The 60,686-nt window shown below is 36.0% G+C and overlaps 4 protein-coding genes and 2 non-coding genes across 6 annotated transcripts; 3 read left to right on the forward strand and 3 right to left on the reverse strand.

Annotated features, from left to right (window-relative positions):
* Positions 1-3,482: 3,482 nt before the first annotated feature.
* Positions 3,483-3,554, reverse strand: TRNAR-UCU (transfer RNA arginine (anticodon UCU)). Its single transcript has one exon. It is a non-coding gene; the product is annotated as a tRNA-Arg (tRNA).
* A 5,656-nt stretch (positions 3,555-9,210) lies between these two features.
* LOC144551425 (uncharacterized) lies at positions 9,211-10,704 on the forward strand. Its single transcript, XM_078299382.1, has one exon. The coding sequence runs from the start codon at positions 9,211-9,213 to the stop codon at positions 10,702-10,704; it is 1,494 nt and encodes a 497-aa protein (XP_078155508.1).
* An 18,065-nt stretch (positions 10,705-28,769) lies between these two features.
* On the forward strand, positions 28,770-28,841 carry TRNAN-GUU (transfer RNA asparagine (anticodon GUU)). The gene has a single exon. It is a non-coding gene; the product is annotated as a tRNA-Asn (tRNA).
* Positions 28,842-35,397: 6,556 nt separating this feature from the next.
* Positions 35,398-38,832, forward strand: LOC144552071 (putative WRKY transcription factor 26). Its single transcript, XM_078300161.1, has 4 exons — positions 35,398-35,652; positions 35,808-36,478; positions 36,615-36,773; positions 38,219-38,832. Exons 1-4 carry the CDS (start codon positions 35,413-35,415, stop codon positions 38,601-38,603), a joined length of 1,455 nt encoding a protein of 484 aa, XP_078156287.1. The 5' UTR covers positions 35,398-35,412; the 3' UTR covers positions 38,604-38,832.
* A 769-nt stretch (positions 38,833-39,601) lies between these two features.
* LOC144552072 (adenylyltransferase and sulfurtransferase MOCS3-2-like) lies at positions 39,602-44,590 on the reverse strand. Its single transcript, XM_078300163.1, has 12 exons — positions 44,386-44,590; positions 43,802-44,072; positions 43,604-43,696; positions 43,065-43,120; positions 42,473-42,537; positions 42,310-42,384; positions 42,146-42,224; positions 41,955-41,993; positions 41,740-41,848; positions 40,998-41,116; positions 40,398-40,517; positions 39,602-40,135 (listed from the first exon to the last, which is right to left on the reverse strand). Exons 2-12 carry the CDS (start codon positions 44,052-44,054, stop codon positions 39,779-39,781), a joined length of 1,365 nt encoding a protein of 454 aa, XP_078156289.1. The 5' UTR covers positions 44,055-44,072; positions 44,386-44,590; the 3' UTR covers positions 39,602-39,778.
* Positions 44,591-45,350: 760 nt separating this feature from the next.
* On the reverse strand, positions 45,351-48,553 carry LOC144551428 (serine carboxypeptidase 1-like). Its single transcript, XM_078299384.1, has 13 exons — positions 48,438-48,553; positions 47,811-47,959; positions 47,495-47,697; positions 47,274-47,376; positions 47,122-47,159; positions 46,761-46,862; positions 46,536-46,616; positions 46,268-46,393; positions 46,079-46,147; positions 45,870-45,991; positions 45,665-45,778; positions 45,531-45,576; positions 45,351-45,437 (listed from the first exon to the last, which is right to left on the reverse strand). Exons 1-13 carry the CDS (start codon positions 48,551-48,553, stop codon positions 45,351-45,353), a joined length of 1,356 nt encoding a protein of 451 aa, XP_078155510.1.
* Positions 48,554-60,686: the final 12,133 nt, after the last annotated feature.

Below are 60,686 nucleotides of genomic sequence, written 5' to 3' on the forward strand. Positions count from 1 at the left end.
ATCAAGTTGGTAAGGATAACAATCTCGTTTCTATTTTTACCTAAAAGACTTTGTATCTAAAAAAGAATTAATTAATTATAGTAAAGAAAAGATTTGTAGCTAAGCATTTATCGTAAACATTTGAAAAAATCCAAGTCTTTGTGTATACTAGATTCAAATAACTGGCATAATTCTGATTTTTCCTGATTGAAAAAATCATCCATGAAAAAGAAAGAAAAAAAATAGAAAAATTTGGTTTTTTAAGGATTTCTTTTTTATATTTCAACCAATTTTTCAGAAATATCTGCGTATGGATATACAAAAGTTATTGTATAGAGTCCGGCTAAATTGCTGCTGGCAGCATTTCTGCCCAAGTGCTGCCGGGGCTATATTTAGCCGTGTGATATCCAAACAACAAATCCAAACTGTTAGATGTTTAATCTATATTATAATCTACTTGGAGACCAAATTTTACATTTTTTGGAATTTTTTTACTATTTATTAAGCTGGTTTGAAAACCGCTGTTTTCAATGCTGCAGAAATTTACTGAAAACAGCGGTTTTCAAACCAACTTAATAAATAGTAAAAAATTCCAAAAAATGTAAAATTTGGTCTCCAAGTAGATTATAATATAGATTAAACATCTAACGGTTTGGATTTGTTGTTTGGACATCACACGGCTAAATATAGCCCCGGCAGCACTTGGGCAGAACTGCTGCCAGCAGCAATTTAGCCGGACTCTATTGTATAATATTGTATAATAGAAATATAATATAAAACAAATACTTATTCACTTCACCATCCATATCCATATTTTTTTGCAAAAAAAAGGACATATAATGAATAAAATATTCTTTTTCTGAAAAAAAGGAGTAAATTTATGAAAAGATAATTACTATGTTCCTTTCTATTCGGTTTATGGAATCATTTTGTTCTATTTTTTATTTTACTCATTTTGGTTTGAACCACGATCAACACAACATAGGTGATTGAAAGGATCTAGTACAACTCACCAAAGCACAAAAGCCAGGATCTTTCAGAAAGTTGATTCCTTTTCAAGAGTGCATAACCGCATGGATAAGCTTACACTAACCCGTCAATTTTGGATCCAATTGGGGATTTTCCTTGGGAGGTATCGGGATGAGATTGAAATGGAATAATATAGATTCATAGGTTCTCTATTGATTCTATCCCTATGGGATAGAATCAATAGAGAAATCGAAATGAAATCAAGAATCCAGGAAAAAAGGAAATCAAAAAAGAAGTAGAAGATAGAAAGGATTCAAAATGAATAAATTGAAACTCCTAAAGAAAGTATTTTGTCTTTTTTCCATTCTGAATTATTGATTCTGACCTCGATACTTAAGAAATTGGGTAAGCTAAACCCAACCAATAATATGGGATTCTATCCCGTCTGAGTTCTGATAAGAAATCATCTTATATCGTATATTAGAATTCACTTTGTCTTATTTTCGAATCAAAAAAGAATACTCGTATTAAACAAGTTCAAGTTAGAAATAGCAGCTTTTCAGATAAGTTATACTATTCCGTAATAGTACATACATCTTTTCAAAATTATCATTACAATTCTTTAATTCGTTTTTTTCTTTTATGTTCATACAGCGATTTATATATATATATATATATAACCGAGATCCAGAATATAACCCTTATTTTGTAATAAAAAGGGAGGACTTATATGGCACTAATATATAGTCCAGCGTACATAGTCAACCAAATCGACGAACGTACGTTCCAGGCCTCCTTGTCTGGGACTGATTGGATAGTGAAATGCTATCTATCTCATGAGCTGTTTCGTGAGAATATCTGGCCCTTGGTAGGGGATCTGGTAATATTGGAATACAACTCTGGTCTTAGACGCATAAAAAGAAGAGTCCATTATATCATTGAAGTGATATAATAAAGATTTTTCTAAGATGAAACAAGATAAATTTAAAAAGATGATTACAAGTGGAGAGCGAATGGAAGAGAAACGAAAAAATATCGAGAAAGAATTACTTGAAGAAGAACTAGATCTAATTGACCAGTTTCAAATTGGGACAGTTGTCAAGGAAATCCCAAATGGGATGTTCCGCGTACATTTGGATCATAACAATCAAAGATTTGATTGTTATCTCTCGAGTGATATATGTCGTGATGGTCTACGTGTATTACTGGGAAGTAGAGTAAAAGTCAAAAATAATGGTTTTTTCAAATGCATTATTTATATATTTCCGCTCTTGTGCTTCTGAAGGAGCTCGTATGCAAGAAGGAAGTTTCAGCTTAATGCAGATGGGTAAAATATCTTCGACTTTATGGAATTTTCAATTCCATGAAAACTTCTTTTTAGTGTCACTTCTGACATCACTTACAACAGGTGGTGTCAGTTTTGGAATGCTTGGCGATATAATTATTGGTGAACCAGATGCAACCATTGCATTTGCAGGTAAAAGAGTGATTGAAGAAGTAATGAAGATCGAAGTACCCGAGGGTGTACAGGAAGCTGAATACTTATTGGAAAAGGGCTCATTGGATTCAATTGTATCGCGTAATCTTTTAAATTGATAAAAGACCTAATTACAAAATCTCAAGGTTATGAATAAGAATTCCATTATTACTTGATTGTTCTCTAGATAGGGAGTTGATGAATAGTAAGCAACTATGGGATTTTTTTCGATAAGAAGCTTCAGATTAGGATGATTTGGAATGGAAATGGCGGAATGGCCATAATACCTGGGTTTAATCAGATACAATTTGAGAGCTTTTGCAGATTTATTACTAAAGGCTTGAGGGAAGAATTTGAGAAGTTTCCAAAAGAAAAAATCGAAGATATCAATCAAAATTTAGAATTTCTATTATTTGTGAAAAGATATCAATTGGTAGAACCCTTGATAAAAGAAAGAGATGCTATTTATGAATCACTTACATATTCTGTAAGATTATATGTACTCGCGGTATTAACTCGAAAAACCAGTATAAAAATGCAGGAACAAACCGTTTTTATAGGAAACATCCCTATAATGAAGGGAATATCTCTATCTCATCAACGGAGTCTTAATGGGATGACAATTACGAGAGCTACGACGATTACGAGAGCTTCTTAAACAATCCCAATCAGAACCTTTAACAGTGGAAGATCAGATAGCTACTATTTATACAGGAACGAATGGATATCTTGATGCCTTAGAGATTGGACAGGTAAGGCCTTTCCTTCAAAAACTGCGTAGCTGCTTAAAAGATAAAAAACCTGGATTTCAAGAGATTATATGTTCTACAAAGACATTTACCGAGGAGGCAGAAGCCCTTTTGAAGGAAGCTATTCAGGAACAAATGAGAATCTTTGTGGTTCAGGAACAAATATGAATTGATCATTTTGAATTCTTAGTATGAGACTAAGAATTGAGAAATACTTTGATTTTGAATTATTCAAAATAGGGTTCTTAATCTTAATATAGAGGGTTCTTAATCTTAATATAGTAAGATTAATACTAGATGAAAAAAATTGCGTCCAATAGGATTTGAACCTATACCAAAGGTTTAGAAGACCTCTGTCCTATCCGTTAGACAATGGACGCTTTTCATACCTATTTTGATCTTGCTTAGATCAAATAAATTGATCTAAATAATATTTTCCAATTCAAACTCGTTGAGAGAATCAAAAAGATATATAGAAAAAGATATACATAAAAACTTATCATACATATTGTTGTACCATCAAATATTGCCAATTAAATAAATGAAAATTGGTAATAATTTAGACACTTGGAAAGACGCCAAAATGATTTAAAATCTTCCCAAGAAAAAGGGAAATGACATATTAAAATTCATGGTAATATTCTACACTTAAAACCATGAATTTTGATATAAGATTCAGATTCTAACTCCAAATGGTTAAGGAGTTATGAATTTTTAAAGTTTCTACTGACATGGCAACCTCTGATTGGTGCCACCTCAGCCTGGGTACCCATAGCAATTACCCTAGACATTCTGGGTACAAATTGAGAGCCGCAAACCCCCAACCTACAAGTGGGACCCATTATTCAGTGAAAGAAATGAAATTTCGTTGGAACTCAGAGATGGATGAACGCAGAGCATGGGAAACAAGCTATATGCACCGAGATGGCAGTGAATTGGTGCACGATACACCCTACCCATCCAAATCAGACAGGGAAGCGCTGAGTTTAAACTCAGCGCCTTCGACCCCTTCGATTTGCATGCTCTCGGAGCTCCATGAGCCATACCACTGCCCCTTGCGCGGTTCACAATACACCGAGCCCATATACATTTAAATGAAGAAGGATTATGTGCCCTGAGCCGCTGACAGGCGGGCCCTTGATCCCTGACATCTTCTCCTTCCCTCTCTCTCGCGCCATGGCTAAAACTCAGAGCCAGAATTCGAGGAATTTAAAAGGAAATTGAACAAACCTTTAGCTAAGATCAATAAGGGACTATGCTAGCTCCTCTCTGCTTAAATCTCAACGGTCAATTCCTTCTCACAAGCTCTAATTTGAGCCGAGAAGAGAAGAAGAGGGAATTTGTGAACTCGGGCTAGAGATGCAATTAAGCTTTGAAACTTGACAGGGATGCTCAATACACTCGGGCGATGCTATTAAGGCTCTCAATTTGAGGTTCAAGGGACTCCATGAGATGAATTGACCAAAGAGCTTTAGCTCGGTTCATGCCATGGCTGACAACATCGGATTCTTTGTTTAAATGGTAAATTGGGCCCTGGAACACTATACAGGGACTAAAGCGATGCCATATGGCAATGCATCATGCCTTGAAACACAATAACCAAGAAATGGACCATGTTAAGCTCAGGAGTGCTCGGGTCCAACACAACATGGCATATACAGCCGTTAAAACGTCACCTGGTCCCCAGGACACGTGCCCAGAGCACCTGGGATTAGTCCAAAATAGAGGAATATCCCTCCTGCACCTCAGGAGTCATGCAAATCAAATTGCACCTCAAAAGCCATGAAATCAAGGGCTACCAGGCCATACAATGCCCTAAAGGTTAATCCAAGGGTCCAAATGCATCCAACACACTCAAGTGACATGTCAAAACACAATTGGGTAATCCCCTACACAAAACACACATGGAATGAAGCCACACACAGACAGACATTTGATCAAACACCAAGGGCCAAGATGAGACCACCTCAGCCCTACAAGTTCTAAACCCTAGCCTTTTGCCTATAAATGGGCACCCCAAATGAAGCTGAGAGACACACAGACAGAAGAGAAGAGATAGCTAGAGAAAGATACACACACATCAAGCTCTCTACACACAAACACACACATTTACACACATCAAGTGGTGCACACACACACCATAAGCTTCCTCTGTGCTTGGCAAGTCTAATTCATAGGTAATTAGGACTTGGATTCAATGTAAGGCCCCCAGGGGGCATTGTATGTATTATTTCCATTAATAAAGTTTGATCTCTTGCTATTTGATCTTCTTTTGTTATGCCTTTTACTTCCTTTCTGTTCTGATGCAATGATCTTCTTTAAAAAAACACTTAAATAATGTTTATAAACATTAAAAACATAAAAATGTACTGTTTTGATACAAACTTTCCACAAAAAGTTATATTTTTGCACATTTTTCTCTATTTTCTTGCATTTTCTTCTTCTCTGCCTCCCTTGATTCTTTTTGTAAATTAATTAGAGGTAAAGATGAGTGTAGTGAGCCACAGGCATCCTTACTCATCTGACCCTTTGATCTCTTTACAAAAATAATCAAAATAAGGGAAAAAGTGACTTAAATAAAAAGATAAACACACAAGGGTTGTTTAAAGTGAGCCACAGGCATCCTTTGCAACTCTCAACCCTAAGACCACTTGAGAGAGCCTCTTTGCAATTAAATCCAAAGAAATAGTGAGGTTATGCCCCTTTAAATGGCTAATTTCATTGTTTTGGAGGACTTGATTGCAAAAAGTGAGAAACTGAGGACTAAGATGTAAATAAGCAGCAGTTATACTGCCATATGCTATTTACATTCTTTATCCAATGAAGTTTTGATGATATTGCCCTCCAAAATCAAGTGGATATACTCAAAACATGATTTTCAAAACAACCAGGGGTCTCCCTGCATATTTCCAAACTCTGACATGTTTAAAATGTATTAAAATAGTGATTTGATGAACTTTGAACCCTTTGATCTCTGTTTTACACTTTTCTGGTATGAAAACAGTGGCTAAATGCCTTTGAAAACTTGTATTGAAACATACCAGACCTCAGGAACACTTATACCAATGCTTGGTATCATGACATACTCAGCTTCATGATAAGCATAAATTATATACACATTTGATCTAGATTTTATCGTAAAACAACCTCAAATATCTTGTATTTTTAATATAAAATTATTTAAATACACCTAGAATCAAGTTACTGCGGTTGTTTGGCTTTTCGTTGCAGGAAATGATGAAAAATGGCGAAAATACCCTCCAGTGCGGACCAAGTCACCCGCAGTGCGGATCAGAGCAGCCGTACTGAGTACTTAGCCGCATTTCCAACATCCAAGCGCAGCGCAGAAAAAAGTCCGAGCCTAGTGCGGATGAACTTCCATCCGCAGTGCGGATGAGCCCAGCCGCACTCAATACTTAGCCGATTTTCAGGACCTTCAGAGAAGCAGAATCCACCCGCAGTGCGGGTCAGCCATCCGCACTGCCATCCGCATTCAACTAATTCGCAGAAATTAAATAAGGAAACTTGGAGCCAATGCGGGTGAGACCACCCGCAGTGCGGATCGGCCATCCGCACTGGATAGATTTTATCGTAAAACAACCTCAAATATCTTGTATTTTTAATATAAAATGATTTAAATACACCTAGAATCAAGTTACTGCGGTTGTTTGGCTTTTCGTTGTAGGAAATGATGAAAAATGGCGAAAATACCCTCCAGTGCGGACCAAGTCACCCGCAGTGCGGATCAGAGCAGCCGCACTGAGTACTTAGCCGCATTTCCAACATCCAAGCGCAGCGCAGAAAAAAGTCCGAGCCTAGTGCGGATGAACTTCCATCCGCAGTGCGGATGAGCCCAGCCGCACTCAATACTTAGCCGATTTTCAGGACCTTCAGAGAAGCAGAATCCACCCGCAGTGCGGGTCAGCCATCCGCACTGCCATCCGCATTCAACTAATTCGCAGAAATTAAATAAGGAAAATTGGAGCCAATGCGGGTGAGACCACCCGCAGTGCGGATCGGCCATCCGCACTGGAGCCGCAGAAAAGCCAAATTTAAATGATTTCAACATGGTTTCTATTTTTGGCACTTCATGGACGCGTTTTACAGCCAAATGAGGACAAGGCATCCTGGGAAACAATCCAGATATAGCACCCACTAACTCCACTTTCTAGGCTCTTAATTGGGCATGATCCTTGGCTATAAAAGAGGGGGTTCATTCTCTCCATAGGGGACACATCCCTATCTCTTTCATTCTCTCTCTATACACAATACTTAGCGATAAATTCTGGAGAAAAGGAAAGCTTTCAAGCAAGGAGAAGAAGGGTTTCCTGAGCAAGAAGTCGGCAAGATAGAGGTTTTTAATTTGTCAAAGGGTGTAATTACTTCCTTTATTTCATTTCTTCTTACTTTGCCAATTTTTGTAATGGATCTCTCCATGAGGGAGTAGTCCTCTCTCTAGGGGTTTAGGTCAATGCATGAACTTGTTTAATTGTATCTTATTCGGTTATTTGTCTTTGTTATGATTGTTTTATTGGGATTTGATGTTAATTTCTGTGATTTATCATTTGCGTTAATTACATAATTAGTACTTGAAATCGCTGTAGTCCCGCTTTGGTATCTCTTTGTCAAAGGATCCAAAGAAGTTAGGACGAGAGGAGAGTACCATTTATGAATGCAAATACCCTAGGTTTAGATTAGGATTGTAACCAATTTGTGATCTAAACCAGAACTATAGAAATTAAGGTTAGGAATTTGGTGAAGAACCTAACCGTGAAGGCAAACCCTAATTAGGACATCTCAAATCGAATCGGGTATTGGTATGAAGGACTTAATCGTGAAGTATCAATATTTGAGGAGAGGAGAGACTAACAAGAGCTTATGGTCTAAGTAGCTAGGGTGAAGGACCTAACCGTGAAGTCCGAATTACTTAGACACGTTATTAATTCACGAAAGTGACCCTTAATGACATATTAGGTTAGAAACCTCATCAAATCATACATGAACTTAAACAAATACCGAATAGATATAGTTAGCAAGGGAATGTAGACCAAAGACCCCTAGATCTTCTCATCTAGAAAGCAATCTAATCTTTCTTTCATTCATTTACTCTTATTGTTTTAAAAACTCTCTATTCGGGTATTGAACCCAAATTTAGGAATTGTTAGAACAAACCCCCCCCCCCCCAATTTACTTTTGTTGCACTTTACTTTCCTTTTATTTTCTGAAATTTATTACTAAAGTTTAAACTAAGTTTTTATCGTACTCCCTGTGGTTCGACACCCCAAATACTACTTTGATAGAATTGTGCACTTGCAATTCAACTCAAACACGTATTAAAGGTTTAAAAAGTACATCGTTGTACTTAAGCTTTTTACCATACCATTTGGACACATCAAGTTTTTGGCGCCGTTGCCGGGGAGTATAGTTTAAATTCTAAGGTTTTACTTTACAAATTTATTTCAGATTTTATTTTTTGTTTGAGAGCTAACCTTACTTCTTTTTCAGCTTTCTATGAGCTTTGGGAGAACCCCTTTAGGAACGCTCCATTACGAAGAAGAAGTTTACTCAAGCATGGCCACCCGATCTCTACCCATCAACTTCGATAACCACGTAGAGAATCCGGTTTTCGAACAAGACAACCGTGATGATCTATCCGTTCATGACGCAAGTTCCCGTGTACGAGGAGTAACACTATCTCCTAACAGGAACCACGACTACAATAACAACAACAATGGAAACGGAAATGGCCGTAACCGTCAACAAGGACACCGCTTCGGCTTCATCCCTCACAACCAAGATCCACGCGACATCAAGCCCTCTCTCATCCACCTACTTAGCCAAAATCAATTTGGAGGAGCCCAAAATGAAGATCCGCATGCTCATTTGGCAGTCTTCGAAGAGCATTGCGGCACTTTTGCGCGAGAATGAGATGATCTAGACAACCTAAAACTCAAATGCTTCCACTTGTCCCTCCGAGACAATGCAAGAACATGGCTACGAACCGTCAACCGGGACCATATCGAGACATGGGACGATATGGAAAAGTTATTCTTAGGAAAATACTTTCCTCCATCCAAAACCCAACATTTTCGGACAAAGATCACGACGTTCAAGCAAGCCGAGGGGGAGTCTTTAACCGAGGCATGGGACCGATGGGCGGAGCTCCAACGCTTATGCCCTAACCATGGCCTTGACATGTGGTTGCTCTTTCAATTCTTTTATGGGGGTTGCACAATAGCTACTAAAACTCATTTAAATTCAGCTGCAGGGGGTGACATGTCACGAATGGATCCGGCACAAGCTATGGCAATGATTGAAGATATGGCAATCAACCAAAGGGAATGGACGGCCGAGCGAGGGGGACGAGCCCAAACCACACCGGGCATCCTGAAAGTCGACGAGGTTACCGCCTTGAGAGCACAAGTGGAGGCCTTACAACACCAAATGGCACAAGTGCAAAATGCCAAATCTGTGACGAAAAAGGCTCCATGTGGCATATGTGGAGAGGCAACTCATATCACTGCCGAGTGCCAAGTCCTTATTGAAGGTGACGAGGTAGAACAAGCGAATGCCATGTTCTATAACCAAGGCGATAAGAGGAATGACCCGATCTATAATAAGGTTAGACAAAATGACAATTTCAATTCAAACTCTTACAACCCTAACAATAGGTGGAACCATCCGAACTTCAAGTGGAGGCCCGAAAACGACAACTCCAATCAATACCAAAACAGATCCAACCAAAACTCGTATCAAGGAGCCTCCCAAAATAACAACCTAGAAAAGATGATACAAGGCTTGATGACCCAACAAAGTGACTTCATAGCATATCAAAGGAACACCAACACGGATTTTTCGGATTCCTTGAGAGAATTGAAGACGAAGTTTGAGCTCTTGGATACCAAGACCTCAATGCTAGAAACACAAATAGCACAACAAGCATCTTCATCCTTTCGACAACAAGGCACACTACCAGGCAAGCCCGACATCAACCCTAGGGAGCACGCAAAAGCGATAACCTTGAGGAGTGGCACGGAGTACGAAGGACCCAAGATGCCCATCATTGAAGAGCAGCAACAACCACCAAAGGAAGCACAACCACCCCCAGCTCCTCTCAATGCGGAAACACCGGCATCAAAAGAATCTCAAGAGCCGGGTAATTCCAACCCGGCCAAGGTAAAACCTACTGAAACTCCTAAGTATATTCCACCACATAGGTTTATACCCTTCCCTCAAAGGTTAGTAAAGCACAAACTTGACCAACAATATGCCAAATTCGTAGAACACCTCAAGAAATTGAATATCACCATCCCTTTTACCGAGGCAATTACTCACATGCCCGCTTATGCAAAATTCTTGAAAGACATACTATCCAACAAGAGATCAATTGAGGAAGTAGGTACGGTGTCTCTTAATGAGGAGTGTAGCGCTCTTTTCTTAAACAAGTTACCTCCTAAATTGAAGGACCCCGGGAGTTTTGCAATTCCATGTATAATTGGTGATACCAAAATTCGAAAGGTGCCTATGTGATTTGGGTGCAAGTGTGAGCCTTATGCCAAAGACCGTCTATCAAAGGCTAAAACTTGCTGACTTGAAACCCACAAGAATGTCTCTACAACTAGCCGATAAGATGGTACGCTACCCCGAGGGGATTGCGGAAGATGTGATTGTTATGATTGGTAAGTTCTTCGTCCCGGTAGACTTTGTAGTAGTTGAAATGGAGGAGGATACCCATACTCCTCTCCTATTGGGACGGGATTTTCTAACCACAACCGATGCAAACATAAATGTCAAAGAAGGCAAAATATCCTTTGACATTGGAGGCGAAAAGGTAAATTTTCACATGTTTGATGCCATTAAATTCCCTTCAAATGACAATGATTCTATTTGTAGATTGGATGTTTTAGATTCCATTTTAGCTACTCATGAGGAGGAAGAGATGGTGAAGGAACAACTCGACCCAGATCTAGAAGAAACCGGGTCTCAAAACGACGAAAATGGTGAAAATACTTCCCAGTGCGGATGGAGCACCCGCACTGCGGATGAAGTGATCCGCACTGAGCTCCCTGAAGCTACAGAACCAACTTCCATAGCCCAGTGCGTCCGCACTGACCATCCAGTGCGGATCAGCCACCCGCACTCAGCCATTTCAGCTCAGATTTGTGAAGTTTCGACCAATTCCGGTGCACCGAAGGTCAAACTCAAGCCACTACCACCTACCCTTCGCTATGAATACTTGGGGGAAGACGAAACCTACCCGGTGATTGTCAATTCCGAGCTCAACAAAGAACAAACCGAGAAGCTTCTACGCGAACTAAGGCTTCATCGGAAGGCGATCGGATACACAATCGATGACTTAACCGGGGTAAGTCCATCCCTTTGCATGCATAGGATCCTAATGGAGGATGACCACAAGCCCACCATTGAAGCTCAACGAAGGCTCAATCCGAATCTTAAGGAGGTGGTAAAGAAGGAAATCCTCAAACTACTTGACGCCGGGATCATCTACCCGATATCCGACTCCAAATGGGTAAGCCCGGTGCATGTAGTTCCAAAGAAGGGAGGCACAACAGTGGTAAAAGGCGACAATGACAAAATGATCTCCACAAGGGTGGTTACCGGGTGGAGGATGTGCATCGATTACCGAAAACTCAACAATGCAACACGAAAAGATCACTTCCCTCTACCATTCGTGGATCAAATGCTCGAACGGCTAGCCAATCACACACACTTTTGCTACCTCGATGGGTACAGCGGATTCTTCCAAATCCCCATACACCCCGAAGACCAAGAGAAGACGACTTTTACCTGCCCCTATGGCACGTTCGCGTACCGAAGGATGCCGTTCGGTCTATGCAATGCCCCAGCAACCTTCCAAAGAGCCATGATGGCTATTTTTTCGGATTTATTAGAAAATTCCGTGGAGGTTTTCATGGATGACTTTTCAGTTTTTGGTACCTCTTTTAATGATTGCTTATCTAACCTAATCAAAGTTTTAGAACGTTGTGAACAGGTTAATCTAGTACTAAACTGGGAGAAATGCCACTTCATGGTGCAAACGGGGGTTGTTCTAGGGCACGTGGTGTCTTCCAAAGGCTTGGAGGTCGACAAAGCAAAGGTTGAAGTGATAGAGAAGCTGCCATATCCGACTTGTGTGAAGGATGTGAGAAGTTTCCTAGGGCATGCCGGGTTCTATCGACGGTTTATCAAGGATTTCTCTAAAATTTGTAAACCTCTTACCAATCTAACCATGAAAGATGCAGAATTTAATTTTGATAAGCCTTGTGTAGATGCTTTTGATAGGATCAAGAAGGCGCTAATCTCAGCCCCCATTCTTCGACCACCAAATTGGGAGGTGCAATTCGAGATTATGTGTGATGCAAGCGATTTCGCCGTTGGGGCCGTGCTAGGGCAAAGGATCGACAACAAGCCACATGTGATCTATTATGCGAGCAAGGTCCTAGATGAGGCACAAATGAACTACACAACCACGGAAAAAGAATTCTTAGCCGTCATATTCGCTATTAACAAATTCCGGCCCTATTTGGTGGGATCCAAGGTGGTTGTGTACACCGATCATGCGGCAATCCGATACCTTCTAAACAAAAAGGATGCCAAACCACGCCTAATCCGATGGATTCTCCTACTCCAAGAGTTCGACCTAGAAATAAAGGATAAGAAGGGGACTGAAAATTTGGTGGCAGACCATCTATCACGCCTCACCATTGAATCTAAGGAGGAAGACATGCCCATCGACGATTCATTCCTAGATGAACAACTCTATGCAGTCAACAATCTCGAGGCACCATGGTACGCGGATTTTGTCAACTACCTTACATGTGATATAATACCTCCCTGTCTAACTTTTCAACAACGAAAAAAATTCTTGTCGGATGCGAAATATTACTTTTGGGACGAACCGTTGTTGTTTAAGTTAGGAGTGGATGGTATCCATAGAAGGTGCGTACCTCAAGAAGAAACCGAACAAATTCTTCATTGTTGCCACTCATCCGCCTATGGAGGACATGCTTCAACCGACAAAACCGCCGCCAAAGTCCTTCAAGCCGGGTTCTTTTGGCCCACACTTTTCCATGACGCAAGGGAGTATGTGCTTAGGTGCGACAAATGTCAAAGAACCGGGAACATATCTAGAAGACATGAGATGCCCTTAAACTCCATACTAGAAGTCGAATTATTTGATGTTTGGGGGATCGACTTTATGGGTCCCTTTCCAAGTTCTTGCAACAACAAGTACATACTTGTAGCAGTGGATTACGTATCAAAATGGGTAGAAGCCGTAGCTAGCCCAACCGCCGACTCCGCCGTGGTAAGAAAACTCTTTAAAAAGATTATTTTTCCTAGGTTTGGAGTACCCCGAGTGGTGATAAGTGATGGCGGATCTCATTTCATCAACCGCCAATTTGACGCTCTACTACTCAAGTATGGAGTCAAGCACAAGGTGGCCACGCCGTACCATCCACAAACAAGCGGGCAAGTGGAGGTATCCAACCGGGAGATAAAGAGCATCCTCCAAAAGGTGGTGAATACATCAAGGAAGGATTGGTCACTCAAATTGGACGAATCGCTGTGGGCATACCGGACCGCTTTCAAAACACCTATAGGTATGACTCCTTTCAAACTTGTGTATGGAAAAGCATGCCATTTACCGGTTGAGCTTGAGCATAAAGCTTATTGGGCGATAAAAACCCTAAACTTCGACATAAGGGCCGCCGGTGAGAAAAGGATCCTCAATCTACACGAATTGGAGGAATTACGCCTCAATGCGTACGAAAATGCCAAGCTATATAAGGAGAAGACGAAGAGGTGGCATGACAAACGCATAATAAGGCGAGAATTCAAGGAGGGAGATACTGTTTTATTGTACAATTCAAGACTCCGACTCTTTCCGGGAAAGTTGAGATCAAGATGGACCGGACCATACAAGGTAATAAAGGTGTTCAACCATGGCGCAATTGAGATTTTGAGCGATAAAAGTGGACCATTCAAGGTTAATGGACAGCGCCTCAAACATTTCAATCATGCAAGTCCAATAGGCGAAAAAGAAAGGATTCGCTTGGTCGACCTACACACTCAATAGTGAGCACGAATCATGTCGAGCTCACGACGTAAAATTGAGCGCTTCTTGGGAGGCAACCCAAGGTTCTTTACTTTCTGCAATTTATTTTTTACTTAATTTACTTACCAATTTTACAAATTTGCAATTCACTAACATTGGAGGGTCATGCCAACGAAAAACTGCGAAAATTTTCCCCAGTGCGGATGGAGCACCCGCACTGCGGATGGGATGAGCCGCACCCGAGGTAAGTTTTCTTCTTTTTGCGAAAAATTCAAAAATTTTGTCGGTGCGGATGGGGGACCCGCAGTGCGGATGGGCCCATCCGCACCAGTGCGTCTCTTTAAACTTAACCACCCCGTTTTCTTCGCGCCCTTTCGTATTTCCATCTATAAACCAGATTTTCTCTCTTCTAAACCCTAAAATTTCCTCCCTCTACCTATTTCTTCTTCTCCTCTCCCTTCTCTACTCTTTTTCACTCCCCCTTCTCCCTTTTTCTTCTCCCAAACCGAAGTTTCACTTCTCTCAAGCCGTTCTTCGTGAAAACTCGGATTTCTTCGGGTTTACTTGCAATTTTCGCGATCTACAACGAGGTTTGATCTCTCCTTACCCTTAATTTCATTTATTTGTAGTTAGATCTGTGAAATGGTACCAAAAATCAAAGAAATCGTCCAAAATTGGTAAAATCGGTGAAAATCAACCCCGATGCGGATCAGCCACCCGCAGTGCGGATGAAATGACCCGCACCAACCCTGTAAAACCCTAGAAATTGACCAAGTACCCGATGCGGATCAACCACCCGCAGTGCGGATGGGTTTTCATCCGCACCAGGCTCGGGAAAACCATAACTTTGCCAATTTAGACCCAGTGCGGGTGAGATGACCCGCAGTGCGGATGTAAATGACCCGCACTGGCCCCAAATTTCGTCAAATTACATCAAATTCTTCGTAATTTTTAACTTTTCTCAGTTGTATATTACAGGTAAGATGGCAACCAGGGCATCCAAGCGTTTAAGGTCCGGCAAGGGCAAAAGACAACCAAGCAACCCAACCCCTTCATATCCACCCGCCATGGAGTTGAACTCTAACCAACAACTCCGGAAGATGGCGCTTGAGTCCCATCGGACTCTCGAACCATCCCGATGGATCTGCCCGTTTGCTCTTGAACAGTTGGGGCTGACTGACACGGTTCACATGCTCACCGACCGCCTTGGATTGTGGGACTTCCTATGTGAAGAGGTTGACACATACCGAGCCATCACAATCAAGTTCCTCTCTTCCTATGAGTTCGATCGGGCCTCCAGAACCATGAGCTTCAACCTTGGAGGTTACTATGTCTCCGTACACACCACCGAGTTGCTGGAGATGTTTAATTTAAGCCGAGCAAATGTGGATCAGATGCGAACTACTCTCGGGTTCTTCCCCGATATGAATGAGCACCAATTCCGCCTCCTGACCATGCATGATGTCCTCAATGATCAGCGGGTTAAGAACATCTCCCACCCAGCGATTCGTTATCTCCAAAGGGTACTTTCTCATACTCTTTTTGCCCGAGGGGAGACCGCTTCGGTCTTCAACGAGGGAGATATGACCTATATTTGCAGCATGCTTAGGCGCAATAATGGAGAGATGATGTATATGCCACACATCACCTACAACTTGGCAAAACACTTCAAAACAGTGGCTAACAACATTCAACCGGGCGGTGTCGTAAGGATTGGGGGAATTATTACAAAAATTGCTCGGGCACTTCAAATACCAACGGGCGATGATGTGGTACCGGGTTACACAGTTGTGGACCTTGAGGGGTTGGTAAGAGCACGGCTTCTCCGGTATGATAATGAACAAGAGGCATGGATAAATCTGGGAGTGCAAAGAATCTTGCACCGCTTGCCTCTCCAAACCAACCTCGACCCGTTGGACTATGCCACATGGAAGATAGTCGACCCTCCCCTTGAGCCACAACAGCCACTACCACCAGCGCCACCGGCTATTCCCCATGCCCAACCACAAGTCCAACCCGATGCAGCTGCACAAGGAGGTGTAACAATGCAGCAAATGTGGGAGTTGATGCAATCCATGCAAACATCCATCACCAACCTCAACCTTAACATCAACAACCGCATGGATTCCTTTGATCACCGTATGGATGAGGTGGAGACACATGCCGCCGCAGCTTACCACTACGCCCGTAAGGGATTCATGAGCACCAATCCTAACTATGAAGAAGATCCACCGACACCGCCATACCAAAGAAGGGCTGCTAGACGGATGGAGGCCGAATTGGCAAGACAACGGGCTGAGGAAGAGGCAGCTCAAGCTGCACAAGAAGAAGAGGCGGCTGCAGTTCAACAAGAGGATCAAGATGATGAGGAGGAGGAGCCCGCGGATGACATGGATGCGGAGGATTGATCGCACACACCACCACCTTTATCCCGGGCCGTTTATCATATTCCCATTTACTTTTGTTTATTTTTATGCATTAGGGACAATGCTTAATTTAAGCTTGGGGGATGGGAATAACTTATCTGCATAACTTATCTGCATGCATGTTTAATTTTTGTGTGTTTATTTTCAGAATTTTAGGATTCATAACTATATTTTTACTTGACCTTGAGTAGAATTTGTGAAATTGAACTTAATTGCTTGAGATTACAAATTTGTCAAGATGTTTTATGTAGTTATGAAAAATAGAGTCTTGCATAATTGGACTTAATTGTTTGAAAATGCATAAAGTATAAAATCATGTTTAATTTCTGTGTTAAAAATTGGCAAAAAGAAATTTCTTTGATAAGTTTGAGTGATTGACAAAATATTAGAAATTTTAGTGCGAATTTTTATGAATTTTTAGGAATACCCTTGGAATGATTAGAAATAACCTCATACTTTGGCGAAAAACTTTATGGAAATAAAGGTTTACGAAAATGAAAACTTAGGGATTTAAATTTGTTTTTGAAAATACAACTTGTTTGTGAAAAAATGAATTTAGAAAGATCGGGATATCCATAGGTATGATTTAATGCCTAAGGATGTGTGTATTCATGATATTTTGCAAAAATATTGAAAAATTGTTCAAAATTTAAAATTTTTAGAAAAGAGATTCCGCTTGCTTATGTTACGGCGACATGAAGTACTTGTAGCAATGAATCATTGACACTTTGCTCCGCTAGTTTGCCCGATAAAGTGACCGGGTTCGCACTAAACATGTGAGTTCGTGTCATGAAAGGGTTAAACCAAGAGCAATGCAAAATGCACTTTTGAATTAAAACGGTTGGGTATGGTTAACCACTTATAACTAACCGGTTTTGTTCTAAGGATAAAGAATTATAGTGTCATAGGATAAAAAGCAACAAAAGAAGATAGGAATTTTGCAAATTTCAACACACAAAGTCCTCGAATTTCTAGCCTAAGCTTGTTCCAAGCTTGGGGGATTTTTTAAAGAATTTTCGCAAAATAAGTATGAAGTTTTCATAATGAGTTTAGATGTTCTAGGTTTACAAATTCTAAGTCTTTAAGGAAATAAAAGTTAGAGTAAGCAAATTGTGGGGTATTTTATGATTAACCAAGGGTTGAATTTTAGATTTGTAAAGATTTACGTTAGGGTTTCTAACTTTTGTCAAGATCATATAAATTTTTCTTAGAATTTTTTTTTTTGGAAGAAATGTATATTTGATATGAGGGTTAAATTAAAGATTGAATTGTGTTCCAAGTATTGCTTGAGGACAAGCAAAGTTCAAGCTTGGGGGATTTTGATAAGCATAAATTATATACACATTTGATCTAGATTTTATCGTAAAACAACCTCAAATATCTTGTATTTTTAATATAAAATGATTTAAATACACCTAGAATCAAGTTACTGCGGTTGTTTGGCTTTTCGTTGCAGGAAATGATGAAAAATGGCGAAAATACCCTCCAGTGCGAACCAAGTCACCCGCAGTGCGGATCAGAGCAGCCGCACTGAGTACTTAGCCGCATTTCCAACATCCAAGCACAGCGCAGAAAAAAGTCCGAGCCTAGTGCGGATGAACTTCCATCCGCAGTGCGGATGAGCCCAGCCGCACTCAATACTTAGCCGATTTTCAGGACCTTCAGAGAAGCAGAATCCACCCGCAGTGCGGGTCAGCCATCCGCACTGCCATCCGCATTCAACTAATTCGCAGAAATTAAATAAGGAAACTTGGAGCCAATGCGGGTGAGACCACCCGCAGTGCGGATCGGCCATCCGCACTGGAGCCGCAGAAAAGCCAAATTTAAATGATTTCAACATGGTTTCTATTTTTGGCACTTCATGGACGCGTTTTACAGCCAAATGAGGACAAGGCATCCTGGGAAACAATCCAGATATAGCACCCACTAACTCCACTTTCTAGGCTCTTAATTGGGCATGATCCTTAGCTATAAAAGAGGGGGTTCATTCTCTCCATAGGGGACACATCCCTATCTCTTTCATTCTCTCTCTATACACAATACTTAGCGATAAATTCTGGAGAAAAGGAAAGCTTTCAAGCAAGGAGAAGAAGGGTTTCCTGAGCAAGAAGTCGGCAAGATAGAGGTTTTTAATTTGTCAAAGGGTGTAATTACTTCCTTTATTTCATTTCTTCTTACTTTGCCAATTTTTGTAATGGATCTCTCCATGAGGGAGTAGTCCTCTCTCTAGGGGTTTAGGTCAATGCATGAACTTGTTTAATTGTATCTTATTCGGTTATTTGTCTTTGTTATGATTGTTTTATTGGGATTTGATGTTAATTTCTGTGATTTATCATTTGCGTTAATTACATAATTAGTACTTGAAATCGCTGTAGTCCCGCTTTGGTATCTCTTTGTCAAAGGATCCAAAGAAGTTAGGACGAGAGGAGAGTACCATTTATGAATGCAAATACCCTAGGTTTAGATTAGGATTGTAACCAATTTGTGATCTAAACCAGAACTATAGAAATTAAGGTTAGGAATTTGGTGAAGAACCTAACCGTGAAGGCAAACCCTAATTAGGACATCTCAAATCGAATCGGGTATTGGTATGAAGGACTTAATCGTGAAGTATCAATATTTGAGGAGAGGAGAGACTAACAAGAGCTTATGGTCTAAGTAGCTAGGGTGAAGGACCTAACCGTGAAGTCCGAATTACTTAGACACGTTATTAATTCACGAAAGTGACCCTTAATGACATATTAGGTTAGAAACCTCATCAAATCATACATGAACTTAAACAAATACCGAATAGATATAGTTAGCAAGGGAATGTAGACCAAAGACCCCTAGATCTTCTCATCTAGAAAGCAATCTAATCTTTCTTTCATTCATTTACTCTTATTGTTTTAAAAACTCTCTATTCGGGTATTGAACCCAAATTTAGGAATTGTTAGAACAAACCCCCCCCCCCCCAATTTACTTTTGTTGCACTTTACTTTCCTTTTATTTTCTGAAATTTATTACTAAAGTTTAAACTAAGTTTTTATCGTACTCCCTGTGGTTCGACACCCCAAATACTACTTTGATAGAATTGTGCACTTGCAATTCAACTCAAACACGTATTAAAGGTTTAAAAAGTACATCGTTGTACTGAAGCTTTTTACCATACCATTTGGACACATCACTTCAGCACCTAATTGCATTAGAAGTATCACTGGTATAGCATAAGCACTCAAAAACAGTGAAATTGACCTATGCTGACATATCTGTCAATACTGATTAAACCATGGACTGAATTGAAAAATGAACTTCGCAGTCAGATAGAACACATCAAAACACCCAAAATTGATATAAACTTCATCTCATCTGGATATTCCTATGAAAAGTTATGAGGTTTCAAAGTTCATGAAAATTCTGTATTTAGAATGGTAAAATTACCATCAATGCCCCTGGTTGTTAGTTAGCCCTTTTGACTAACCAAAGGAGCTCAGAAAATTCTCAAATTTGGAACAAAAATCCTTGGCATGTCCATCTTTGAACCCATGAAATAAAAACCATACATCTTATATAAAGTTCAAGAGGAATTAATCTAAAAAATATTGAAAATTGTATATTCATCATGATAGTCTGATCCAGAACTTAATCCAATACAAACCAATGCTCCCAAAATGGTTTAAATCCTTCCAGATGGCATACATGATCTCATTGAATGCCCAATTCTACTAAAAAACCCCTGTACCACCTATTCGTACCAATTCGGTACTGAAACCGAAACCATAAAGCTCAAAATGTGCCTAAAACTTCTCTAAACCTCAAATTTACATCTATAATGTCTCCTATAGCATCACACGACTCTAAATAGCCGATTAATTGAAAGAAAACCCAAAGAAATCAACTGAAATGGATCTGGAATTCAATCGGTACTGATAGGTACTGTAGATGCCTGTTCCGCCGCCTCTGATGGCCTCCGATGGCCGACAATGGTACCAATAGACTCCTGAGAGTCTCACGATCACAACTATACCCTTGGCCGGCGCTGCCGTGGTCTAGATCGGTCGGAAGGAGTTCATCGGGGAAGAACCCTAGCCGAGAAATCCTCTTGCACGATCATCAAAGCAGGAAATACGAATCTTGAAGCAAACCCCTTGATCTAAAGGCCCATATTCAAATTTACGAATCAAACGGCTCCTGACAGCATGGGACCCCTATGTCAGTAATTCAAACGGTTTAAAGTGATATGGCACTAATCTCAAAGCCCAATGAGTTAAATCCAGGGACTCTGCGCACATATCAAAGGCCCAAAAGCCCAATCTCAAAGCCCAGATCAATCACATCTCTTATGTACATCTCAAAGCCCAATGATTTCGATCCAATGGCTTGTGCACATCCTAAAGACCCAAAAGTCCAAATCTTAATGTCCAGCACCAATCTTAAAGTCCATATGTGACCAGAAGATCCCCTTTTTACATATAAATCCCTCCGTTTATTAAAATATACAGAGGAGTCCCTGTAAATTTACACAAAGACCCCTGTCAGCATAAAACCTTCTCAAATAAGCCCTTAAAGGCCCAAATTACATTCCAGACCCTGTCAAAAGCCCAAATCACAGCCTCAGGTCCCTGAAAACTTATAAACCAGTCCCTGGAAATACCAAAACTTCACAAACAAGTCCTTTCAAGTCCTTTTTGGTCATAACTTTTCCATACTAAGTCCAAATCAACTCAAATTAGTTCCAAATGAACCTAAATTAAATCCTCTACAATTTTAGATAAAAATTGAATATGTTTAGGTCTCAGCCATAACCTGAAATGACCAAAATACCCCTCTCTCGATATATTTTTATAAATAAAAATATAGAAATGATATTTAAATAATCCATTCGAATTAAGAATACATAAATGATATTTCTCACGAATGTTCTCACATTTCAAACACATAAAATCCATGTTTTTCATGCATACATCATGACAATTTACCAAAACATACCCATAAATCAAATGAGAACCAACCATACGACCAAAACAGACCATACATGAGCCCCTTTTAGCCCCATTATCCGGTTCAATCCAAATAGGCACACATCCCGGAATGCATGAGGTCTTCAGATAGACTCGAAAGGTCTTTCTGATGTAATTAACGGCGGGGGCTTGCGCCCGTCGGGAGTAAAACGTCCCTGCAACCGCAAATAATAAAACCTCCGACAACTGATCACGAACGTAGGTTGTCACAAGGGGTGAACCAGGAGGAAAGCAGAAAGCAAATTTCGAGTGAATGCCTTCCCCTGAGTTCGGTGATCTGCTCACATCCACAGAAGCAGAGCACTGAACCCGGCTGGGAGCATTACCACTCACCCACACAATATAAATCCCGCACCGTTAGCTAACCTGACGCCGTGCAACTTTCTGCCACCTACACATATATAAGAGATAAAGAGTGGGTAGCGGGAATCGAACCCGCATCGTTAGCTTGGAAGGCTAGGGTTATAGTCGACGTTGCTCGATCATTTTGAACGTCTCTAATTCAAAACCGAACATGAGATTTTTTTTTCATTCGGCTCCTTTATGGAAGATTGTTTGATGTATTCTCACCGAAAATAAATCAGGTCCATAACATCTATGTCGGCTTTTCTGTCTTAATGTATCTCAAATTATCTGCTTTTTAGATGATCCTTCTGAAAAAGAGAGAGAAATTCTAAAAAATAATATTTCTCTAGTCTAGTTACTTTGTTCTCTATTTTTATTTGTATGATCTTCAGGAAAAGAATTTAGTTTCTACCGAGCGGAATATAGAATATGTTCATGGTTCTAGCAAATTAGAACCATCATTTTTGAGCTATTTTGCTTCAAGATTTTTTTTTCTAATCAAAAAATCGAAGATCTAGTTACGATTGGAAATCAGCTTTTGCATCTTTCTTTATCCATAGATCCTTTACTTATACTTTTTATAAACTGGATATAGTTCAATCCAATTCCAAATTATGCTTCACGACTTTAATATCTATAATCTCTTGATTATCCAATTTCAATTCAAATAGCTTTTGAATAAGAATCATGATAATGTATATGTTTCCTCAAACATAATATATATTGAGAGGATAAGGATCAAACCTTTTTTTATAAATAGAAAAATATTTTTTGATCTTAAGAAAGAAATTGAAAGATCCCTTAACTATAGTAGGATTTTCAATAGAACGAATCACACTTTTACCACTAAACTATACCCGCTATATATTCATTATGGTATATAAATACACCCTTTGTCGAATAAATAGGAGACTGGGATAAAGATAGCGAATTGTGACAATTATGATTTTGCCATCTATTTCGTCTCTACGTTAAGAATCAATCAAATACAAAAAAATCAATAAAGGTCCACTTTTTCATAAAAATTATTCAATTAAAAATATAAGTTTAAATAACATTAAAACCTCTGGTTAGATGGTTTGTTAGTTACATTTCTTGTTTGATAAGAAGTCATTATCACATTATCATTATTTAATAATAGGTTTTTATTCCATATTCCATATATATATAAAGGATTTATTAAAGGTCGATTATAAAAATGATAGATTTTTTATATGTTTATTATTTTTTTTTATTTTTATAATCCCACACATTTTATTAGTTTATTAGATAGATCTTAATTTATCTAATATTAAGATAGATCTTATCTGATAATATAGTAATTCCTCTCAATTGGAAAAAATTCTCTTAAATAAAGTAAAATAAAGTAAGAAGATTTATGGAATAAAAAAATGAATTCGAATTCGATAGAATTCTATTCGATTCGATCGAAATATTTGAAAAAGATTTCAAAAAAATTAGAAAAATATATGGAAATATATTTCTTATATGAAATGTTATCACATGTTTTGATTTCTAACTAATTAATCAAGAGTCATCTTTGATTTGAAAAAAGAAAAAAAGGATATAAAATACAAAAAGATGAGTACTTATTGGAAAAGGGCTTATTGGATTCAATTGTACCGCGTAATCTTTTCAAAGGTGTTCTTAGTAAATTATTCGCGTTCGATGGTATCTTTCATTTAAATAGAGGAGGTTTATGAAAAAAGAATTACTATAGTTCGTTTCTATTCGATTTATGGAATCATTTTGTTCTATTTTTTATTATGAATCCACTGATTTCTGCCGCTTCTGTTATTGCTGCTGGATTGGCTGTGGGGCTTGCTTCTATTGGGTCTGGGATTGGTCAAGGCACTGCTATGGATATTGTTCTCATGATTGGAGCTATTTTTTTCATAGGTTTAATAGCTTTTATTTCTTTTTATTCATATAAAGAAAAAATCCTTGCTTATGATGAAGATGCTAATCAAAATTCAAAAAAATCAATAAAATCAACAGAATCTAAGGAATCACAAGAATTAGAGGAATCAACAGAATCTAAGGAATCACAAGAATTAGAAGAATCAACAGAATCTAAGGAATCACAAGAATTAGAGGAATCAACAGAATCTAAAGAATCACAAGAATTAGAAGAATCAACAGAATCTAAGGAATCAGAGAAATCAACAGAATCTAAGCAATCTAAGGAAAATATACATTACATCCGTCCTTATCCAATTAATGGATTTGATATTAATCTCAAATCCATTAATGGATTTTCCAAATCCTCGTGGGTATGGAACTTGGTTGTCGCCAAAATCGTTTGCGAGTTCATTGAAATTATTTATGGTACCCGAGAAAGAATTATCTACGCAAGGATTTATTATTTCTATGATGGAAGGCCACTGCCAGCTCGACGGATCGTATCGTGTAAAGTAATTAATCACTTACGCGATATGACTATACGAAGTAGCCATATCATGTTACTGGAGTTCAACGAGATTAATAAATCTTATAAAATCTTTAGAATTTTTCATGCGAATGATTCAATTTAATCATATCATAAAAACATAAATGTTCAGCTTCGTTCCTGGCTATTAATTCCAATTCAAGTCTTTACGTAAGGTAGAATTCACTATCCAATCAGTCCCGGACAAGGAGGCCTGGAACGTACGTTCGTCGATTTGGTTGACTATGTACGTTGGACTATATATTAGTGCCATATAAGTCCTCCCTTTTTATTACAAAATAAGGGTTATATTCTGGATCTCGGTTATATATATATATATATATAAATCGCTGTATGAACATAAAAGAAAAAAACGAATTAAAGAATTGTAATGATAATTTTGAAAAGATGTATGTACTATTACGGAATAGTATAACTTATCTGAAAAGCTACTATTTCTAACTTGAACTTGTTTAATACGAGTATTCTTTTTTTATTCGAAAATAAGACAAAGTGAATTCTAATATACGATATAAGATGATTTCTTATCAGAACTCAGACGGGATAGAATCCCATATTATTGGTTGGGTTTAGCTTACCCAATTTCTTAAGTATCGAGGTCAGAATCAATAATTCAGAATGGAAAAAAGACAAAATCCTTTCTTTAGGAGTTTCAATTTATTCATTTTGAATCCTTTCTATCTTCTACTTCTTTTTTGATTTCCTTTTTTCCTGGATTCTTGATTTCATTTCGATTTCTCTATTGATTCTATCCCATAGGGATAGAATCAATAGAGAACCTATGAATCTATATTATTCCATTTCAATCTCTTCCCGATACCTCCCAAGGAAAATCCCCAATTGGATCCAAAATTGACGGGTTAGTGTAAGCTTATCCATGCGGTTATGCACTCTTGAAAAGGAATCAACTTTCTGAAAGATCCTGGCTTTTGTGCTTTGGTGAGTTGTACTAGATCCTTTCAATCACCTATGTTGTGTTGATCGTGGTTCAAACCAAAATGAGTAAAATAAAAAATAGAACAAAATGATTCCATAAACCGAATAGAAAGGAACATAGTAATTCTCTTTTCATAAATTTACTCTTTTTTTTCAGAAAAAGAATATTTTATTCATTATATGTCCTTTTTTTGCAAAAAAATATGGATATGGATGGTGAAGTGAATAAGTATTTGTTTTATATTATATTTCTATTATACAATATTATACAATAACTTTTGTATATCCATACGAGTTCGGAAATGCAGCCCGTTTCCCCTGTGTTCCTCCTGCGAGAATAAAAGCGGCTCCTAATCCCACAGGACCTATCAGAGTGGTATATATCGGAACCGGGCTGCATTTCAAAATATTTGAAAGAACTAAAGATTCAGATGCCCCTAACATAGGGCAGTCTATAAAAACTCTAATTGGATCTTTACTTTTTGAATCGTAAAACTCTAGGAGGTCTGACACTATTAGCTACATTAGCCTTCTAGAGTAAAGCTCGCTGTGTAGAATTATTATCCGCTCACCATAGAGCCTATTATAGACTCGAAGAAAATCATCAGGCAAGGGTCGGAGATGCTGATACCTCCTTTTATTTAAAAAATCCCACTTCATAAGTCCTCCCATTATATTATAGGTATATGTTCATTTCCATTATGAATACCGATTGTATGGCCAACCATTGAGGGTATAATAGTTGATGCCCGAGACCAAGTGACTATTATTTCTCTCTCCTCCCCCTTTTTGATTTTCTCAAATGTTTCCGATAAATGCTTAGCTACAAATCTTTTCTTTACTACAAACCTTTTTTTGACAATCCTTCTTTTTTCACCTATCACAGCCGATTACTCCTTTTTTTGCATTGAAAAGATTGTCATTCTATGTCCAATAGAATGATCTAAGTGTTGAGGTCAGAATCAATAATTCGGAATGGAAAAAAGACAAAATCGTTCCATTACGAGTTTCAATTTATTCATTTTGAATCCTTTCTATCTTCTACTTCTTTTTTTATTTCCTGGATTCTTGATTTCATTTCGATTTTTCTTCTTCTATCCCATAGGGATATAAAAATATTTGAAATCTTACTATTTAGAATATCAATATCAGAGTTTATTTCAAATTTCTCACTTATCAAAAAAGTTTTTGATTATCTTGAAAATCAGGATTAGAATCAATAGAATCAAAAATCTGCGATAAAAGACTTTGAATTGAAAATCAATACGAAATCTTGATTTCCAATTCAAAAAAATGAATCGAAATACAAAAAAACCGCTATAGATTAATTCCTTTAGCTCACCATCATTAAAGGACATTAATGTATAGGCTAGCATAAGCCCGTGAATGAGCTTAGCATATTGCTCAATTTGGTTTTCGAAATGAATATTTCGAAATTTGAACATTTTGAAAATGTATCCTATAAAATAGAGAAAAATCTCTATTACAAATTTATAGAACACATAGAAAAAAATGTACAATTCAAAATTGTTCGTGAAATAATCAAATTCCACGATATAAAATCGTGGTTCAAACCAAAATGAGCAAAACATAATAAAAAATAGAACAAAATGATTCCATAAACTTAATAGAAACGCACATAGTAATTGTAATTCTTTTTTCATTTTTTCCTCCTTTTTTCAGAAAAAGAATATTTTACTCATGTCTTGAGATTTTGTAATATTTCATCTATAGATTCTCTTATACCTGGTATAGTACTATATTGATGAAAAGATTTTTCTTGTTTTTCTTTCAATTGAAATGTAGCATGTGTTATACGTGTTCCTTTTATTTCTGCAAGTAGAACTCTTCGTATGGTAGTACCTAATATATTAGCCTGACCTTCCTTAAGCGACGATAGCATGAAACGACCATAATGTAAACTACAACTGTGGCGGATAAAGGAAACAGATTTTCGTTCATGTTTCTTGGTCATAGGTTTGATTGCACTTTTTTAAGTATTTCGAAAAAAAGAAAAGTTTCATGATTGTATGGCTCAGGAATAGTAGATGCCTGAGCCCAGTGAGTATGAGTATAGTATTATTTCTCTTTTTGATTTTCTCAAATGTTTCCGATAAATGATTAGCTACTAACGTTCTTTAATTTATATTCTTTTTTTTATTTCTTTATTCTTTTTTTTATTTCTTCTAATAAAGAAAAAGAGTAATAAATCGCGGAGAGTTGAAGATGGAATTCTCGTCTGTTTTTTTCAGGAATTAATGTGTCTATTTCTTCAAAATATATAAGATCTTTAAGGGCCTTTAATCCGGCTTCCGTAAGAAGCCTGTAGACATTCCATCCAAAAAATTCCGATACTTTTAACGTATCGAATTGAAAAATACGGGTCATTTGCTTTAAACAGGTGATTTTATCAATGTAAGTAATTTTAATGGAGTGTTCAATGGAGTGTTCGACCATCGATCTTTTTCCATAATCTGTTTTGTTCATAGCATCTCTCACGCTTAAAATATGTAGATGATTGTATATTGCGTGGAAACCAAAATCGAACAAACCAATATCTATTCCAGAAAACCTGAAGAATTCATATAAATTATGATAATATATAAAGTCCTCAATAGTTTCTATAGATTGGTTTTTCAGAATAACGGATATGCTCCGTGGAAAAAATGGACTCACAGTCTCTCCGATTCTATTTAACCGCAATTGCAAAATTTGAATTTCCGCTATTTTATCTAATATAGTCCAAAATTTCAAATTGTATGTGCTTTTCGAGAAGATAGGGAGATGCATGTGACCTAGTATGTCGTCGAAATTCCTGGTACCAACTACCAAAATATTGATTAATGTGGGCCAAAACAAACCTTGGATTCGGGAAGGAGCAAAATCCTCCGTCTCCAAAGTTTTTAAGTCAATTATCAGTTTAATTAGTACCGGCTGATAGATAAGACAGATTCGTTTTTTTTTCATTTTATTTATTAATTTTTATAAAATATGTTTGGGTTTATATAATATATTAACCATGAAAAAGAAATAAAAAATTTCTTTTTACAATTATAATATAAGATGAGAAAAACTCTTTGTCAATAGTTTTCATATATTTTACAATTATAATATAAGATTTGAAAAACTCTTTGTCAATAGTTTTCATATATTATTCATATATTGATGATATGGAAATATCATCTTGCATATATATTATAGTATAATATAAAAATATTGATGATATGAGAATACTATCTTGCATATATAAAATGAGACGACACTACGACGAAGTTCCGAGAGTTACGAAGTAAGCTTGGGACTTCTATTGTTTATTGGTTGAGAACAAAAGTTGAACTCTAAGAGGTAGAATCTGCGGTTGTTCCTCAGTAGCTCAGTGGTAGAGCGGTCGGCCGTTAACTGATTGGTCGTAGGTTCGAATCCTACTTGGGGAGATTGGATTAGTTCTTAATGAAAGAATAAATAATTTCATTAAATAAAGGCTTTGCCTTAGCAGGGGGGTTATGACCAATGCCCCAGTTAATCTAATTTACAGGTCGAAATCTATTTCAAATATTTCAAATTAGACTTGTTGAAGTAGTTCAACACATTGTTGTACGTAAAAGAGACTGTGGTACTATCCGACGTATTTCTGTGAGTCCTCAAAATGGGATGACAGAAACCGTTTTTATCCAAACACTAATCGGTCGTGTTTGGATTCTAAATAAATGCGGTTATGCAAGCCTTTTTCCTATCAGTATCTACAACTCCTTTGCGAGCTCCATAACAAGAAATTATATATTCAGTCAAAGAGAGTCCTTCGTGTAAATTGCTATAAAATAGATTTCGACCTGTAAACGAGATTTGAAATGGTTTGTTCAAAGGCCGCATTGATTTATCAGCACCCAGAATTATTATGAAGCTACGCGACCAGAAATGGATCCTTATGACCGAAGTTATATACTCTATAACATAGGCCTTATACATACAAGCAATGGAGAGCATACAAAAGCTTTGGAATATTATTTTAGAGCACTAGAACGAAATCCTTTTTTACCACAAGCTTTTAATAATATGGCTGTGATCTGTCATTACGTGCGACTATCTCTACTATAGAAAAAAAAAAGAAATTAGCTAGTATTTACTAGAAAAAAAAGGATTTCTACATAGAAATCGTCAAAAACAACGATTTTTATCAGCTGTAGGAAATAAACAGATTTCACGAAAATCAAAATAGGTAGAAAAAAGCCTCTACTTTTTATTCTATGGATAAAAAATCAAATTAATAGAGCAAGCATCGTAAAGATCAATTAGCGAGCTATTATGTCGATAAAGTAAAGAACTGCTTACTTATGCCATGATAGGGGACATTAAGTTAGGAATCAACTTATGTAATAGAGTTGATCCACTAAGATATTAAGCAGCGGTGTAGTTTTAGATCCCAAAGATAGTAAGTCTTTTTTCTTATTGAGAAAATTCCTTTTCAAAGATTCTATAGCGATTTCCTATATGAAAACAAGATAGTTACCTCTCAGAAAATCATAATAAATATATTTATGAGCTATATATGCTTTATTCTTCTGAAGGTGGGAAGAAAAGAAAAAACTGATTGATTATTAACGAAATCAGAGTTTGAAACTTACTGTAATTAACTTTTTCTTTTTTTATAATTAATAAATTAATAATATAATAAAAAAATGAAGAGAAATTGAATTATCTCATATAGAAGAAATCAGGATAAAAGAAATCAGAATAGATAAAAAAAAAAGAATAGATTACTGAGCCGTATGAGGTAGGAAACTCTCAAGTACAGTTCTAAGGGAAAGAATTCTCTATTCCGACCGGGGAGAAAAGGCCATTCTAGAGAGCGATTCTGAAATTGCAGAGGCTTGGTCCAATCAAGCTGCTGAGTATTGGAAACAAGCTATAGCGCTTACTCCAAGCAATTATATTGAAGCACATAATTGGTTGAAGATTACAAAACGTTTCGAGCTTAAATAAGATAAGATTACTCTATATTTTTATTTTGAATTCAATTCATTAAAATGAATTTTCTTTTTCTTATTTCTATTTATTAGAAAATAAAAAAATAAAAAGAAACCCATTACATTAAAGAAATAAAATTGATTTAAGAAGATCTAATCAAGAATTTGATTATAGCCTTTCCTCAAATATTTTTTTTATATATGAGAATATCGAATTCTTGATTTAAGAATGGGAAGAAAAGCAAGAATCGTGGTTGGGAAGGTACTAGTAGCAAAAGCCATTGGAATCGATATTTGATATATTGGAATAATGCGTTTTGTTATTGATTGACCCTAGACGGATAAAAGAATAACTAAAAGAAAAGAAATCCAATCTATTAGTTAGTTATTTCCAACCAAAAAGAAAATAAAAAATAATTTTGATATGGCGCTACCCAAAATCCCCTATATCCATTTTGAGGATAGTGATTTTATACGTGATGATTTTGTTTTAGATCGTGATGGTGTAGTTAAAGAACCCATTTGGATTGGTATATGCAAACGACTTTACATAGAAAGAACACTCTTTCTATGCAAAGAAATTACGACATCTTTCGCCAATCAGTTCATCGGTCTCTTGTTACTGCTGAATTCGGAAAGTGAGGGTTATAATGATACTGATATATATATATATATATATATATATATATATATATATATATATATATATATATATATATATATATATAAACTCTCTTGGTGGAGACACACACCAATCAATAGCTATTTATGATGTTCTAAAAGTTATGTTACTTGAAGTGTCTACAATAGCTATGGGATTAGCTGCATCAGGAGCATCTTTGATCCTGGCCGGAGGAACAATTACTAGACGGATAGCATACCCAAACGCTAGGATTATGATTCACGAACCTAGAAGTGCCCCGACTAGCACAAAAAAAAATATAGATTCCTTAATAAAGGAAACAGAAGATATGCTTGAACTTCGTAACACAATTGCGGATATTTATGCACAAAACACAGGTAAACCTGTAGATGTTATACAGAAGGATCTAGAAAGAGACTATTTTATGTCGGCAATAGAAGCTCAAGATTATGGTATTATTGATCGGGTAGTCATGTCCAAAAAAGAAAATGAAATAAAACCTGAGTGATCCGAGTGATGAAATAGATTTCAAAGTCGAATTTTCCTTTTTTGAATATACGGAGTATTCCATATTCAAAAATTCAAAAAAGGAAAATTGAGAAAAATAACATTTGGTTAAGATCGATCGAAACAAAGAAATTGGATTCTGTATAGATATATACACAATATGCCAACTATTACACAACTTCTTAGAAACATAAGACAGCAAAAAAAAATGGTAAGAAATCTCCCGCTCTTAAAGGATGTCCTCAGCGTCGAGGAACATGTGCTAGGGTGTATGTGCGACTCGTTCAGATCATGAATTCGAACAGATAAGAGAATCTTTCCAGTATCAACGAGCAGTACTGATGAATAGGATAGTAACATTCAGGTATATTATATAGCTATTTATTCTATACAAATTGATGGTTTCCATTGGTCAAAATCCAATCATTTTCGATTTGAAATAAGAAGCAATTCTCCATTGGTAGCAAAAAGTTATCCATTAAGCGGAGGAAATAGCATTACATTAAGCTGAAAGACCAGACTCATAGGGTTAGCTACCTTGCCAACTTTTCGAATGAAATGCCGTTACTGTATAGATAACTCTTAGTGTGAAAAGAGCTATTACTTTCTAATTAATAGGTAGAGCCAAAGAATATGAACTATACAAGTTCACAAAATCTTTTGAAAAAAGAAGCTCCGGTGTATAGAGAGGACCTCGCCCTTTGAGAGGTAACCATAGAAACGATAGAACTCACTCTTTTTTTGGAATCAATATTGAATTCTTTATTAAAGAATGGGAAGAAAAGTAAGAATCGTGGTTGGGAAGGTTCTAGTAGCAAAAGCCATTGGAATCGATATTTGATATATTGGAATAATGCGTTTTGTTATTGATTGACCCTAGACGGATAAAAGAATAACTAAAAGAAAAGAAATCCAATCTATTAGTTATTTTATTCAATAAAATAGAATTTTATTCTATGGCCAGAGTAAGGCGAGGATATATTGCTCGAAGACGTCGAAAAAAAAATCGTTCCCTTGTATCAGGTTTTAGAGGAGCTCATTCAAGACATACTCGAATGATTATTCAACAGAAAATGAGAGGTTTGTTTTACTCTCATCGAGATAGAGGCAATAAAAAGAGGTATTTTCGTCGTTTGTGGATCACTAGAATAAATGCAGTAACTCGTGAAAACCAAAAATTTGATAGTTATTGTAAGTTTATCCACAATCTGTATAAGAAGCAATCTTTTCTTAATCGTAAAATACTCGCACAAATATCTATATCAAATAAGATTGGTTTTTGTAAGATTTCTAATAAAATATTTAAATCTAATAACGTTTATGAAGAGATACTCAAATAATTTATTAGTAATGATTAAAACAGGATTCCCCGGGGAATGAACCCCGGGAAGATCGGGGAAGATATAGAAGAAAAAAATTCAGATAAAAATTAATACGAAAATATTTCAAGAAGATTTTTTTCCTTTTTTTATTTATAACATTAAGAATTCAATCTGATTTCTAAGCTTTTTCAAACAAAATATTTTAACTTGAGTTCTAATTTGAGGTTTTGAATGAATTGGAAAATAGGCTTATGGATTTATCGTTTTATGATGAGTAGTTCTTGAATTTATTTTTTAAAGGATTAAAAGGACTAGTCCCTGGTTCGGTTCCGAGAGGAGGAACTCTCCGTTTTAGGATTCGTTTTGAATCCTTCGTTTTTAAAAGGACTAGTCCCTGGTTTGGTTCCTCCTTTCGGAACTCTCGGAATTGATCTTCTTTTATTTCTGTTTTTCTTTTTGTCTTTTTTTTTTTTACGACGGTCTAAGATATCGCGCCATTTTTTCTTAAAATGTAGTTCATTTTCAATAAAAGGTAATAAAGCTAAAAAACGAGCTTTTTTTATAGCATTAGTCATTAATCGTTGGTGTCTCAAGGTTAATTTAATAACTCGTCTAGGTATGATTCTTCCTGCTAAACCAATAAATCGACCAATTGAATCTATATTCCTATAATGGATTTCCTTTCTTGATCCGATGTAAAAACGCATATCACGTTGGCTAAGAGGGTCTTTCGAATATTTATTGGTTTTATTGATGACATGAATTATCTTTTTCTAAAATAAAGAAAAAGATTTAATTTAAAAACCTTGACGGATAGTCGGATATATACATATATAGCTGAATAACGAGTACAGAAAATATGTACAGATGTATTTAAATGAACTGTCAATCGTTGCTCCTCTGTCTCTGACTAGGAAATCTGTAAGCTCTTTATTCCCGTGTATGCTACTTAATTTATTGAGCTTCTGTCCATCTCCTTTTTTCATGCAACCTAGTTATGGCATGCCCACATGGCATCCAAACTCCAAAGCCCATATGTAGTTACATAAATATTTTGTTTGAAACTTTCAAAGGTAAACCCCACTAATTATATTTTGAAACTTACAAAAGTATAAGATGCTCAAATTAAAACAAATGCAATTTAAAATTATTTTTGGCCCTATTGTTTTGTGGTTGCCTAGCTATTTTTCCTCAAGTCCTTTGTTATCTCAGCCCTGTTGTGCTATAAGATTAGGATTGAAGTAATTAGGCCACTGGCCCCAACTTGTAATTAATTAAGACAAGAGAAGATGGTACAGTGACAAGAATAATTCAGTCAGTCACTGTGCGCATTACAACTTATTCAATATTCAATTTTTTGTGTCTCCCTTGTGCCTCTCTTTCCAAAAACTTTAATAACTCAAAATTTAAAACTTAAAATGAAAATAAAATTGTTGGATATGATCTACAATATTTTATCTATGCAAGTATAAAAAAATAATGACATTTCAACTTTGTTTTAGTTGTCAGCTTGTAAAAACGTACTAATGTGAATAATTTATAAACATTGATTTTCAACTTATTGATTCATATAAAGTTCAAATCGAAATTTGATAATTTCTTATGAGCGCATGAGAAAAAAATATAGATCACATATAACGATTTTATTTTGATATTTATGATTTAAATTTTGAGTTATTAATGTTTTGAAAATGAAAGTAGAAATAATGAAGACAAAAAAAATGTTTAAAGAAAATAAAGACATAATTCGTGGTTGAGACTTTATAATACAGTGTGGCAAATGCCGGTTGTACGCAGTGAAACTTAGCAAATAATTATAAAATGTAAGACATAATTTTGCAAAAGCATTTGAGGGTGAAATAGAATTGGGAACCCCTACGATAAGTCGAATTTTGTGTTTGGATACAGACCGTCCGATCTGATATGATCTGCTCTGCTCTGAATATTAAAGGAATCCGTGCATTTAAATTCATACAGAATCAATCAATCCGAATTCTGATCGGACGGTCCCGAGGATTTCAGTGAAGGTAAAATATATATTGTTGAGTGTGGACTGAAGGCAGGCGGAGGTTTGGTTTGCTTTGGGTCAAAGTAATAACTGAAAGGGCTCGAATTTCAAAAAAAAAAAACAAAGAATGAGTCTCTCTCTCCCCCCGCCACTGCACTGCACTGCACTGCAATTCACCACCTTTATTTATTTATATATATAATATATATATGTTCCTTGTATTTGGCATCCAATTCTGCAATTCACCACATAAAATTAAAAATAGTACTTTTTTTAATTTGGTAAAATTATATTTTTCTAACTTTAACATTTAACCAGAATTTCTACGGGAAGGGATGGGATGTTCATTGAATTGAATTCTAGAAAAAAAAAGAAAAAGAAAAGCAAAACGGCTTCCGAGTTCCGACCTAGTCTTGAAAGGAAATTGGAAATTGGAAATTGGAAATTAAAACTAAGAGAAGAGACGAAGAGACTCTCTCTCTCTCTCTCTCTCTCTCTCAGGCGAGGGTTTAGGCTTGAAGTTGAAGCTCTTGAAATAAAGAAAGAAAGAAAGAAAGTAAAATGGAGGATGGTAAGAAAGAGGCGACCATGAGCAAGAGCAAGAGCAAGAGCATAGCTGAGAGGAGAGCCGCGTGGCGCGGCCTGGAGCGTCCCAGGGTTACTACTACTGCTCGATTCCGTACCAATGGTAATGGTAATGGTTTATCTTCTCCGCCAACTGCCATGAGGTCGCCCTGTCTCGTTATACCTCCTGGCCTCAGCCCAGCTGCTCTTCTCGATTCTCCTGTTCTTCTTCTTCAGGTGGAGTTTTTTATTCTACTCCTCTTTCTTCAGTTTTTTAATTTGCAATAGATTAAAAATCAAATTGGTAAAGTGTGGATCTGATCTGGAAGATAGATTAAAAAAAATCAAACTCAGGAGGCTATTCCTAATGGCTTCCTTCCGTTCTTTTTCAGGTGCCATTAGATAGCCCAGCTGATCATGCCGTATCTTTAATTGGATCATGTAGCCATCAATATCTTCCAGAGGCAAGTAGCAATTTAGATTCAGTACAACCTGAACCTGAACCTAGTTTAGAGAAGGTAGACGAAGAATCGTGTGACAAACCATCTGAAAAAGGAGAAGAAAAACATCAATCAACTTCAACTTTAACTTCAACAAACAACTCACTGGAGGATGGCTACAACTGGAGAAAATATGGCCAGAAACATGTCAAGGGCTGTGAGTTTCCAAGAAATTACTATAAATGCACCTATCCAAATTGCAATGTTAAGAAGATGGTTGAACAATCAGCCCACGGTCAAATTACTGACCTTGTTTACAAAGGAAATCATGATCATCCATTGCCACAACCTGGGGCTTCAAAAACTTGTAACCAAAAAACCTATATAGGGAAAAGACGTGGAGATTCAACAATTAACTATTTCGAGGTTACTTCTTCAGCATCTGTTATTACTGAAATTTCTGATCATAAGTCTGTCACTGTCACTGGAAAAGAGTCAAGTACCCTTGGACTTGGAGACAGTGTCTCCTGTGGTAATCTTGATGATGTACTAATGCAAAGAAACCTTATCTGTGATAATGATAATGATAAAGATGAAGATGGTCAGAGAGAATTGAAAAGAAGGTAAAGAAATGTATTGTATTCATACTTTGATTATAAAGGAGACAATTACTTATATCCTATATTGATTAAGATGCCTCATCAAATTCCCCTTTAACCAGTAATTCACTATAATGTCAGTATTAATGGTCATTTACAGGAAAAATGAAGACTATCTCATAGATGCTCTACCAGCCTCTCATGCAGCTCGAGAACCGAGAGTTGTCGTTCAAACAATCAGTGAAATTGACCTCTTAGATGATGGATATAGATGGCGTAAATATGGCCAGAAAATAGTCAAGGGAAATCCAAATCCAAGGTAAATTGATCCAACGATTGCAACTTTGGCCAGGCAATCTTATTAGAGTAAAGCTAGCATGTGACATGCTCACCAAGAAAGTTTGGTGAGCATAACTCCAAAAGTATATCGGATCGACGTCAAATGTCAAATCCAAACCGTTGAAATCCATGTACTTCATGAGTGATGCATATATATGCAAAATTTTGAAAGTTTCGAGTTTATTTGCTACACGGTCAAGTGGTCAAAGAAATGAACATTTTATTATAAGTTATTTTATATATTCAATTTTTATTATTTCTTTGACCACTTGACCGTGGAGCAAATAAACTCGAAACTTTCAAAATTTTGCATGTATATGCATCACTCATGAAGTACATGGATTTCAACGGTTTGGATTTGACATTTGACATCGATCCGATATACTTTTGGAGTTATGCTCACCAAACTTTCTTGGTGAGCATGTCACACGCTAGCTTTACTCATCTTATTATTCAAAATAATGCATATCAGACTGTAAGAGTATATTTCTTAGGATTTTAACAGGTTGGATTTAACCTCAACCCGATCCGACTGAATAAATTATGCATAGAGGTGGCAACAGGTAGGTTAGGTCAGGTTCTGGTGAGGGCTATTCTTATTTGGGTTGATTTTGGGCCTCGGGCATTTGGGTCATGGCCATTCTAGGGTCACGATATTTTGTATCAAGGTTATGTCCTTCCAGGTTTTGGTCAATAAGGTCACAAAAAAGGAATGTGACCACAACCTGATTTTAGATATATAATATTTATTTGATGTGGGCCTCCAGTTGAGTACTGGCCATTTCAGCTTATCGTCCCAATAAAATTGATTTGAAGCCTGTTGTCGAGCCTTAATAGGTCGGATCATATTGTAGTTTCTGGGTAGTATGGTAGGTTTTTAGTCAGGTTTCAATTGTGGTGTGTTGGGGTTTTGGGTCCACCATGTTTGTGGTTCTTTGGGTTCAGATTAGCATAGTTCTGGGTCTAGTGACTCTAGTTGGTATAGGTCTGTCTAAATGCTAGTTTGATTGGGTTTGGGTTGGTAGGGTTACTAATTCAGTCAGGTGAAAATTTGCCTGCTCTACTTAGGTTTGTCTGATTTGGATTCTTGCTGTAGAAAGGACCAATGTCCTTGGTATTTGTTCTCTTTTTTTCATTCATTGTCATGCTTATTTAAGATTTTTGGAAATATAACATATTTTCACATGTTTTTTTAACTTTTTATGTTGTTTTGTTATTGATTTCTTATTTTGTATCGTTTTTTACTCATAATAAGTTGTAAATAGCCAGAGCATGTTTTTGGTACATACTGGTCATTAACATACCGGTGCAAAATATATGAAGTGAACCTGTATTTTCTCAATGCGACCTCTTACAATTAAATTACAATATTTGATAGTTTCAGTCTAACATACTAGGACAATTGTTGTTGTATTGATGTGACAGGAGTTATTACAAGTGCACTAGCCCTGGCTGTCCTGTCAGAAAGCACGTTGAACGGGCCCCACATGATCTCAAATCCGTAATTACAACATATGAAGGAAAGCACAACCATGAAGTGCCTGTTTCAAATATCAACAATAGCTCTAATTTCAAAGGACCAGGGGACAGTGACCCACATGCTAACACATCAAGTACACAGGTGACAATGCAACCACAAAGTGTGACCAACTTACTCGAACCCATACAAGACAGCTTCAGCCATGCAATTGGAGAGGCTTGCATGGGTACATCAAACTTAAATACACTTCAAAATATGCCGTTTGAATCTTATTTAGAATTACTAAGGCAATTGAATCCAGATGGTTTAGCAAACTACACAGGGAACTGACCTGACAGGTTCTAGGTATTGGTATTCATCCTTGATGAGAGAACGTTTTTCATTTCTCCTTTAGTATTTTGTCTGGAGAATCCTTGATTAAATATATATGTTTTTTTTTTTTTTTTTTTTTTTTTTTTTTTTATGTAAAAAAGGGACAAGGTTCTCTATAGTTTCATTATAGTGTACATTGATCTTTGTCAAGTTGGGTAATATCAGCTTTAGATTGGTTGCTATCAAACATATAGTTTAATTTTTTTTTTCCCTTCTGCAAAAGTAGTTTGTTTTCATTTAAATTTAGTTTTACTGAGAGCATCTATTTTGCAATTGAACGGTTCAGGCCAGGTTGATTTTGGATATTGTTTGAGTCGGGTAGGGTTTCAAATCATCCAGTTTTGGATCATGTCTAATTTCAGGCAGGTTGGGTCGTGTTCATGGCAGTTTGATTAAAATGTGCGTCGTGACTCGCTGCTCGTGACTGAAATGCGGCCAGCAAAAAACACACTAGGCTTCATTGCTGTGAGAAGTGCTAATTTCTTCTTGTTTGATATAGCTGTCTTTTGTAGCCGAGCTGAGGCATTGAACTTGTTGTAAAATTGATATGCATGATTGATGAGCAGACTTAAACATGAAATGCTCTCTTTACCCTTGTTATTTCCTTCTGTGAGGTTATTTAACTTGGATGATTAACACTAACAAGGAAAAAAGCTTAACGTACGTAATGATCATACCCAAACCCAAGGCCGAAAGATGCAACTCATTTGTTAATTCTCAAGAATTATTCATTTAAAATTAATTTGTTTGTTTGGGTATCAGTATCCAAAGAGGTCAATTCAAAACACTTTCATTTCCAATTTCCAATTTAGCAGTAAAAGTACCTTTGTTTGACGGGGTTATGCTTAACAAAAAGCACCAAGATATAAAATAGACAGTAAAAGGACTATAAAACAAGCTCATTCGAGAACCACTAGCACTAGGTCTTGACAGAAGAGCGACAAAGGACTACTATAAAATCACGCGAAGAATTGTTTAGTCATAAACAAACACAGCCTCCCATCTAGGAGATCCACCTCAAAACCAAACTCTGGTTGAGGCAGTTTAAAGATGAAAAAACTGGGCCTAATAAGCCCTTCCTGTACTCGCAAAAAGAAATAAAATTTTTAGTCTTCATTCCCTGTTTAAAATGATTAATAAATGGGGAATTTGGGATCGATCTCCTGCGCCCAAGACTCCAATCCCCCGATTATATCCTTGGCTGAGAAGAAACCCTTTTGGTGCAGAAGCTGCACTGCTGTCTGTGAGGTGTTTCCTCTTCGGCAAATCACGTACAAAGAAGAGTCACTCAACATCGAGCCAAGTTTTGGTAGCTCCTTTTCCAAATCAGAAAGGGGGATGTTCACCGAATTAGGCAGTGAAGTTATCTTGAATTGGTGCACGGGCCTCACATCCAGTAGCGTGTGCCGCTCGCTCTTGTCAAGCACCTCTTTGTATTCTTTAATTGTGATTCGAGCACTTTCAGGAAGTAAACTTAACTTAGGACGAGTCTGCAAAAAAAAAAGTAGATTTGGTCATAGGATTAGGAATATGGTTAGTTTGGAAACTTTTCAGTAAACTAAGGCTTTAAGATAGGTCAAATAATTTTTCATATATAAACTCTTTTAATTCCAAATTTAGTAATGCAAAGATGAACAAAGACACTTCACCCAGCTTAACTAGAACTTTTCTTTTTCAGAAGTTATTAAGGAGATATTATACTTGAGTCTTTAAAATATAGCATTTACGGATCAAATAGGCCAAGGGGATTACCCGATCTGACATTGGAGACTGAGTGAAGTTCTCATAATCAAATCTTTCAAACTCCTCTTTGGTGAAAGATGAATTTTCCCCACATATAGTGCATGCAGATGACCTTCCCCGAAGTTTTACCTGTAGGTGACAACAAGCAATGCTCTGAAGCCTCAACTATAAGTGCATCAAGTGCAACTATGATAGATTTATACAATTTGGTGCTGTTACTTAACCAAGGATTACATAATTGAATGGGTTCAGTTCTGGTAATTGAAAAAATTGTGTTTTGAGTGATCAAAATTTGAATTTGTATTTAGCTTGACATAAATGTAGATGGGCCTAAGCCTCAGCAGCCTCAAATATGGAAAGATAATAGCAGTTGTCATCTGGCACAAAACTGGTATAAATACTATTCCACACGATCAGAATATTCTGAACAATGGCCTCAATACAAATCCAATATGGTAATTTCTTGATTACGATGGGCAGCCTTCAAACATACCAAATCAAGCACATATGTCAAATGAATGAAGTAATAAAAAAATTGCTACAAATATGTTAAGATGGCAATGAGTCAAATGTAGAAACTGAAAAGTAATTAACAGTGAAATGACGTACAATCCTGATACGGGCAGAAAGAGCATCAAAGAGAAGCATTCTCCCAGAAAGGGGTTCACCGACATCAGCAGCTATTTTTATTGCCTCTAGAGCTTGCATGCAACCTATCACTCCAGGCACTGTACCATGAAAAATGTGTCGTACTGTGATTGAGCAACTAATAATAGTATAAAAGACCAACAAATCTTCATAAGAACATCGATTAGCAGTAGCATTATTTTAATTGATTTAGAAATTGCAATATCAGGTATCTGGTGTGTATAAACAGGACATATGTTTTCTATAAGGGAGTTTCGGGTTCCTTTTCTGCTCTTACCAGTTTGCAGCTCTAGTTTGTTTTGCTTTTGTGGTTCTGTGTATCTTGGGAGGGGTGTAACAAACCATGTTCGATTAATTGGAAATATGGGGGGTATGACTGTACCACTTTTGCTTAGAAAAAAGAATTGTAACTGTTTTTAGTGTTAGGTTTTACCAAGCCCCAAACACAATGTGAGGACAGAAACTGGTCAAAACTTGTTATAATTTTCATTCGTCCTTTTTTCTTCCCTTTTGCTACAGCAATCCTATTAGGTGTGGAACCACATCCCTATTTATACAGTGTTCAACTTGCTTGTACTTGAATATGATTCTCTTTACTTTTAATGTGAAAGGAACCAGTTCTACTTTAAAGACAAGAAAAAAAAAAAAATCCTTTTTATGGCCTTTGTAGAAGACTCAGTTAAACAAAGCATTAGTGGCATACCAACACCAAGGACTCCACTATCAGAGCACCTCTGACAAGCAGCAGATGGTGGTGGGGTCGGGAAAAGACACCTGTAGCACGGGCTTCCCTTGTGATTATAAACTGTCAACTGCATATCCATGTCATATCATTTAAACACCAAGTTAAAGAATAAAGAATATAAATATGTTTAAGTGGCATTAATATATTTATTAACAAAAGACAAAAGCGCCCACCTGTCCTTCCAAGCCTAGAGCAGCACCAGACACAAGAGGCTGAAAAGAAAAGTAAGGATGTTAATTCTTTTGAAGTGCAGTGATTACGATCATAAATTCTAATAAATGGACATGAAAGAACAAAAAAAGAAAGAAAAAGGCATGCTGAAAAAATGATCATAAATTCATTTGCAACCTCAAAACACTAGTACCTTTTGAAGCACAACACAACAGTCACTTATCATGTATCGGCTTGGGAGATTGTCAGTTGCATCCACAACAACATCATATCTTTGATCATTCTACTTAGTCTTGGAAAAATGTACAAGCATGTTGCTCTATAGAAAGAAAGAAAACTAAAACTTTGAAAGGATACTGATTCACAATTTTGAGAGCATTTGATGGATGCAACAACTCCTGGTGCTCTACTACCTTGACAGAAGAGTTAATCCTGTGTAAGAGAGTCAAAATGTCAATGTACTACAAATCAATTTACTAAATCAAAAATAGAAACCAAGAGGAATAAGGTAAGTACATACGCACGACAAGCAGCAGCAGCTGACTGAACTTTTGGTTTGCCAATGTATGCTTCGGTATGGATAATCTAAAAAAAAAGATTCATGAAACTAAAATTTTAATTAAAAACTACACGGTTTGGATATATGTTTAGTTAACAAAACAAAAGGAGTGAAGCAGAATGTTTAGCTAAGCTTATTAATGACCGATATCTAGTGGCCAAAAAATTAAACAGTATATAAACAGATTAAAAGTTGACATACTGCTAAATTTTTAGGTTTGGTTAACTAATGATTCATGACCACAGATCCAAAGTATTGCAGGCTAGTACAAATATGTAAATCGATAGAAAACTTGGTACTTTTGAACTCCATGTTAGTTCTATAAGTAGAAAAGTTGATTGAAGGGGGGGTTTACATGTGCTGAAAAGTTTATCATTACAACAGATATTTCTAAAAAATTCCAGCTATTTTCTGACTTTGGATAAACAATAATTATTCTGTATATCTCTGTAGGGTTCCAGAACAGCAGAAAACTGGGAGTAACTAGATGTAGCATTGCGAAGAAAGAAGTTGACTAAGAAAAATTATTAACATGACATTCGAAAAGGCAAACCTGACGATGTAGGTTATTGAGCTCAACAGTATCACCATCAACAATACCTATGCAACCTATAAAAAAGAAAAGAAACACAAAATTAGATATAATAAAAATGATCTACATGTTCATTGGTTGCAATTAATGCTGTACCTATCATGAACTCTTAAGATGAAGAAGACATCAACAAGGGAATAATTATAATATTGACAAAAATAAAGAGAAAGGAGACTTATGTATTATTTTAGCTACAAGAAAAGATGCATACAGGACAAAGGAGGGGTAGTTTCATTAATATCACAAAGAACACCAAAAACAACATGCATGTGCATGTGCATGCAAAACAACCAATGTCGTTTATTTATGCCTCTTTAAATATGAAGGAGGGGAGGGGAGGGGAGCAGAGCAGAGCAGAAAGAATTTGTCTGTCTGCTCTCTTACGATGTTTTCCCTGTGTAGTAGTATTAATAGAGTTTACAGCTTCAAGTGGGAGATCAAATATAATAGCAAAGGAAAGGAAAGGAAAGGAAAGGAAAGGAAAAAATCGAAAATCGTACCAACCCCACATGACGCAAGATACATGGCAACAGGAGATCCAAGGCCACCTGCTCCAATTACCAAGACCCTCGATTGAGAGAGCTTGCATTGTCCTATTAGATTATATTAGTAGATATATAATTAGGGAAAGGGAAAGGGAAAAGAAAGGAAAGGAAAGGAAAGGAAAAGGAAAAGACGATAAGAAGTAACCTAATTACCTTGTACTCCAAAATCGGGGAGGAGGAGTTGGCGGCTATATCGGTAAATCATCTGAGCGCTCAATGCGGCGTTAGGTGAGGAACCATTATTCACACAAAATGGAGTGATAGAAGAAGAGGTGGTACTGGTACTGGTAGTGGTAGTGTGAAGCTGCGACTGAAGGGCGCTGATTCGGTTCTCCAACTGCTCCTTGTCCAATTTTAACCTCTCTATCTCTCCACTGATCCAATCCGGCGAGGCACTGTCCGCCATCTGATAGTCTGATTATCTCTGAAAAATGAAAACACCATAATATCCAATATACCCATAAAAACTTAAAATTCTTTTTCTACCCCCTTTGATTTATTTATCCTATGATTTAATCATTTTAGAAATAAAATTGACAAATTTACCCTCCTAAAATTGACCAATTTCGAAAACCAGTAAAATATGCATGCAGCTGAATACAATTACGGGACGTCTACAGTAGTGACCTGAAAAATGTTACGTTGTATGGTACTGAGACAAAGAAAGAGCGTACAATATACAGAACTGGTACAAAAATTCCAATTCGAATTCGAAGAGTAGGTGCAAGAAACAATACCTGATAGGTAAAGCTCCGATTAAGGTTTGAGACTATCCTAGTTGAACCTCTAGCTCGCCATCCTCTTCAATCAAAGAGTCTCTCTTCTTCTTCTTCTTCTATCAGTACTTGAATAGAATAGAATAGAAAAAAAAAAATATAGCCGCCACCCCTCCTAAGTCCTATCCCCGACGGAACTCCAACTCCTTTTGGTTTTGGTTTTGGTTTTGGTTTTGGTTTTGGTAGGTAGGGTTTTGCAGCAGCGGGAGGAGAAGAAAGACGAAGGGAATATGTATTTTTAAACAAAGGACTATTATACCCTTTTTAGCATGGAGAATTGGAGATCAAACAGAAAGAAAGAGAGTTCAGTTCAATTGATGATTTAATCTGCACCATTCGAAATATAAAATGAACGAACGATCACAATTTAATTTAATTTAATTTAGTTTTGCTGTCTGTACTACTACTACCCCTAGATCTGATCAGAAATTCAGAATCCGCACGCACGCACGCACGCATATCGCCTTGCCTCGCCTGGCCTCGGATCGAAGCAGTCTCATTCGTCCGCGGATGTCATTATCATTGCATCGCTGACGGTGATCAATAAAATCCATTTACATCATCAATCACTTAATTAATTAATTCATCATGTATCTATCTTCCTTTGTAAATACAAATCCTGATCATTTGGAATAAAGAAAGGTAGGTATAACGAGTTAAATAAATAATATGTTTTATAATGTTGAGAACACTACTGATACTGATTGTAAAATAAAAATATATAGTAATCTCGATCGATCGAGGAGGCTGGAGACCATGCATGCAACAGTCACGTGTCGTATCATGCTCAAAGATATATAGTGAAATTAATTTATAGAGAGACAGAGAGAGATAACTTTTCTTAATTATTTATTTTCAGAAATTCCACTTGATGTTTCTTATTACAATCTAGATTAATTAGATATTAATTATTAATTGTCGATCGATCATAGCGAATCTGCACCATCAATCCAGCGTTGGTACGCTTCTAATGTTTCACGAGGCATAGACTCAAAAGGTGTATGACCACCTCCCTATAAATTAAATTATATACGAACAATTAATTAATATTTATTTAGGTAAAATGAAAACCTATTTATATTTTAAAATTAATTATTCGATCTTACCCGTAATGTAGCAAATAGAAGGTTGTTTGTGAACCGTACAGCATATCTAAATTAATTTGAGATAGGATAGGAATTAATTAATTAAGAAATGAATATATATATATAGAAGGGCATGCACGTACGTATATACGTACCCAGCTATTTGATCTCCCACAAACCATGGATGCCATTTCTCAATTTGACTGTAATTCAATGATTTGATCCACTCAAGCGTCGCTATATATGGCATCCTCATGTCATGATCTCCGCTGCATATATGCATTATATTATATTATATTATATTATATTATATTATATTTTTATTATAAGATATCTTCATTAATTATTCTAATTACTTACTTGTAAAAGAAGGTTCTGTATCCTTTTGATGTGAGGTTGAGATGGTAAGGAGTTAAATTCAAAATGTTTCTCCTATATTTTATTCTCTTCGAGCATCGCTCAAATGCTCCACTTATTTCTGCCTACAAAAACAATTAATTAAAATTCATTCTATTCAAATTCTTCTTAATTAATTTAGAGCTGCTAATTAAAACTAATATATATATTACCGGCATTGCATGTAACAATTCCCGTGCTGTTCTACTATCAAAGAGCCTACGTGGATTTACTTCATAGTCCTGCATGAAGGCATTAAATTAATACAAATTAATTAATTAATTAAATCAGCATTAATTATATTGTAAGCCCATGACAGAAAGAAAGAAAGAAAGAAAGAAATTGCATGCATGGTAACTTACATGACAGTACATGTCGTACTCTGATTCTCCATGAAGCTGGCTCTCAATACTATCTTCCATTGTAAGCCCCATTTTAAAGTGACATGGCAAACAAAGTACATGATATTCGTAAATTCCTTTAATCAACTGCATTTACAGATATATAGCATACACAGTTCACATAATTAATTTACTAAAATTCCTCTTTTAATTTCCACACACATATTATATTATATTATATTATATTATATTATATTATATATACGAGATCAACTACGTACGTACTTACCCCGCGAAAAATCTCCATATTCCTTTTGCAATCTGGGTCTTCATTGTTCCAATATAAGCCGCCGCATGATCTAGCCAAATCCTACATACACACAGCACAGTCATTTAAAAACAATTAATATAATTAATGTTCAGTTCCTCCCTCCTGTTCAAGGCAATGGCATATTGGCATCCGATTCCCATCCAATATATATACTTTTATTAAATTAAAAAAGTCTGAGAGTACATTGTACTGTTCATCTGATATGAATCCCATTCTGTATGCAAATGGCACAACATAATTGTTCTCAAAATGGATATCGATTGCTCCATTGCCTAGAGAGTACCCCTGATCACAAAATAAAATAAAAATCACACTTTTCTTTTTACTCTTTCATTAGTTTAAGAAATATACATATCTTAATTATTAAGAAGATTAATCGATCATATGGGGCCTATTATGACCTACTTCTCACCTCTAAACCACCATGCAAACACTAATTTCAGCGAACATGAACCTTTTTGCTGTGATATTACAATTTTTTTTTTAATTTCGAATGAAAATATGATAGGATGACTTAATTTGATTAAGTCAAATGATTTAGTACCTTTAAGTTTATGTAAACTCCATAGTTTCCTTCATTCCCTGAACAATACAATTTAGAAAAATCTTTCACCCATGCAAGAAAATTACAAGTTTGAAAAGAAGTAATTGGAAAGTAAAATCATACAGTACAGTACTAGTATATATATACCATACCATTGACTATCTCTTGTGCGAGTAGTGGTACATACACTCCACTATAAGAACTTCCAGCTATGTAGAAAGGGTTTGAAATGAACTCTGAATACTCGGAGAACCACTAAGAAATTGACAAATTGTAACTTGAATATTGTCAAACGTACAACCCAGTATGAAATTACATAAGTTATTTTTGTTTGAGATATTGTAGGTAGGTAAGATGAGTTGAAATTTGAAACCTTGTTTAGAAAAGCATACAAATCTGCAACCGTAATAGAATCGTCTGACACATAATCTTGTTCATTGTCAGCATAGGAATAGCCTGCTCCCACTGGAGAATCCACAAAAAGTAAACTAGAAACCTGACTCCATGAGTATGGATGTCGCTTAACCCTTATCGGATCCTTTACCCGAAAAACAGTTTCATCTATCTTGAATGGACCTAAACAGTTTCATCTATTAATTATATGTATATCTAACACTAACATGCATGCATATTATATTAATTGTATAATAAAATCAATATATAATTAAGTAGTAGACTAGCTAACCAACCAATATTGTGAATTATTGCAGCATATGCACTGCATCCAGGGCCTCCATTTATGAAAAAAGTAACAGGATCTTTGATAGGGTTTCTCTCTGAAGCCACAAAATGGTAATGAAGGTGCCGCTTATTCAATTCACTACCTACTGTTATGTACCTGCATATATAATTCAAAAATATTTATTATTTTTTTATTCACAGGAAACAATAAAGGAAATTATTGACCAATGAATGAATTTAGAAAAATGGCATGACCATTGAGTCATTGACCAATGAATGAATGAAGGAATGAATTATTGAGCGGGCCAATGGACATAATTAAACTAGAGGCCTTCCTCCTTTAATAAGGAAGGCCTCTGGGCCGAATGTCGTAACCGATCCATAAATTTGTTTCTCTAATCTGATTCTGAGCACGTGCCGCGTGAACATAGCAGCAAGCGTAACCCTAATCCAAACTCGGATCTGGACCGTCGGATCAGAATCCGGATCAATCCGAATTCAAGTTCGCCGTGGACCCATCACTGGTTTTGAAGGATTTTTAATGGAGGAGGAATAAATATTGATTATTCTCGAACAATTTCATACTATCTATATATTTTATTTGCAAATTAAATATTGAATGTTAGCCTACGTACCCGGCGTAATGTTTGGAAAGAAGGTGGCCATGAAAACCAGGAAATTGCTTCACTTGTGCTTCAACCGGCGCCCCATTGACATTGATCTCCGCATGCATTACCATTACCATTACCATTACCAATATAATTCTGTTCAACACCATCTTCCTTTCTTATTTTTTCTCTCTTTCAAAATTGAAATATCAGGAGAATATACAGCCCATGCTTTTCTTTTATTGACTCCCAAAATTTATTAGAGTTATTTTTGGTTTCCTAAAAAGTACCCAAATCCCTCGTTCACGAGAATAGCTATTTCTTTTATTTTAATATAAAGATGCAATTCATTGATTTTTTTTTTAATACTTTCCATCGTTCACGAGAGGTGAAGGGGGGGAAAAAAAAAAGAATTAAAAACAAGGAAGGAAAATTAGAGCAGTTTAATCAAGCAACTTCAACAAATTCTATCTTTTTATTATGTATTCAACTAAACAAAATTAGTTTTTGAATTTTTTTTGTGCCTCATCCTCTTCCGTTTTTTTTTTTTTTTTTTTTTTTGCTAATGTCCAAACAAGATATAAATGGTCTTTGACCTTGGTGAACATATTGAACATCATAAATTATTAAGTGTGCTTCATTTGAAGAAAATTGACACAAACTTGTTTAATTAATTTTCTATTCGAAAAAGAAAAAAAAATAATGTTACAAGTTACAAGTTAGCACATACAACTCGTGCTCAAAAGCTGAGTCACATGACATGCATGATTAAATTCTTATTTGGTAATAAAAAGTGACATATTATAAAACAAAACAATATTGGAAAGATGCTCAATCTTATTTCTATATTATATTTCAATCTCAATCTTCACTTTTACCCACTTACAAAACTTATATTTATAGGCTAGAGAAAGCAAATAAAAAGTCATACAATTAACATGAGAGTTAATGCAGAAATTAAATCTAATAGAAAGTGGAGGAGGTGGAGAAGGTGAAATGTCTACCGTTATTATTTCATAACACCTCCCTTTAGATATTTTACCTTATATTATAAACTATTAATATTATACTGCATGACAAATATTAATTTGGTACTTCAGGACCAATTTGAATTAACTGATATTTCTGAATCAGTTATGCTACCTCATTAAAAACCTTACTAAGAAAACCCAGTGGGACAAAACTTAGTGAAGGGAAAAAGAGTGCAGCGTGTATAATACTCCCTCTCATTTTAATATATATCTTTTAAGTGACTGATGCCGATCTTCTGTGAAAGTTACTCAAAAACTTTTCTTGGCAATGATTTTGTGAATAGATCTGCCAAATTGTCGCTTGATCTGATTTGACAAACATCTATCAAGCCATCCTTTTGTAGATCATGAGTTGAGAAGAATTTTGGCGAGATGTGCTTAGTTCTGTCACCTTTAATATATCATTCTTTAATTTGAGCAATACATGCTGCATTATCTTCATATAGTACTATCGGGCTTCCTTTGATTGACTCGAGTCCACATTCCTCCTGGATGTGTTGGATCATTGATCTTAACCAGACACATTCTCGACCAGCATCGTATAGAGCAATTAATTTGGCATGATTTGATGATGTTGCCGTCAGTTTCTGTTTTGTTGATCGCCATGAAATTATAGTATCGCCATATGTAAACACATATCCGGATTGTGATCGGGCTGTTGGGTTTCAGGGTAACCAAAACCCGTTTAGGCTTAAGCTGCGAAAAGAACGCAAAACAAAAATTTTACTTCTAACTTAAGCCAAGGATTAAACGGGGTATGTCAGGAAACTTTTCAAGGCGGTCCACCTTCAGTATTCCTTTGGCATCAAAACCCAATTTAATCATTTTATTGATCTACTCCATGATTGCTTTCTAAAACTTTAATCTACTTACCAATTAAATATATTAATAAAACATATTTATACTTTGTTTCCAAATCACAGTTGGAATGCAGACCGAGCGAGTAGAGCTACATCACGGGAATGATTCTCCTCGGAGCACCAAACGTATGGTGCCTCTATAGGTTATCCACCAGGACTAACCAGAGAGCGGTTTATTTCTTTTTCCAGAAATACCGTGAACTGCGGAATTATGCAAAAACACTATTCACAGGGAAAAGACAAAAACCCGTAAACACGAATTTTCAATTACTCAGTTTCACAAATAAGCAAAACTGAAATATCACAAAATTCGAGAAAAAACTATTCACTAATCCCGTAAATATACTTCACAACAACCCGCAAGATTATACGTCAACTACATATAATTTTCTTTTCTCAACCGAAACACTATTTGAGAGAGAAACCGAGAAAGAGAGAAAATATCGATTCGATTCGACACGAAACGATACGAGTGAATTAGTTGTTTTTCTCTCTGCCCCTCCACCCCTATTTATAGGATTTAGGGTCGGTTGCCAAAAGACTGAAATACCCTCGGGTGGATAAGGATGATGACGTGTCATCTGGATAAGACTGATGACGTGTCATGCGGATAAGGATGACACGTGAAAAGACAAAAATGCCCTTGGCCGAAATCAATATCCATATAATTATTCTGAACAATTATATTTCTTGCGGTTGTTGTTTCGGTAACTTTTATACAACGTACCGTGTACGTTTATAAATTAACCGTTATTTTTGCTTGTCATCTTATATGACATTTATAATTTAATTATAACACGTATAATTAATTATAACCATCTTACTATTGATCATAACCAATTTATAATCAATCACAATAAGATTCTCCGATTAACTCCTATATGGTGTGACCCAATAGGATATGTGTTATGTTGGTAAATAGAATTAAAACTGTTTTAACTTCTATAATCATGAGAGGCATCTGGAAAAACGCATCATGACCATCCAATTACACAGATGATGCTGTACAGTACAATATCACGATCCAGTAAATAATTTACTTGTGTCAGTTCTTTTGTCACATAGCTATCATATAAGTTTCAAGGTAGATGTGTGTCATCCTTGCTAACTTAATCTTTTCTTGATCTTGAGCAGATTATCAAATATAATTACTCTTGTAATTATACCACATGCAGATAATCTAACTCTACCAAGGGGCCCAGTGATGCTATAGCTCGTACAAAATACGAGGGACAATAGTACTTTTGGTAAACCATTACTTCCTCAGCATAAGTTATGTATGCCGAAGAGCTACCGTTATAGCTACTTTTTACAGATAGCGTTAGGTAACAGTCACAGATACATCTCTTATGTAGGAAAAATGAATACCTCATACTTTAGAACTTAACATTGAATGAAAGCATTAATGACACGAACACAATTCCGTATAATGTTTCATTCGGGGTCTGTCAGATATCATGTTCCTGGAACATATATCTATGTGATTAAAATGACAACTCCTTGTCTATGGTATGTAAAACTTGACCATCATTTAATCCACATACTAACCTAGTAACGGTTAATTAGTGTTCCTGCTAATTACCTCGGTTAGTGACTTCTTAAGAGTATATATCATCTTAATTATGGAGTTTCACAATTCCAGTCATGAACTCAAAATGATCCATAATACAATAATACTCAAGGCAACAAAATGATATATAATTAAACATCCAATTCATAAACAAAGCTTTATGAGAAATTATCGTATTATTGACTTCTAGATTATTACACTAACACGGGCTTTATGCGGATCTGATAGATATCATGCATCTGCATACCCAACTAATTTGGACTTTGTATCTTTTTGATAAAATAGTCCCATATCATGTGTCCCGCAAAGGTAACGAAATACATGTTTAATTCCGTTCCAATGTCGGCGTGTTGGATTAGAACTATATCTTGCTAGTACATTTATAGAAAAAGCAATATCAGGTCTCGTATTATTAGCAAGATACATCAAAGCCCCAATACAACTTAAGTATGGTACTTTTGGACCAATAACTTTTTCATTCTTTTCTCAGGGACGGTAAGGATCCATTTTTATATCAAGTGATCGGACAACCATTGGTGTACTCAAAGGATGAGCTTTGTCCATATTAAAACGTTTCAACATCTTATAGATATAATTTGATTGATGGACAAAAATACCATTATACAAATGCTCGATCTGCAGGCCGAGACATAATTTTGTTATACCAAAGATCTTTCATTTCAAATTCTTTCTTTAATAATTTTGCAGTCTTTTCGATCTCTCTAGAAGACCCAATGATATTTAAATCATCAACATATACTGCAATAATATAATACATTTCTCGAGGTTTTGATTTCAATGTTTCAGGCATTTTTAATCCTTCAGGGACTTTCATATAGATATCATTATCAAGTGATCCATATAAATAAGCTGTGACTACATTCATGAGGCGCATTTGAAGGTTTTCAGTTATTGTGAGGATGATTAAAAATCTAAGAGTTATTGCATCAACTACAGGTGAATATGTTTCTTCATAATCAACCTCTGGTATTTGTGTAAAACCTTGTTGATACGTCCAAAGGGTATGGTAAAAAGCTTCAGTACAACTAGATGTATCTTTTTATCCCTAAATACACTTTTGGTTCAGATTGCAAGTATACAATCCTACCGTGTAGTATATTGTCGGGTATCGATCCACAGGGAGTATGTTTAATTACTATGCTTAAACTTTAGTAATAAATTTCAGAAAATAAAATAAAGTAAAGTGCAATAAAAGTAAATTGGGGGTTGTATTCTAACGATTCCTAAGGTTGGGTTCAATACCCAAAAGAAATGAATTTGAAACAATAATTGTAAATAAAAGTAAAAGAAATGAATTGATTTACTTTCAAGATTTAGAGATCTAGGGGTCTTTGGTCTACAATCCCTTGCTAACTCTATTTATTCGGTATTTGTTTGAATTCATGTATGATTTGACGAGGTTTCTAACCTAATATGTTATTAAGGGTTACTTTCGTAAATTAATAACATGCCTAGGTAATTCGGACTTCTCGATTAGGTCCCTCACCCTAGCTACCTAGACTCATTGAGCTCTTGTTAGTCTCTCATCTCCTCAAATATTGGTACTTCACAATTAAGTTCATGATACCAATACCCGATTCGATTTGAGATGTCCTAATTAGGGTTTGACTTCACGGTTAGGTTCTTCACCAAGTCCCTAACCTTAATTTCTATAGTTCCGGCTTAGATTAAATTGGTTACAATCTTAATCTAAACCTAGGGTATTTGCATTCATAATTTGGTACTATCCTATTGATCACAGTCAATTTTGTTTCTTTCAAATCCAAAACGGGATACTACAATTCAAGTACTAACTATGTAATTAACACAAATTATTAAATCACAAAAATTAACAATCAAATCCCATAAAACAATCATAATAAAAACAAATAACCGAATAAGATAGAATTAAACAAGTTCATGCATTGACCTAAACCCCTAGAGAGAGAACTACTCTCTCTTAGAGAGATCCATTACAAAAAATTGGCAAAGTAAGAAGAAATGAAATAAAAGAAGTAATTACACCATTTAACAAATCAAAAACCTCTATCTTGCCGAATCTTGCTCAGGAAACCCTTCTTCTCCTTGCTTGAAAGCTTTCCTTACTTCAAAATTTATCGCTAAGTATTGTGTGTGTGGAGAGAGAGAATGAGATAATGATGGATTCCTTGTGGATGTAATAAACCTCCTCTTTTATAGCCAAGGATCATACCTAATTAAGAGCCTAGGAAGTGGAGTTAGTGGGTGTTATATTTGGATTGTCTTCCAGGATGCCTTGTCCACATTTGGCTGTCAAAACGCGTCCTTGGTGTGCCAAAAATAGAAAAAAAAATGTCAAAAACGTACAATTTTGGCTTTCTACGGGTCCAGTGCGGGTGCTCTGGGTCGCACTGCGTATGGTCTCACCCGCACTGGAAAAAATTTTAATTTTTAGTTTCTCATGTTGTAGATCTTCTTGCTAGCTTTTCAAAAAGTGGTCACAAGCCTTAATCGGAGTTATGAGTCAAAAGTTATGGCCGTTTTAAGTTCGGACTCCATTTTTTGCTGACTGCTACAGTGCGTCCGCACTGGCATCCGCACTGCGGGTGCAATTGCGTCCACACTAGGCTCGGACTTTTCCTGTGCTATCAGAGTGCGGCTGTGTCGATATCCGTGCATCCGCACGGATTTTGATGTATAGCTTATTATACCTTTTTAAAATTGACGCGTGTCCAGAAATTCATCTAAGTACTTATTGCAGCCATATCGCAAACCGTGTGTCCGCACTAAGCATTTTTCTTCGATTTTCTTCATTTCCTGCAAGTTAAAACCAAGCAAACACAGTAACTTAATTCTATGTGTGTTCTATTCACTTTATATTCAAAATACAAGATATTTGGTGTTATTTTGTGATAAAAATTAGATCGAATGTGTATATAATTTAGGTCTATCACTTGTGCCACAAGCCTTGCTTTATATCTCACAATTTCATTTTTCTCATTTTTTTTTATTGCAAATACCCACTTGTAACCTACAGGGTTAACATCTTTGAGGGTTAAGACTATAGATCCAAAAACATTGTGCTTTTCAAGCGAATCTAATTCAGCCTTCAGGGCATCTTTCCATTTTGGCCAATGATTTCTGTGCATACACTCTTCAAGAGTTTTTGGCACATAATCTTCCTCATTTAGCACATCAATTGCTATAGCATATGCAAAAATTTCATCAACATGTGTTTCATTTTGGTTCCATATTGTACCATTCTGTACATAGTTTATTGAGATCTCATAATCACTAGGTTCCTGAGTTTCTTCTGGAACTTCATCCACCTCTTCTGGGATTTTATCAATCTCTTCTGGGATTTTATTAATCTCTTCTGGCATTTTATCAGTAACCTCTTCTGGAGTTACACCGACTGCTTTATTCTGTTCTTTCTTTTTTCGTGGATTTTTATCTTTGAAACTAGTTAGTCTTCCACGTTTTCTCTGTATAGTAACCTCTACTGGGATTACATCAATTTGAGCAGTTGCATTTAAAGCTGGTACATGTGATTTAGTCACTTTTTTTGTATCTGTAAATTCATCTGGTAACTCATTTGCTATTCTTTGCAAATGTATAATCTTTTGAACTTTCGATTCACATTGACCACTTCGGGGATCAAGATAAGATATTGATGATGCATTCCAAGTTACTTCTTGTTTTACCAGCTTTTCTTTTTCTCCTCCTAAGATTGGAAAGATTGTCTCATCAAATTGACAGTCAAAAAAATGTGCTGTAAAAACATCTCCAGTTAATGGTTCTAAATATTTAATAATTGATGGAGAGTTAAAACCAACATAAATTTCCAATCTTCTTTGTAGTCCCATTTTTGTATGTTGTGGTGGAGAAATTGGAACATATACAACACAACCAAAAATTTTAAGATGGGACAAGTTTGGTTCTCTTCCAAAGACCAATTGTAATGGAGAAAATTTATGATATGCAGTTGGTCTTAATCTAATAAGTGCAGCAGCATGTAAAATGGCATGTCCCCATGCAGAAGATAGTAGATTACATTTCATAAGTAATGGTTTAGCAATCAGTTGCAATCTTTTAATTAATGATTCAGCTAAACCATTTTGTGTATGTACATGAGCCACTGGATGTTCTACCTTAATCCCAATTGACATACAATAATCATTAAATGATTGAGATGTAAATTCTCCTGCATTATCAAGCTGGATTCTCTTAATTTGATAATTCGGAAAATTTGCTCTCAATTGGATTATCTGTGCTAATAGCCTAGCAAATGCAACATTTCTTGTGGCTAATAGGCAAACATGTGACCATCGAGTTGATGCATCAATTAAAACCATAAAATATCTAAATGGTCCACATGGAGGAGAAATAGGCCCATAAATATCTCCTTAAATTCTTTCTAAAAATGTAAGAGATTCATTTTCAATTTTATTTTTAGATGGCCTAATTATCAGTTTTCCAAGAGAACATGCTGCACGTGATAAATCTTTTGATAATATTATTTTCAGGTCCTTTAGGGGATGCCCATTTGCACTTTCAATTATTTTCCTCATTATAATGTTACCTGGATGACCTAATCTGTCATGCCACAGAGTAAACATCTTTTTGTCAAGTAGCTTCTGGTTACTTACCATATTTGATTCTATTGGGTTTATGTTCGTATAATATAATCCAGAGGATAAAGCTTTCAGCTTTTCCAATATGATCTTCTGGTCATATTCAATAGATGCAATTTGGAGATACTCAATATTATTTTCAGTCATAGTTTGAAGATGATAACCATTACGTCGAAATATCTTTAAAGCTTAGTAAATTTCTTCTGGATTTACTAGAGTATAATGCATCATTATAATTAATTTTGTTCCTTCAGGTAACAAGATACAAGCTCTTCCGGAGCCCTCAATTAAATTACTAATGCCAGAAATTGTATTAACATATGTCTTTGAAGGAGACAATAGAGAAAAATATTTCTTGCTTTTTAGTATTGTGTTTGTTGTTCCACTGTCTACGAGACATTCATCTCTAATATTTACCATAGCTCTTCTGGAGTCTCCAATCATATTATTTTTCCTTTTTCTTGAGAAAATCGCGTTGCAACTTGACTAGAGCAAACTCATGCTGATAACGTATTATAAAACAAAACAAAACAATATTGGAGAGAGGCTCAATCTTATTTCTATATTATATCTCAATCTCAATCTTCACTTTCAACCACTTACAAAACTTATATTTATAGGCTAGAGAAAACAAATAAAAGCCATATAATTAACATGAGAGTTAATACAAAAATTAAATCTAATAGATAGTGGAGGAGATGGAGAAGGTGAAATGTCTACCGTTATTATTTCATAACATGACACTATTTTTTGTATTGTTAATTTGTTATACATGCATCAAATAAAAATTGCAATGTAGTATTTGAATTTGGTATAAGCTTATGGTGATGTGTCAAGTATAGTGGCTGTATCAAACAGTTGGAACATGCAATGCAATAACGAAGGACAAATTAATTTGTCAATCGGGAAACAAAAATCTATATATATACTTGCATTATATAATTAATGTGAATTTATATCGTACATTGCATCTAGAGAAATTATCAATTGATTATTCTCGAAATTTGTCCTCTCTATTTTTTTTCTCTATAGCAAGAATAAAACATCCTAGTACACTATTCCTCACTGCTATTCTGAGACGTATTTCTCTCCCATCTAATCGCATCACTTCACAAAAAAGAGAAGGAAATCATATCAACAACTGGAGCACCCGGCAACTCCGATCACCACTCCACCACTCCACCACTGCCACCTCTTATCCTTCAAATTTTATGGTCCAGATTTGTCTAAAAAACAACGATTTTCAATAAATCTAAAAAAATAGTAAAAAATTTCCAAAAAATGTAAAATTTGGTCTCCAAACACATATTAATATGGATAACAAGATGAACGGTTCGGATCGACCGTTAGGATTTTGAAAACTCGAATATTGAGCCGTAGCACCGTAGCCCTCTATGCAACCCATAGCACCGTAGCCAAATCCATATTATATATACATATATATACATGAATATACATGTATTATATTATATAGACATATACATATATTATATTATATTATATATATATATATATATGGGCTATGGTGAGCTGTGGAGTAAAATGAGTTGGTGTTCCATAGCACTATATTTTTATTTTAAAAATTCAAACGATTGATCCGAACCGCTCAACATGATCTCCATATTAAAATGTGCTTGGAGACCAAAATTTACATTTTTTGGATTTTTTTTTTACTATTTATTAAGCAATTTTAATATATACATATACATATATTATATTATATATAGAGAGAGATGGGCTATGGTGAGTTGTGGAGTAAAATGAATTGGTGCTCCATGGCACTATATTTTTATTTTAAAAATCCAAACGACCGATCTGAACCGCTCAACATGATCTCCATACTGAAATGTGCTTGGAGACCAAATTTTACATTTTTTGGAATTTTTTACTATTTATTAAGCAATTTTGAAAATCGCTGATCCGATTGTCCAGAAATTTGTACTGTTTTTTTACTGTTCACAAAAAAATAGCAATTTTCAAAATTGCTTAATAAATAGTAAAAAATTCCAAAAAAAGTAAAATTTGGTCTCCAAGCACATTTCAATATGGAGATCACATCTAATGGTTTGGATCGGTCGTTTGGACTTTCAAAATAAAAATACGGCATGGAGTATAAACACGTTTTACTCCATGGCTATATATATATATATATATATATATATATGAGATGGGCTACGGTGAGCCATGGAGTAAAATGAGTTGGTGCTCTATGGCACTATATTTTTATTTTAAAAATCCAAACGACCGATCCGAACCACTCAACATGATCTCCATATTGAAATGTGCTTGGAGACCAAATTTTACATTTTTTGGAAATTTTTTACTATTTATTAAGCAATTTTGAAAATCACTGATCCGATGGTCCAGAAATTTTTACTGTTCACAGCAAAACAGCAATTTTCAAAATTGCTTAATAAATAGTAAAAAAATTCCAAAAAATGTAAAATTTGGTCTCCAAGCACATTTCAATATGGAGATCACATCTAACGGTTCGGATCGGTCATTTGGACTTTCAAAATGAAAATACGGCGTGGAGTAGAAACACGTTTTACTCCATGGCTCACCGTAGCTCATCTCTCTCTCTCTCTCTCTCTATATATATATATCTATATATATATATATATATATATTATAAAAAGAATGAGTTTATAAAAAAAAACCAAACGACATTTATAAACAAAATACCGATTGTTATATACCTACTGAAAACTTAAACTGCATTTTTGAGGCACTAAACGACGTTTTTTTGAAATTCTGATGCTTTGGATATCTACAAGTAACTCTTTAAGTGATATTCAGATCCGTCTCGTCCTCCCCTTTCCAAAAAGTGGTCATATGCCCAAATCTGACTTTCCTAGCTAGATTTATGGATGTTTAAATTTTTTTCGAAAGTTGAACTTTGGAAATTCATAACTAATTGTAGAAAAATCTAAATAAATTGAAATTTATGTCAATTCTGTGTATTTTTTAATGCTCTACATGTTGGTGTAATTTTTTTTGAAGTTTGGTCCATATATCAATCCACACTTGCTGATGTACAAGTAGAGGTCCCTGTATCAATTGCACCGCTATTGTATATTATATATGAGTAAGGCTAGCGTATGCTAGGCTCACTAAACCCTTCTGGAGAGCTTAACCCTAGCACCATCTAATCTAATTTAGATTTGCGCTATCTCTGATTTTGATTTAGCACTGAAATCAGACGCAAACGGAAAATTTTAAAGTGGCTCCTCCGTTATCTTCATTTTTGTCTCTTTTAGAGTCCCTTCCCGATCTTTTCATATTTCATTCCTACTCTCTCTCTCTCTTTCTCCCTCACTCCCTCTACTGAGGCTTCGCCTCTTCTCCTTCCGCCTCGCCTCCCTTCCGCCTCATAGATCCCCGCCTCTTCTCCTTTAGTTCGCCTCATCTTCACAGCCCTTATCCGTGCACACTTGTCGCTGCCTCCGTCTCTCGACCGGTTGGAAAAGCAAAACCATAGAGGTCCCTTGGACCTGCTCACATGGCAATGACATTTCCCTCTGATTTCCTGGTTATACACGTAATATCATTGGTACCTCTCTATAGATACTGTTATCTTTCCATAATAGTGTTGATTTTTCTCAACTAAATTTGATTTTGCCAAATTCAAATCCAAATCCAGTTTCATTGAATGGGTCAAATTTAGTTTCAATTGAGATCATTTCTAGATTTATGATTAAAAAAATTAGTTGGTTTAATTAAATATGGTGGAGCCCTGATTTAATTCAGCATTTAAACTGGAGCATAATTGATTAAATTCACCTATTCAATGATATAACTAAGGTGAAGTATGTTGGTCTGAATTTGACCAAATGCCCTAGAGCTTAGTTATATTTGCTCTTTTTTTCTGATCCAGGTTGCAATAGATGCTAGATTAGCTCGCTACTTTGAAGACATTTAAGAGCATATCAGCTAACAATCGAAGGCCTCCTGGTCTCGCAGGCAGCCACATACCAGTACTAGAGAGGATACATGGCACTGAAGAACCAGAAGGCCCCTGAATAGTAGATAGATGGCAGCTAATGCTGGATACGCTTGGATAAATAATTCTTCAGCTTATATTTTATTGTATGAATGTTATTTGTATGTGCTTTTTTGGAGAACTTAATGATGTACGTTGTAGCTTGAATGTATGTAGCATGGAAGTACAGGGGCATTTATGGAACACTTTCACTGTAATG

This window comes from Carex rostrata, chromosome 3 (assembly GCF_964058835.1).
Source record: "Carex rostrata chromosome 3, lpCarRost1.2, whole genome shotgun sequence".
In the NCBI taxonomy this organism is placed as follows: Eukaryota; Viridiplantae; Streptophyta; class Magnoliopsida; order Poales; family Cyperaceae; genus Carex; species Carex rostrata.

Bases quoted from the DNA above. Each gene is read 5' to 3' on its own strand.
- LOC144552072 (XM_078300163.1), bottom strand. From the start codon at position 44,054: ATGGCGGACAGTGCCTCGCCGGATTGGATCAGTGGAGAGATAGAGAGG. The intron at 41,994-42,145 runs GTACTAGTGTTT...TTTTCTTTTCAG, and splicing joins GTTGTGTTGTGCTTCAAAAG to CCTCTTGTGTCTGGTGCTGC. The intron at 40,518-40,997 runs GTACGTCATTTC...TGTCACCTACAG, and splicing joins TTTCTGCCCGTATCAGGATT to GTAAAACTTCGGGGAAGGTC.
- LOC144551428 (XM_078299384.1), bottom strand. From the start codon at position 48,553: ATGGTAATGGTAATGGTAATGCATGCGGAGATCAATGTCAATGGGGCG. The intron at 46,148-46,267 runs GTAAGTTACCAT...GCCTTCATGCAG, and splicing joins AGTACGACATGTACTGTCAT to GACTATGAAGTAAATCCACG. The intron at 45,779-45,869 runs GTAAGTAATTAG...GCATATATGCAG, and splicing joins TACAGAACCTTCTTTTACAA to CGGAGATCATGACATGAGGA.
- LOC144552071 (XM_078300161.1), top strand. From the start codon at position 35,413: ATGGAGGATGGTAAGAAAGAGGCGACCATGAGCAAGAGCAAGAGCAAG. The intron at 35,653-35,807 runs GTGGAGTTTTTT...GTTCTTTTTCAG, and splicing joins CTCCTGTTCTTCTTCTTCAG to GTGCCATTAGATAGCCCAGC. The intron at 36,774-38,218 runs GTAAATTGATCC...TTGATGTGACAG, and splicing joins AAGGGAAATCCAAATCCAAG to GAGTTATTACAAGTGCACTA.
- LOC144551425 (XM_078299382.1), top strand. From the start codon at position 9,211: ATGGAAAAGTTATTCTTAGGAAAATACTTTCCTCCATCCAAAACCCAA.